The sequence below is a fragment of the Eubalaena glacialis genome, chromosome 13 (assembly GCF_028564815.1).
Source record: "Eubalaena glacialis isolate mEubGla1 chromosome 13, mEubGla1.1.hap2.+ XY, whole genome shotgun sequence".
Taxonomy (NCBI): Eukaryota; Metazoa; Chordata; class Mammalia; order Artiodactyla; family Balaenidae; genus Eubalaena; species Eubalaena glacialis.
The window spans coordinates 59,165,097-59,221,297 of record NC_083728.1 but is presented as its reverse complement, the minus strand read 5'-3'; the positions used below and the strand labels follow the sequence as shown (position 1 = coordinate 59,221,297).

General features: G+C 54.3%; 2 protein-coding genes across 3 annotated transcripts; both read left to right on the top strand.

Annotated features, from left to right (window-relative positions):
• Positions 1-3,213: 3,213 nt before the first annotated feature.
• On the top strand, positions 3,214-15,623 carry TFAP4 (transcription factor AP-4). The gene is made up of 7 exons (XM_061208101.1): positions 3,214-3,596; positions 11,280-11,445; positions 11,552-11,650; positions 12,059-12,229; positions 12,833-12,973; positions 13,616-13,771; positions 14,591-15,623. The coding sequence occupies exons 1-7, from the start codon at positions 3,508-3,510 to the stop codon at positions 14,783-14,785; spliced, it is 1,017 nt and encodes a 338-aa protein (XP_061064084.1). The 5' UTR covers positions 3,214-3,507; the 3' UTR covers positions 14,786-15,623.
• A 9,222-nt stretch (positions 15,624-24,845) lies between these two features.
• On the top strand, positions 24,846-54,751 carry SRL (sarcalumenin). 2 transcript variants are annotated; one of them, XM_061209142.1, is made up of 6 exons: positions 24,846-24,899; positions 46,838-46,939; positions 48,060-48,155; positions 50,573-50,689; positions 51,680-51,913; positions 53,810-54,751. In XM_061209142.1, exons 2-6 carry the CDS (start codon positions 46,903-46,905, stop codon positions 54,619-54,621), a joined length of 1,296 nt encoding a protein of 431 aa, XP_061065125.1. In that variant the 5' UTR covers positions 24,846-24,899; positions 46,838-46,902; the 3' UTR covers positions 54,622-54,751. The 2 variants fall into 2 exon arrangements, with proteins under 2 accessions (XP_061065125.1, XP_061065124.1); XM_061209141.1 differs by lacking the exon at positions 24,846-24,899 and adding an exon at positions 45,136-45,156.
• Positions 54,752-56,201: the final 1,450 nt, after the last annotated feature.

The following is a 56,201-nucleotide window of genomic DNA, read 5'->3' as shown; positions in this document are numbered from 1 at the left end:
GAATCTTAACCACTGCGCCCAGGAAGTCCCAGAACTTCATTCCTTTTTAAGGCTGAATAATATTCCCTTGTTTGAATAGACCACATTTTGTTTATCCATTTATCCATTGATGGACCCTGGGTTGTTTTCACCCTTGGCTATTGTGAATCATGCTGATGTGAATACTGGTATATGATCATCTGTTTGAGTCCTTGTTTTCATTCTTTTGGATGTGTACCTAGGAGTGGAATAGATGGAGCATATTGTAACCTCTGCCAGGTTTTGTATGGCTCATGAACTAAGAATGGTATGGTAGACAGAAAAATGACCTCCCCAAGATGTTCATGTCCTAATCGCTGGAACCTGTGAATAAGTTACCTTACATGGCAAAAGGGGCTTTGAAGATATAATTAAGTTAAGAATCTTGAGATGGGGAAATTATTACGGATTATCTGCTTGGGCCCAAGGTCATCATATAAGGGTGGGTGGGGGGGTCAGAGTCAGAGAAGGAGATGTGATGACCAAAGAAGTTGGAGTGATGCACTCTGAAGATGAAGGAAGGGGCCAGGAGCCAAGAAATGTGGGCAGGCTCTACAAGTTGGAAAAGGTGAGGAAATGGATTCTCCCCTAGAGCCTTCAGAAGGAGTGCAGCCCTGCTGACACCTTGATTTCAGACAAATACAACCCATTTGGACTTCTGACCGCCAGAGAATAATTTTTTTTTAAATTGGCTGCACTGCGCAGCTTTCGGGATCTTAGTTCCCCGACCAGGGATTGAACCCTGGCCCATGGCAGTTAAAGCACCGAGTCCTAACCACTGGACAGCCAGGGAATTCCCTTGTGTTGTTTTAAGTCACTAAGTTTGTGGTAATTTGTAAAAGTAGCAATAGGAAGCTAATACAAATATTTAAAAAAAAATTTTATTGAAGTACAGTTGATTTACAATGAGTTAATTTTGCTGTACAGCAAAATGATTCAGTTATATATATATATTTCATATTCTTTTCCATTATGGTTTATCACAGGATATTGAATATAGTTCCCTGTGCTATACAGTAGGACCTTGTTGTTTATCCATCCTATATATAATAGTTTGCATCTCCTAATCCCAAACTCTCAGTCATTCCCTCCCCACCCCCGCTCCTTTGGCAACCACAAGTCTGTTCTCTATGTCTGTGAGTGTGTTTCTGTTTCTTAGATATGGTCACTTGTGTCATATTTTAGATTCCACATGCAAATAACTTTTACACGCCCTTTATAGAAAAAGTTTGCTGACACCTAACTTACAGCAAGAAGGTTAGGGGGAAAGTCAGGGACCAAGGATAAAGGGGATTTTGCTGAACACCCTTTGAGGGCTCCAGAGGGCACAGTGGACCGAATTAGGAGTTGGGAAGGGATCAGACTAAGGGGTGTACAGAGCCTCCTGGGAATGGCCTGGAGTCTGGGGACTTCTGGTGCTACTGCCGTGAAGCGGGTTAGTAATGGGAGAGTGTTGGAGTGGGGCGGTGGGAGCAGTGGGGGCAGTGATGATATTTCAGGCCTTGGGGCAGGAGCAGCTGAGCCAGGGGGGTGGGGGTTTGTGCATCTAAGACAGCAGAGGGCTCTAGATGAGAGGACGCCTTTGGCAGAAATGGGGAGGCCAGCCTGAGTGACAGTGGGCTCGCAGGAACCGGGCTCAGGCTGGGTCAAGGCATTTCCGTAGAAGACAGAGCGAAGGGTGGGCACACTTCTCCCAGCTCTCGTTCATTCATTCACCCAGGCACTATGGACGCTGCTCAGTGTACACAGTTATGTGGCCCTGTATCCTATGTTGTCCCCAGATGTCATCCTTCCTGTCCCCACAGTGAAGTCTCCCAGGGACTGCGATGTTACACGGTCTGGGATCTGTACTTACAGAAACAGCCTGACAGCTTACTTTAAGGATTGGAAAATATTCACGCAAAACTGCCAGGCATCTACAAGGTGCTCCGAATATCTAATAACAATAACATTTCCTAATAATAACAGTAATCCTTGTTATAAGTAGCAGTATTTCAATTAGGAGGCGCGATTTGGGCAGAACCTGGAAGGCGGATGGGATTGGGAAAGGCGGTGGGCAGGAGGGAGGACATTCCAAGGCAAGCGCGGTCTTCCTGAGCCAGGGGCCAACCTCCAGGAGCCAGGGGAGGGGACGCGGGAAGGGCGGACGGAAGCTCGCAGCCAAGGCGTCCCTCCCTCACCCGCTCCAGGCCTTCACCCCTAGTAGAGAGCGCACCCTGGCGGGGGAGCAAGTCTCGCACTGGCTTCGCCCTGAACGGGAAGATGCAGCTGCGCCTGCCCAGGCCAAGCTAGGGCGTGCCTCCTGCTGTCCAGCCTCCCAGCGGAGGGGTAAAGCGAGGGGGGATAGGAGGCGACCCGGTAGCATCCACCAAACCTCCCAGCCGCGCTGGCAGCCCGCCTCCGGGGCCGCTGCTGTCCTGGCCCGCCTCCACCCTTCTCTCCCCGCCGGGGCCCCTGCTTCCTAAGGCAGCCCCAGGATCCGAGGCGCCCGGCGCGCCCCCCTTTGCCCTCCCCTCCCCGGCTCCGGGATTCCCAGGCTCCGGAGCCCAGGCCGGGCGGGCGGTAGCGGGCAGCTAGGCAGGGAGCGAGTGAGGGAGGGGGCTGGCCGGCCTCTGAAGTCGGCCCCAAGTTACATGTGGGAAGCGGTGGCTATGACGCAAGTTTCCAGGGGGCCCTGGGCTCGGAGGGAGCGCGCCAGAGCAGCTCCTCTCTGTGCAGTTGCAACCGAAGAAGAAAACCCGGAGCAGCACCTCAGGCCGCCTTCGCCTTCGCCGGGCCCAGCTGCGCACCCCCGCACCCCCGCACCCCGACGGCCGCCAAGCGCGCAGACCCTGCACGGAGCAGTCCCCGCCGGACCCCGGGCGCGCGGGCTGGGTTTCCTCGCTGGCCTTTTTTTTTTTTTTTTTGCTACGCTTGCCAACCTGTCAGCTGATGGACCTCATCACCCATAGTGGCGCATGTAGCTCGACCGCAGCTCGCTCCATTCACGCCGCGCCCTTCAAGCCCGCCCGCGGCCCCCGCACCCGGAGCTGGTGGGGAGGCGCGCAGACCCTGGCCACCACTCGCCCCCGGGGGCCAGCGCCCCTCTCGCCCGGGCCTCGCGCCGCCCTGGGGGGCGCTGCAAATAGTCCTTTGTTTACATGCAATTCCTTACTCCGCGGAAGGAGGCCGGGGGAGTGCTGAGTTTTCACCAGCTGTTTCCCGCCTTGAAACAGACATCTGATCAGCTGCAAACACACACACACACACACACACACACACACACACACACACACACACACATATACACACGCCCGGGGAGGCAGGCCGGAGAGACCTCCCTCCCGCCCCTCCCGCCCGCCTCCCTCCCCTCGCCGCCGCCGCAGCCAGCATCTGGGACCGGCCGATTCTGCACCTCCGTCCGGCGCTGCCCTTTGATTCGGATTTCCATCTTGTATTCTCCGGCGGACCGCGGGACCTGGCTCGTGCAGAGGAGGGGGGCCGATCGCTATGGAGTATTTCATGGTGCCCACTCAGAAGGTGCCCTCTTTGCAACATTTCAGGAAAACAGAGAAAGAAGTGATAGGAGGGCTCTGTAGGTGTGTACTCCTTCTCCCCCTCACCCCCTTCCCACGATTGCAGCCCCCGGCTAGTCCGCCCCGGCGGGCGCGCGTGTGCGCACGCATGGCCCGCGCCGCGGACCCTCTCGCCTTTCTTAGCCGCCGGGGTGGCTGCAGCCCTGCGCGCCAGGCTCGGGCCGCTCGGGGACCCTCCTCCCTCGGAACGTGGGGGCCCCGGGCGGCCCCGGTCACTTTTGTCCGCTGCAGGCGGGCGAGTCGCGACGTTTGTAAATTGCAAACAGACCCACGTGGTTCTGCAGCAGTCCCGGCCATGCTTGGTGCTGGTGGCTTCCCCCCCCCCCCGCTTCCTCCTCCCCCCTCCCGCGGCGGCTTCCTTCCTCTCCCTCCTTCATCGCTCTCTCTGGGCGCCCCCTGCAAGGGGGTCTGGGGGGCCCGGGGCGCGCGTGGGGCCGCGGGGTGGACGGCTACAATGCAGCTAAGCCGCGGCTCCGAGCGCGGGGGGGCGGGCGGGGAGCCGGGTGGTGTGTTTGCAGGGAGCGGCTGCAGCGGGGTCGGGGGGGCGTGCTGGAGTCGGGGTGCGGGAGTGGGCGGGACCCGAGGGGCCGGCGCGGCCCGCCGGGAGCGCCGTGGACCCGGGCACGTTGGCGGCCACTTGCTAGCTTGCCGCCCGCGCCCGGGCGCTGTTTACTAGCGAGGCCTGGACGTGACTCTGCAGCCCTCTTGGAGTAGGCGGACCTCAGCGCGCCGCCTCGCGGGAGCAGTAGTTCTCCGCGCCGCGTCGGTGCGGCATTGTGGGAGTTGTAGGCGCGCCTGGGCCACGCTTTACCCGCACAAAGCTCTGACCCCGCGGGCGGGATGGGCGAGGCAGGCCGGGTGCGGGGCTTTTTGGGGAGGGGGCATCAGAGGTCGCCCCTAGCCTCACCAGGCCGCTGCCCGCCGCACGTGGGTCTCCGCTGCAAACTTTCCGGTCTCGTGCCCCTCCCCCCAGCCATAAACCGAAAGCGTCCGGTTGTCCAGCAGGCTGGGTGGGTGGGTGGATGGGTGGTCCGAGATCCGTAGCCTTCCCCGGGAGGCACTTTCTTAGTTTGGCCCGGGTTGCTCCAGATCTACCCTTTACCGCAGAGTTATGGGTTAGCGGAATCGCCCTGGACAGTTGTTAAAATGCACACGCCCGCAATTCCGATCGCTAGGAGAAGGGCCTCGGCATCTGCATATTGAACACAACCTGCGGGACGGCGATACTGCGTGGGTTGTTCTCTGCGGGTCCAAGTTTGGGACCTGTGGCCCCTTTCCTGCCGTGCTACTTTAGGAGCGAAATGGCTCCCCAGGGCTGGGGCCACGTGCTCTGCGGTTCTGGGCAGGCAAGGCGGGGATTGAGGGAGGAGGAGCCGCAGGCGGTGTGGCCCAGGCTGGTCGACACCAGGGGCTGCAGAAACCAGGTTGGGGGAAGGTTGCTGCACACGTATACACCCCTACACCCCCCCATCCCCCCATCCCCCCATCCCCCCATCCCCCGCACACACCAGGGCTCCCACCTTAACTACTCTTTTTTTTTTTTTTTTTTTTTAATTTATTTATTTTATTTTTGGCCGCATTGGGTCTTCATTGCTGCGTGCGGGCTTTTTCTAGTTGCGGTGAGCGGGGGTACTCTTCGTTGCAGTGCGCGGGCTTCTCATTGTGGTGGCTTCTCTTGTTGCGGAGCACGGGCTCTAGGCACGCGGGCTTCAGTAGTTGTGGCACGAGGGCTCAGTAGTTGTGGCTTGCAGGCTCTAGAGCGCAAGCTCAGTAGTTGTGGCGCACGGGCTTAGTTGTTCCGTAGCATGTGGGATCTTCCCGGACCAAGGCTCGAACCCGTGTCCTCTGCATTAGCAGGCGGATTCTTAACCACTGCGCCACCAGGGAAGTCCCTTAACTACTCTTACGTTCAAGGTGGTGGGCAGTCAGCAGCACCACCCTGAGTGTTGGCCCTTCCCTAAGGATCACCTGGAGGGCTTAGCTGTAATAAGTGAAAAGAAAAAAAAAAAAAAAAAAAAAAAAATTCTGGAGCACATAATGCATTGTAGGGATTCATTTTGCGAGATTTTTCTCACTGAATTGTCACAATCTTCCTCTGAGTAAAGTGGCTTTATGATTTCTGTGTGGGCGGAGGATAGGTTTGGGAAGGAACAGGTAGGGCAAGTGGTGGGGCTGGGACTTGAACTCTGATCCCAGAGCCCTGCTCTTACCCTGAGCTGCTGATTGCTCAGAGGGGGCCTGGGCAGTGAGGAGGTGGGTTGAGCTGCCCCAGATGCTGGAGTGGACATTCTGGGCCTGATCCCAGGCAGGCTTGGTACCATAGGACCCTCTGGCTGCCAGGCCTGGGCCTTGGCCGCGTCCTCTCTGGGCCCCCTAGGACTCCGGCTTGACCTGTTCCTCTTCCAAGCCCCCCTTCAGAGGAGTCCAGCAGTCCCTTAGGGACCAAGTGCCCCAGGGTTGGGCACGGGGACTACTCAGCTTGTCCAGCTGTGAGACAGTTGTCAGCCCATGCACTGGGTGTGGATTTGGGGCCTCTGGGTTTTTTCATTTTCAGGAGGAGCTGCCGGGTGAGGTAGGATTGAGTGTGGGTTGGGCGGGGCCTTCTGGCTGGATATACTCGCTTCTCAGACTGGTGGACTTTGCTCCATCCCTCAGTGACTAGCAGGGCTCCCTGCTTCTCTCCTCAGTCTCCCAGAGGGGACGGTACCGTACAGCGGCACGCACATAAGCTGTGTGGTTTTGGACATGTTGCCTAACTGCTCTCAGCCTCCGTAAAATGGAGCACCTGTGAAGTTTGGCTATGTGTGTGGAAAGTGCCTGGTAGCTATTAAGTGGCACTCAGATTCTTAGAAGCAGGAGCATGGTGGTCTTAAAGAGTTTACCTACTGCCTGCCATAGGGGGGAAAGAGACCAGCTCCCCTCAGAAGGAGTTAGAGAACAATTAGGGACTTTGGAGTGTGTTGGGTCCCTGATCTGGTATTTACGAGGCACCTACTTTGTGCTGGGATTGAGGACACCACAATAAACGAGAACTTGCTCCTGTTCTAAGAGCTGGAAGTCTTATGGTGCTACAGGACAAGTCAGTTTCCTTAGAGCCATGGGTTCTCCTGGGATCCTGGGTACAAACTCTGAAAAAACAAGGCATCCTGTTATCCTCAATCTGTCTCCCTTTTTTTTTTCCTCCATCTCTTCTAAACTTCACCACGACCCTATGAAGTGAGGCAGTAGTCCCCTGTTTTATAGATGGGGAAACTGAGGCTTTGAGAGACGAAGTGGCTAAGCTTGGGGTTCCATAGCTAGTAAGTGGCAGGGCTGGAGTTTCCACTTGAACCCAGTGCAGGGCTCCCTCTGAGGGGCTGGAGAAGCTGTGGGGAGGGGGTGTTTCTGATGGGAACAACCTGGACGTGGTTTGTTCTGGGACTGAGGGCAGGGTGTATGGATAGAAGCAGCAGGGATGGGCGAGGGCCCCGGGCTGCTTCAGTACCTGCGGCAGAGAGAAGGATGGGGGCCTTGGGCATCCTTGATGAGAGGGTCGTCTTCCTCCTGTCCTCCTTTTGGGGTATGGGAGAAACCCTGCGTGGGCTTTCCCACCTCTGACTGTGTAGACATTGAGTGGTGGGTGTGTGAGTGACTTCGGGGCAGTGTGAAATGAGAGTTCTCAGTGGCTAATTTGAGGCTGGAGCCGGGCAGGGGGGTGTGGGGATTAGGGGATACCAGTTTGCCCTTGGGCTAGGCAGGAGGGACAGGTACAGATCTGGATCTAGAATTGAAGAGCCGGCTTCCTGCCCTTGAGCCTCTGGTTGGGATGTGGGCATTATTCCAGGGGGGGCTGTCTTGGGGGCACCCTGGTAGAGGGGGGTGGCAGCTCTGGTCTTGGCACTGGAGGCTGGTACGCAAACATTTCCTTGGCCATTGGCTGCCCAGCCCCAGGAGACTGGCTGGCTGAGGCTCTCAGGGAGGGAGACAAGTAAGAGAGAGCATCTGTGGACCGGGCCTCACTGCTCACCTGGGGGGGTCTGAAGTTGATGTGAAGGAGGTGGAGGACCTTACAATTACTGTAAATCATGTTTACTTCTGCAAAACTCAGAAAGAAATGTAAGAAACTTTCAGGCATTTACAGAAAAATCCACTTTATCTAGTAGAGTAGCAGCTGGAAATGCTAATTAGCCATCCTGTATAGGAACCCCTGGATGGCCATGATTCCACTCATCAGAACCCCTGGTTAGTCTGCATTCTATTAAAGAAACTTCCAGGGCTATTTAGGTGAGTTGGTCTTGGTGGCAGCCTAAGTCCCTATGAGGAACTGTGGCTTTGGGGTGAAGTCTGTTTTCTGGGACTTAAGTCTGTACTAGGTTAACCAGCAGCTGGTTCCTGAACCAGGAGGCTGGGCTGATGGACTTGGTGGTAAAGGGGACAGGATAGAACATTCGGAAGAGCCAGGATGAGCAGGCCCTTTCTCCCTTCCTGGACGCCAGGCCCCTTCCTTCTGGGAACTTCTGGGCTGGGGCCTTCAGGCCTGGGGTCCTGTGGTCTCCTTTGGTGTCTCCCCAGCTCGTGGGCATCCTGGGGAGAAGGGAGGGGCTGAACGTTGGCTTCCCTGGGCTGAGGTTTCATGGGCAGATGAGCTGGCTGGTGGGGCTGTGGCAGTGGTGGGGGGCAGTGGGTGTTGAGTTCTGGCTTCAGCCTGGGGAGTTGGTGGGACTTGGGGGCTGGGAAGTGCAGGAGGTGCGTTGCAGCTGTACCCTGCTATGCCCGCTGTCATGGTGTGATCTTGGGCAAGTCACTTCACTTCTGGGCCTCGTCCTGTCCCACCATTTGTCAGGAGGGCCAGGGCGCTGCCTCTTGAGGCCACACACAGGGCTCTGGTAAGCAGGGCTATGTGTGAGCCCTCAGTAGAGGGTGCCACCCCTGGGTGGGGGAGGAGAGCATTCGTTTTGGTTCCTGCAGGTGCCTGTGGTGCCCTGGTGTGGCTGCCTGACCTTGGACATGTCACTTCCCCTCCCAGAACCCTAGATTCCTCATTGCAACGCAGCCACCCAACTGGGTGTCAATGGGAGTCAGACAGGGAAAAATATAAAAAGTTCTGTGAGTGATAGTAAGAGCTAACCTGATGGCAGTGCACACCCATGCTCAATCCTTTCTACAGGGGTGACTGTCACCTGTCTGTCGGGGTGTCCGGCTCTGAGGAATGGTGCAGAGCCCACTCTGCCCTGTGGGTAAGAGCAGGGCTCTGGGATCAGGGCTCAAGTCCCAGCCCCAGCACTTACTGTAGCTGTTCCCTTCCCAAGCGTCAGTGTTCTCATGCCATAAGGCCGCTTAACTCAGAGGAAGATTGAGATGGTTCAGTGAGAAAATTCTAGCAAAGTGAGTCCTTAGCACATTACATTAAGAACTCAAGACTTTTTCATATTTTATTTTATTTTATTTTTTTGGCCATGTCCCTCGGCTTGTAGGATCTTAGTTCCCCAACCAGGGATTGAACCCCAGCCCACGAAGTGAAAGCGCCAAGTCCTAACCACGAGACCGCCAGGTTAAAACAGTAACTCTGTTGCTAGTGTCTCCAGGTGGGCCTTCTGGAAGGGCCAGCACTCAGGGTGACCCAGTGCTGGAGGTGGGGCTCCTTTCTGACCCCTTACCACTCTGGTCAGCTCTGGCCTGTGGGCATCACCAGGGAGTACCCAGGGGTGGGGTGAGTGGGGGGGGGGCGGTCTCTCCCTGTATCTCTCCGGGGCAGGGATGGGGAAGCTCCCAGACAGGTCTCAGTCACTCAGTGGCTTGGCTTCCTAGGGATATTTCTCCCCGTGTCTTTACAGTTTTTTTTTTTTTTGGCTGCGCTGTGTGGCATGTGGGATCCTAGTTCCCCGACCAGGGATCAAACCCGTGCCCCATGCAGTGGAAGTACAGAGTCTCAACCACTGGACCACGAGGGAAGTCCCCCCTCCCCATATCTTTAATCCACCTGCCGCAGAGGGTCTGGAGGGCACTGCCAGACCCAGGAGCCTGGACTCAGTTCTGATCCACGCCCCCCCACCCCCCCCCCCCCCGCCTGCAAAGGGGTAGGCAAGCCACTGCTTATCAGGTCTCTGACCTGCATCCTCCCCTTTTCACCATCACCCCCACTGTAGGGGCAGGGAAACTGACAGAAGGGAGGTGCCCCTGGCCCAGAAGTGGGGGAGCCAGATGCCCGGCTGTCTGACCCTAAAACTGTGTCCCTCCCACTCTGAGCCCTAAGTCTCATTTGTAAATGAGGGTCGTGGGCCCCCTTTCCAGTGCTGTGAGGGAACTGTATCTTGGGGAGGGTCCCAGGGAGACGCTGGGGGTGCTGGTGCAGGACAGGGCTTCAGACCCCCAGCAGCGGCTGATGTGGAGCCTGCTCCCAGCCCACCCCCAGCTGACCGCCCTCTCTGTGGGAGAGGGGGCAGAGACCCAGGAGGGGGCAAGAGCGAGTTTAGGGTCCCTCAGGGAGCTGAGGGGGGACAGGTGGGGCAGGCTGGCGCGCCAGCAAGGCCTCGGTTGTCTCTAGCTGTTGCAGATGTGCTCCCCTCCTAAGTTTCCAAGCAAACTCCTTTTTGCCTAGGGATGGGCATGGGGGCCTGGGCACCTACCTCTTTGAGCCCAGGCTCCCCCACCAATGGAACAAGGCTGCCCAGAATCCTTTCCCCATTCTCCTAGACCCAGAGGTGTGAGCTCTCTTGGCCCAGGCCTGGACCAGGTCACCCCAGGAGGGCCCCTCAGGAAGAAGCCAGGACTGTGGCTTTGGGTGGGGCCGGTGGCCTCTTCTGGGAGCCCAGCATCTGGAAGCCATCAGTCCAGGGGCGGGGGAGTTGCAGGAGAGGGCCTGGAAGGGGAGCATGCCTCCTCCAGGCCACACACAGGCCCACCTCTTGGGAGCAGTGGCGTTGGGCCCACAGGCCCCGCTGCCGTCTCTGCCTCCTGCCAATGCCTCTCGGCCGGCAGCCTCGCCCCCTACCGCTTGCTGCCTTCTCTCTCACCCCACTGGCTGCCGCTCCTGCAAGATGCAATCACATAATATGCAATAACATCGCCTACTGCATGCTGGGAGCCTCGATTCTCTGGCACAGGGTGGGCCTGCCTTTTGGGATGGGTGGGCTTCAGGGAGAACTGTCCCCAGGGGAGGTTGGCCGGGTCCTCTTCCTGGAGTGAGTGGTACCTGTCTTGTCTTTGAAGCCTTAGCCCAGGGTCTGGGGCTGGGCTGGGGGCTTATGTAGTAGCTTGTGGCTGTGGGGATGGGAAGGGAGGAGGGACATCTCCCTCAGTCCTCAAGCCTGCGACCTTGAAGGAGGGGGTCCAGGTGCATAGCAAGGAGCTCAGAGGTGTCCCAAGAGCAGGTGTCTCTGATTATCACCTGAGGCCACCTGCATCAGAATCACAGGGATTCTTAGCCATGTGGGTTTCTGGGCCCCACTCAGACCTGCTGGCCAGACACTGGGCTCGGGACCTGGGGTCTGCACGCTTATTTTGACACCCAGGCATCCCAGAGCACGCTACTCCATCAGCCTCCTGATCTACTGGGGGTGTAAGCATCAGACAGAGCTGGTATCTTCTGTAGTGAGAGGGATGCCTGTTACACTTAGGCCCCTCTGGAGATGAATTGTAAAGACAGGGGCCACTGGGGGCAGGGCATGGAGGGCACCCAGCCTGAGCCTGTCCCTGTCCTCCCCGCAGCCTTGCCAACATTCCATTGACCCCTGAGACTCAGCGGGACCAGGAGCGGCGGATTCGGCGGGAGATTGCTAACAGCAACGAGCGGAGGCGCATGCAGAGCATCAACGCGGGCTTCCAGTCCCTCAAGACCCTCATCCCCCACACAGATGGAGAGAAGCTCAGCAAGGTGGGCAAGCGCCGGGAGGACTTCCTGGAGGAGGTGGTGGGCTGGAGCAGATTCGGAAAACACTGTCAGCCAGGGTCCCTGATTTGTCTGTCCCTCCTGCCCTCAGGCAGCCATTCTCCAGCAGACGGCGGAATACATCTTCTCCCTGGAGCAGGAGAAGACCAGACTCCTGCAGCAGAACACACAGCTCAAGCGCTTTATCCAGGTAGCGCCCTGCCCTCCTCCTGGCTCCCTCTCACTGGCATGGGCGTGTCCGGGCCCAACCACTGGCTTGGGACTGTGATGTGGCTGTGGGTCCTTTCTTCCCCACTGACCTGCCTACTTCTGGCACTTGCCTTCCTGCCCAGGCCCTGATTTAGCCAGGGTCAAGTGCAGTGGAGTGGGCTCTGGAAGGAACTGGGTGACTTTTGGGAAGCAAGTCCATTCTGCCTCCTTTCCCAGCTTTGGCTGTCTGGTGGATTTGCACACTGGGGCTCCCCAGTGCCGGTGCACCTGGGTTTGACAGCTTTGGGGGGCTGCGATGGAGCTCCCCACCCCCACTCCCGGTGGTGGTGGTGGTGGTTGTGGTGTATGCAGTGTTACAGCACACTCACCGACCCCTTGGGGTCCTCAGGAGCTGAGCGGCTCATCCCCCAAGCGGCGGCGGGCAGAGGACAAGGACGAGGGCATCGGCTCGCCAGACATCTGGGAGGACGAGAAGGCGGAGGACCTGCGGCGGGAGATGATCGAGCTGCGGCAGCAGCTGGACAAGGAGCGCTCGGTGCGCATGATGCTGGAGGAGCAGGTGAGGCGGGTGGGCGGGCAGGCGGGGGATGCTGTCCAGCTCTCTTCCTTTCCTCCTGTTATTTACAGGAGCTCCTGCTTTGTGCCAGGCCTAGGAGAGGGGTGTCCAGTGGGGAGCAAAGCAGACAGGTCCCAGTCCTTGGGGGTCACTGTCTGCCTGGGGAGAGATGAGTCAAAGGCTCTCACATCGTAATCATGCAGCTGTGATAAAGGCCACACTGGATGGGTGGGCATCAGGAGGGGGACCTGGGCTGGTTCCAGATGGGCCGCCCCATAGCTTCTCTGTGGAAGTGACCTGAGCCGAGGGTGGGAGGGCGAGTCTCACCGCTGACCAGGCAGAGAGGGGAGAAGGGTGCTCCAGGCAGAGAGAACAGCATGGGCAAAGGCCTGGGGCTGGAGGCAGGCAGGGAGGGAGCATGGCATGAGGGGGGCTGCACGGGAGGGGAGCAGAGTCAGGGCGGGCCTGGCTGGCTACGGTCAGGACTTTGGTCTCCACCCCGAGGGTGGCAGGGAGGCCGACCTCAGCAATCTGTGGGCCCCGAGCTGGGGGAGGCGCCAGGGTGTGGCCCGGGCCCTACCCCTGAGCCCGCTGTTCCACCCCCAGGTGCGCTCGCTGGAGGCCCACATGTACCCGGAAAAGCTCAAGGTGATCGCACAGCAGGTGCAGCTGCAACAGCAGCAGGAGCAGGTGCGGCTGCTGCACCAGGAGAAGCTGGAGCGGGAACAGCAGCACCTGCGGACCCAGGTGAGCAGGAGGTGCCTGGAGGGGCAGTTCGGGCCTGGGCCGGGGCCAGGGCTCTCAGACTCAATGTTGGTGCCTCTGGGTGTCTAGCAGGGTGGACCCCGGGCCTAAATCATGGTAATGCAGATGTTCCTGGCTTCCAGGTGTCTTGCATACATTATTACATTGAATCCTTATTGTAGCCCTTTGAGGCCTGACCTGTTATTACTCCTGTTTACTGACAAGGAACTGGAGGCACAGAAAAGTTCAGTAACACACCCAAGATCCTCAGCAGTTTGGGGCAAGGATTTGAACCTTGGCCATCTAAATTCAGTCTGAACTCCCGACCACCACTGTATTTGTTAGATGTGAAGTGCTGGCTTGGGTCTGAAGAGGGAAGGGCCATGCAGTCTTAGACAGCCTAAAGCCCCTCTCCAGGCCACCTTTTCGTCATTCTTAAAATAAGAGGGGTGGGAGGGGTCACAAACTGGACAGCCCCCAGCGAGTGAAGGAGGCCGATGGGCTGGGGTGATCGGTGGAGGCTCTCCAGGCAGTGGGCAGAGGGAGATGGTTTTGGAGGGCCGTCCCACACCCTCTGTGGCGGACAGAAGGGAAGGGGCAGCTCCCAGAACCTTCGCAGAAAGACTGAGGGCCTCTGTCTTGCAGCTCCTGCCCACTCCGGCCCCTACCCACCACCCCACGGTGATCGTGCCGGCGCCAGCACCCCCTCCCTCCCACCACATCAATGTCGTCACCATGGGCCCCTCCTCGGTCATCAACTCTGTTTCAACATCCCGGCAAAATCTGGACACCATTGTGCAGGTACCTGGCTTGGGGAGGGGGCAACGCATGGGGGGTCGTCCTCTGGGAATGGGCCCTTTGTGGGGAGATTAGAAAGTGGGCGACTGGAGGGGATTGGGACAGAGCTTGAGCTTTGTGGGGAGGAAGTCTGGAAGCCAGATGGGTCTCCATCTCTGCATCTGGGGTGAGGGGCAGAGAGGGGGGACTGGATGGCCCGGAAGACCCCATTCTTTCTCTCCACGTGGCATTTGCTGAGGGGGGTCCTTTATTCCCGGAGCCCCCTGCTTTCAGAGTTCCTGCATCCAGCTCTTGGGTTGGTCCAGGACCTGGGATGGGGGGTGGAGGTGGCAGTGACCGGTTGGGTGACAGTGAAGCCTGGCTTCACTGTCAGCTCTGAAGTTCGACCTGAAGTCACTATTGTGCCCAGCCTGGGGCAGAGACCTCTTGGGAGGCCCAACAACATTGCAAAGAAAGAAACAATTAACCCAAAACGCCCAAACAGAAAAAAGGCCATCAACCCCCCAGAACTTGAGTTGCACGTAAACCCGACAAATTGAATAATAAAATTTGTAACAGAGGCCTTCCATAAGCCAACAAGCAGACTTTAAAATATGTAAATGAGCGTAAGACGCTTGTGACTTCACGCAGCTGGGCACTGTTTCCCCTCCAAGTCGTTTTCAGCTCAGCAGAGGGCTTCTGAAGTTTGTTTCCCCTGACTCTGGCAGGCTGCCCCTGCTTTGCCAGGCTTACTTCTGGACCTTTCTGGGGGGGGTGTGGGTGGTGGGGGAGATGGTGGCTGTCCACATGGCCCTGCCATCCTCATGGCAGCCTCTCCCCCAGGCGATCCAGCACATCGAGGGCACCCAGGAAAGGCAGGAGCAGGAGGAGGAGCAGCGTCGAGCCGTCATCGTGAAGCCGGTCCGCAGCTGCCCCGAGGCCCACGCCTCCGACACCGCCTCCGATTCGGAGGCCTCGGACAGCGACGCCATGGACCAGAGCCGGGAGGAGCCAGTGGGGAACGGGGGGCTTCCCTGACCACCCCCCAGCCCTCCTCTCCCTTCTGGGGGCTGGAGGGGGCGGGGCAGCAACTGGGAGAGATGAGGGTGAACGAGTGAGGAATTTTTACAAAATTACGGCATCATTTGGGTCTCTTTTATGACCTCTTTTTCAATACTGTAAATTGACCTTTGAGTGAAGCCACCCAACCCGAGGTCCGGGGCTGGGGCGGCAGGAGCGCGTGGCAGCACCGGGACACCTGGGGCTGGGCCTCGGCCCCGGAGGCTGGGGAAGCGGACACGGAGGTGCCTGGCCTCTCTCCGCCAAAAAGCATTTTTTCATTGAAACATGTTTTTAAGAACAGGGAAAATCAAACAAAACCCCAAGGTATTTCTGCCCTCCCCAGAGCCAGCCCTACGACCGTCAGTTTTTAATTCCCCCTTCCCTCCTCTTTTTGGTGTTCTTTCTTCTTTAAGCACTTACATGGGTTGGGGGTCTGGCTGGGTCGGGGCTCTCGGGGTCCGGGGGTCTCCGTTGCTTCTCGGTTGGGGTTTGCTGCTGCCCTTCTTCCCTCCCCTCCCTGTCTCAGCACTAGGAATCGCCACTCTCCACCACTGTCCGGCCCCCACCTCTCCCTCCAGGTTTCCCATCTTACACCCCAAAAAAGTCTTTGTCTTTCTCTTTTTGTTTTGTTTGTTGTTGGTTCTTTTTTGGTTTTAGTTTTGTTTTTTTGTTTTTTGTTTTTTTTTTTTACAATTTTGAGGTCTTTGTGTTCAAGGAGAAGCTATTATATTTTGTTAAGAAAGTGGGGGGAAAAAACCAAGAGGCCACTGTGCCTTTATAAAGAAACAAAATAAAGTTTGTACTTTGTTTTTTAGATTCTGTGTCTCCTGGATGTGTGCTGTCATGAGGAGCTGGCGAAGGCTTCCTGGGGTAGCGTAGGGGGTGTTCTCTGGGCCCACTGGAGGGGATTGGATGTGGGTGAGCGTGATGACTCCCCCAACTTATGTGTGGTGTTATGATGAGAAATTGGCATCCTTAGATTCCCTGGGTTTACTCTGGGGATTCTGCAAAGATGGGAGATGGTGTTGGGGGTGAGGTGAGTGGCTCCCAATTCCTCCTTGGTGGGAGGCAAGGAGAGAATGAACAACCAAGCCATAGGTTCCTGTCTCCTAGAGAAAGGACACAAGATGCTCAGTGGTCCTGATTGATCCCTAGGCTTTGCAACTTCCTCGGCTTGTGTAACCTCTTGGAACTTCAGTATCCTCATCTACAGAAGAGAAGTGAGCACTCCCTTATGGTGCGGTGTTTAAGAGCTCAGGTCCTGGGGTTGGTCTGCTGGTGATCAGATCCACCTTGGGCAAACCACTTGATCTTTGAGACTCAGTTTTCTCTTCTGAAAGTTGAGAATCATAATGGCACAAGGACATTACATCTTAGTTGGTAAGGGGGTGGTCCTTTAAATTCCTTCATCCTCCATGACCAGAGATTGCTTTATAATGTGTCCCTCTTGACCTGCTTTTCCTCAGGTACATGACAGGTACATGGGGACTGAGGCCAGAGAGGAAGAATAGCTGATTCACATCTCACCCCACAATGAATGCCTCCAGACAGGAATTTGCTGAATAGAAAGGCAGGCAGGAGCCTGCATTTTTTCTTTTTTCTTAGAACTTTTAATACTTTTTTTTAGTGAAATTCACATAACTTAAAATTAAGCATTTAGAAGGGAACAATTCAGTGGCATTTACTACATTACTATGCTGTGCAACCATCACCTCTATCTAGTTCCAAAACATTTCTCATTCCAAAATGAACCCCTTACCCATTAATCAGTTTCTCCCCATTCCTCCCTTCTCTGAGCCCCTGATAACCACCAATCTTCTTTTTGTTTTTTAGTGTTTAAAGAAATTAAAGTGTAATTTAACTTCGGTAAAAATTCACTTTTTAGTTTTTGCTTGTGGGAGTTTTGACAAATGTGTAACCATCACCATAATCAAGATATAGTTTCTTCATCCTTGTGTTCCCCTATGTCCCTTTGTGGTCCACCCAGCCCCTGGCAACCACCGACCAATCTATTCCTATGGTTTCTATAGTTTTGCCTTTTTCAAAATGTCATATACTATAAATATATTCATTTACAGTATATGACATTACATATTTAGCTTTTTGAGTCTGGCTTCTTTCACTTAGCATTATTACTGTAGTTTTCTCTTTTGGGATATATTTAGATATATTTACATAAATTAAATGCGTGTTTGAGGGAACCCTCTTCGCTAGGATCTGGGCGGGGACGCCCCTTCCCAAGGCCAGCAGAGCGACCCCTTTTGGCCAGGTGCAAGGCGCGTCCGACGGGTTCCAGGCAGCTCCTGAGAGGGTCAATAGAGGGCGCTACGGAACCGGGATGTCTGGCCCAGCAAGGCGGAGGCTCCGCCTCCTTCCGGTGTCTGTGGAACTACGCAGTTCCTATAGGCCAGAGGCGCGGCTCAGGGGCGGGGCCAGGGGAATACCCCAAGCCCAGACCTGTCGTGGCGCGCCCAGTGGCCGTAGGCGGTCTCACCAGCAGGCGGCGGGAATCAGGGGCGCGGCCTCCGTCGCGCCTCTTCCCGGACTCGCTCCGCCCCGCCCCTCGGTGCGCATGCTCCTTGGTGCCTCAGGCCATCTCGCGCGCTCCCGACTGCAAGCTCCTCTGGCCCAGGCTCGGCCCCGCCCCGCGCGCTCTCACGCACGCTCCGCACGCAAACGCCGCGAACCCGCGGTTCCTGCGTGTCTTCCGCGTGGAGGCGCTCGTCGGCTTTTCCTTGCACCCGCGGGCTCCGAGGACGCGGCCACGGGTGGTGGCGCCTGCGCTGCCCGGCGGAAGTCCGGCGCGTTGCACACGTGACTTACGACGGTCTAGAGGCCGCGGTCAGAAAGGAACAAGAGACATTAATTTTAATAGCACGTTTCCTTTTAACCCGCAGTGTCTGAAACGTTGCCATTTCCGCACAGGTGATGAATGCAAGAAACTACCCACGAAGTATCTCATTCTTTTCTTCCTGCCGAGTCTGGGAGCCCTGTGTGTATCTTGCTCTGGCTACACCTCCGTGGGTACGGCCGCGGGTCCGGGCGTCAGGGGCACGTGGGAGCCAGGCCAGGGGGTCGGAAAGGGCACGGTATCCTACGGGCAGTGCGGACACTGGCCTGGGAGGAGGAAGAAGTGGAGACGATGTGGGAACCGGATCGTAGAGGACTTCCAAGCCACGCTAAGAAGCTTGGACTTTATTTTTTGTGATGGGAAGGGGTCTAGGAGAGCCACGATCAATGCAAAGTTCAACAAAACCTGTCTTAAAAACCTTTTTATTGAAGTACCGTATAAAGTACACTCAGAAGAGGGCTCATAACTGAAGTGTTTAGCTCCGTGAATTTTCACAAATTGAATATACACCCGTGTAGCCGGCACCCCACCAAGCCCTCAAGTGGTTTGCTTCTTAAAACTTAATTTTTGGAAGTATAGAAATGTACAGGGAGGCCCCCGGCACCCTTCACCCCGCCTCTCCCAGTGCTAGCGTCTTGTTTGCCTAATGTATGACATGGAAGCCAGGTGATCGCTGTTAGTGCCCACCGCAGGGCTTATTCAGATTTTACAGTTTTACGTGCTCTCACTTATGTATGTGTGTGTACAGTTGCTCTGTACCATTTTGCAGCAGCAATGTTTGAGAATTGGAGTTGCTGTGCAACCTCATCAGCACTTGATATTGTCAGATCATTATATTTTTCAGTTTTTTTTTTTCAACAAATTCGGTAGGTGTAGAGTGGAATCTCACCACAGTTTTATTTATTTATTTATTTTTGGCCACACAGCGTGGCATGCGGGATCTTAGTTTCCCGACAAGAGCTGGAACCTGCACCCTCTGCAGTGAAAGCGCAGAGTCCTAACCACTGGATCATCAGGGAATTCTCCACAGTTTTAATTTCTATCACTATAGATTAGTTTTGTCTATTTAATTAATTAATTTATTTTTAAATTTTGGTCGTGCCACACAGCTTGCAGGATCTCAGTTCCCTGACCAAGGACTGAACTCCAGGACACAGCAGTGAAAGTGCTGAAGCCTAATAACCACTAGACCACCAGGGAACTCCCTAGTTTTGCTTATTTTAGATCTTCATACAAATCATACAGTATATATACTCTTTTTGTCTGGCTTCTCTTAATATTTTTTGAGATTCATGTATGGTTTTGTGTATATTAGCAGTTTGTTCATTTTTATTGCTAAGAATATTGCATTGTATGAACATACCACAAATTTGTTTAGCCAGTCACCTAACAATGGACATTTAGGTTGCTTCCAACTTAACGGCTATTATGAATATATTTTAGTAGATGTTGTCCCCCAAATAGATTGTGCTAGGCTATTGATTCTGCCACCAGTGTGGCCGTGGAGGGACATTCTAAGCATGTGACTCTCTTTGGTGATGGTTTCTTCGGGAGGGGGCTAGGCATTCTTGGTTCCTGGTGGCCTCCCCCACCCTATTTTAAGGTTTTTGTTAGGGATTAAATCTCATGGGAAATGTATGTCTGCTCTGATCTCAAGGATCATTACATTACACCATGTCCTCTTTGTGAAGATCCTCAGAAGAAATTCCTGTTGAGTCTCAGCAGCAGAAATAATTTCACTTCTCCCGAACAGTTGGCTTGTTCTTATTTTAAGGACACTGTGAATTGGCAAGTGATCAAGTTACACACATGGGAGGACTTACGTATGTAGTGCCGTTTGCTTTTGTATCATCAGCCTTACAAATGGCTCCATTTTGTGTGCCTGCCTTTGTGTGGTTTTCATCTCCTGTTATGTCCAATTCTTGCTTTCTTGGTGTACTTTATGGATATTTGGGAGCCATCTTTATGCTTTCCTGGCACAGGGTGGGTTATGATAAATAAATGCTGCTTGTTGCCCTGATTTTGGGGCGTCCCTGGCAGCAGGGCATTCGCACCAGCTCTGTGAGATGTTTGAAGGGTTGTCTAGTGGAAAGGGGTGGGGGGGAGGGGGCTTCCTGTGACCTTGGCCACCTTAGCGGTTGGTTAACTGGCCTCAGACCAGTACATAAAGCACATGCAAATCCTCCAGCCGCCTCTTGGAGCTGGCTGGCCACGCTGTCCTTAGCCTCAGACTTTGTAGTCTCTGGCTCTCCCCTATCCCACCCGAGCCTATCCCATGGGCCCTTCTTTATCCGGCTGCCTCTCTGTGCTTTCCTGGATGCTACCATCCTTGTGGCATTTGTCTTTTTCCCTCTCTCTGGAGTTCTGTGTGCCTCCCTTGCCCTGCAAGTCCTGCGCTAGGGGTGAGGTTAGTGCCATCCCCTGCCTTGGTCCCCTCTCTCCTCTTGCCCTACTGAGTTGCAGCTTCTGGTGTTGATTGACGGGAGCGTGTGCTGGCTGAGAGGAGGGGTAGGACTGGGGGCTGGGGGGCAGGTCGGGCCCTGAATCTGGCAGCTGTAGGAAGGAATGAGCTCCCCAAACCGGCTCTTCCCCCACCACACCCCTGGTGTTGAAAAGGAGCTAGGAGTGACAGCTGCAGAGTTTCCTGAATTAGGGGGCCTAGGTCACAGGTTCCGTGGCAGCCTCAGGATCAAGTTCAAGAGGAGACGGCAAAGTGATTGGAGAAGGCTGCGGTGCTGTACACATTCCAGAGATTCGTTGTCTGCCTCACGTTGCCTCCCCTCCTGTGGGAGATAGAGAGGATGCTCTGAAAATTCGGAAAGAGAATTGATGAAAATGTGTTCCCTTGTAGGGAGGAGGAATTGTCTGGGGTGGACGGCGCAGAGGGTTAGTGGGGGGCTGCATGTTTGAGATCAGGGGAGAGGCGGTCTCCATTCTCTAGGGGACTCTCGTGGTGCGTGTCCCTGGCTTCCTGTGGGAAGGTGCGGTGGCAGGTGAGGAGGAGATCTGGAGCACTGTGGCTGGTTGTGGGCCTCACCTCATATTCAAAACAGCAGAGTTAGTGTTCTCTGGTAGTGAGTTCCCTGTCACTGGAGGTATTCAAACAGAGGTCTCTGTCAGAGCTATTGGGGGGGGGAATTCCTGCACTGGGTATGAATTTGGGTCCTTCTAAGGTAGACAGCCTCTAATTTCTGAGGTAAATGGGAAGGTTCTCTCAGTGAGGGCTACTTCAGAAGAAATGAAATCTGCTGACACCTTGATTTTGGACTTAAACAGCCTCCAGAACTATGAGAAAATAAATTTCTGTTTTTTAAGTCCCCAATCTGTGGTATTTTGTTATGGCAACCCTAGCAAACTAATATACTGTCCTTTTATGACTTTTGTTTCACTTAGCATAGCATTTTCAAGGTTTATCTATGTTGTAGCATGTAGTAGTATTTTTTTTTTTTTATGGCTGAATAATATCCCATTGTATGGATGGACCACATTCTGTTTATCCATTCATCTGCTGATGGACACCTGGGCTTTTTTTCACCTTTTGGCTGTTGTGAATCATTGCTGGCTGTACAAGGATCTGTTTGAGCTCAAACAGGGCATGTTTAAATCAAATGCAGTCAACCCTTTAAGCAGTGCTGGGCTCACCCTCCCCGTCTGCCTGGCTTGGGTTCCTGTGCTTTCTCTGACCCTCTCTCTGTCCTGCACCCCCCGCTCCCTGTCACAGCCCTCCACCCTCTTCCCTGCCCTGCTAATTCCTCTCCTCCCCCAAGGCTGGCATTCACTTGATTGATGGGAGAAGCCCCGGGTTTGTGAGTCGGGCGGATCCGGGTTCAGGCCCAGCAGCTCCGTTCTGAGTTGGTGACGTTGAACAAGTCCCTTCAGCCCTGAGCCTCGGGCTCCACTGTGAGGTGGTAAAGTCCGCCTCTCGTCCCTTGAAGCCCCTGGTGGGGCGGGCGCCTCCTTGGCTTGGACGTCCTTTTCTCTCCCGTGACCGAGCGCTGCCTCCTCCCTCACGGGGAGCACCCCCCAGCCCCCCAGCCGTGAACATGGGTTGGAAGACTCAGTGTTGGTGTGTCGGTCAGGGTCTCCTGAGAAACAGCCAAGGGGATATGTGTTTACAGAGGGAGGTTGTGGGGACCGGAAAGTCGGAAATCCACGGGGGAGGCGGCAGCTGGAGAGTCAGGCGAGTCCACGAGTCCAAGTTGCTGTCTAGTCTGAACGCAGAACTCCTTCCCCCTCGGGGGACCTCAGTCTTTTCTCTTAAGGCCTTCAACCGATTGGGTGAGGCCCACCCACATTAGGGAAGATGGTCTGCTTGAGTCAGAGGCTGTGGATTTAAATGTTAAGCACGTCTGAAAAACACCCGCACAGCAACATTCAAACTGATGTTTGACCACACAGCTGGGCGACATGGCCTTGTCAGGTTGACACATAAAGTTAACCATTGCAATCGATAACTCATCAGTTCTCTTCAAACTGATCTATAGATTCATCCTAATCCAATTAAACTCCAAGAAGTCTTTTAGAAAAACAATTGACAGGCTGATTCCAAAATTCATGTGGAAGTGCATGAAAGGGATGAGAATAGTCAAAACAACTTTAAAAAAGAAGATCAAAGTTGGAGGATTCACACTACCTGTTTTCAAGATTTATTAGGAAGCCATGGTGATCAAGATAGTGAGGTATTAGTGAGGGGATAGACACATAGATCAATGGAACAGAATGTAGTCCAGAAATAGATTCACACATATATGGTCAACTGATTTTCAAAAAAAGATGCAAAGGCAATTCAGTGGCCATTTTAACAAATGGCCAGTTGTACTGGAACAACTGGACATCCATTTGTAAAAATCTAAATTTTGGTCCACATCTTGCAACATATTAAAAAAATAGCAGAAAATGGATTATAGGTCTAAATGTAAAACCTGAAACTATTACATTTCTAGAAGAAAACAGGAAAAAAATCTTTGTGACCTTGGGTTAGGCAAAGAGTTCTTCAGTATGACACCAAAATAAAATAACAAATTGATCAATTGTACTTGATAAAAATTAAGAACTTCTGCCATTTGAAAGACACATGTGAATGAAAGGTTAAGCCACAGACTTGGAGAAACTATTTATGAGTGATGTTTCTGATAAACAGCTTGCTCCAGCGTATGTAAAGAACTCTTAAAACTCAATAAAAGAAAACAACTGGTAAAAAATGCGCAAAAGACTTGAACAGGCACTTCATTGAAGATGCACTGAAGAAGTGGATGACAGGGAATTCCCTCCTGGTCCAGTGGTTAGGACTCCATGCTTCCACTGCCGGGAGCCCGGGTTCAATCCCTGGTTGGGGAACCCGCAAGCCGCGTGGTGTGGCCAAAAAAAAACAAAAACAAAAGAGAAGTGGATGACAGATATACACATGGGAACATGCTTAATATCATTAGTCGTTAGGAAAATGCAAATTAAACCTACAATGCAATATCACTACACACCTGTAAGGATGACTAAAATTTGAAAGACTGACCAAGTGCTGGCAAGGATGTGGAGGAAGTGGTGGTGGGAACGTAAAACGGTACAGTCATCTTAGAAAAAAAGTTAAGGGGGCGAGGGATAAATTAGGAGTTTGGGATCAACATATACACATTACTATATATAAAATAGATAAACAACAAGGACCTGCTGTATAGCACAAGGAACTAAATATCTTGTAATAACCTAGAATGGAAAAGAATATGAAAAAGAATATATACATATATGTAACTGAATCACTTTGCTGTACCCCTGAAACTAACACAATATTGTAAATCAACTATACTTCAATAAAAATTTTAAAAAATTAATTAATAAAAGAAAGAAAAAATTTAAACAGACACCTACCAGCCATTCCACTCCTAGGTATTTACCCAAGAGAAATGAAAGCGTATGTCATAATGAATTGTACACGAATGTTCATAGCAGCTTTATTGGTAATAGCCAAAACTTGGAAACCACCCAGAAGTCTCTCAATAGATGATGGATAACAAACTGTAGTCCATCCAGGCCATGGAATCAGGATCAAAAGGAGTGAACTATCCATACGCGCTGCAATGTGAAGAAATCTCAGCGTAATTATGCTACGTGAAAGAAGCCAGATAAAAAGAGCACATATGGGGAGATTCCATTTATATCAAAATCTAGGAAATGCAAACAAACGTGTAGTGACAGGAAGCAGATCAATGGTTGCCTGGGAAGGGGTAAGAGGGAGGGACATGAGGAAAATTCGGGAGTGAGGAATCTTCGTTATTTTGATGGTGGTTATGTACGTGTGTCAAAATGTATCGAATTCTACACTTTAAATACGCTGTTTGCTGTGTGGCAGTTGTACCTCAATAAAGCCATTTTAAAAAGCACATGAAAGATGCCAAACTGACTTTCGTCCTTTCCTCCACAGACAGCTGTCACCCCCACAGGGAGCCCCCTTCCCAGCAGGACCAGCCAGTGCTACCCCTCCTAGAACTGGCTTTCAGGGGCCATCACGTGCCCTCAGGAAGAGTGCATCAAGTAGCACATAGCAGAGGCACCGCTGGAAAGGGATCCGTCCCTCCACTGTCTGACCGACCACACTCAGAGCATCCAGCGCGCCTCCTCGCTCCCCTTTTTCCCCTCCCGCCAGCATTCTGTCTCTTCCAGAGGCCTGGGAAGGTGAAGCTCCTCGCCATCGACCCAAAGGTCAGGTCGCGGAGTTTCCTTAACTACCCATCGAAGCTCTCCCCTCCTGACCTTCGGGGAGGGGCTAAAACCTGTGTCAGTGGCTGTCGAATAGGCCCTTCGTTCACAAAACTGAAGCGTGTGAAGGTCACTGATTGCCCAGACTTCAGCTCAAGTTACTGCAGATGCTGGGAAGACTCGGTTCCTGAGTCCCAGACCTGACCCAAAGGACGCCCCACGTTTTCTCTGCTACCCCGCCCCGTGACCCCTGTCACGTGACCCCAGGCAGCTAGGGGAGAGAATCCAGACGGGGCCCTGCCTTCCGGGGTCGGCAGCTGGCGCAGCAGGGGCAGAGCAGCCTCCTTGCAGCCTCTGGGGTCTGACCTGCTTGCCCATCATGTCCGTCCAGTTGCCCTAGTGACTGTGTGACCCTTCTCCCCCGCCCCGCGCTGCCACCCACCCTATAAATAGAGGCGAGGAGCAGCTGGGCTCTCTTGGCAGTCACGATGAGGGCGCTGGTCCTGCTCTGCTGCTTCGTGGCCTCGCTTCTGCTCCCAGGACAAGCAGGTATGACCCCTGCCCTGTCGGCCAGGCCAGTCTGCGACCCCCACGAAGCCCCGAGGTTTTATGTTTACCATGGGGTGGGGGGCTCGGGCGGAGATGGAGGATGAGGCCTCCGTGATTCCTGGAGCTGATGGCAGACCTTTGCTCCCAGCCGGTCTGACCGAGAAGGCACTGGGTGCGGAGACCTGAGAGCACCTGGGGCTTGTGGGGAGGCCAGAGGGAGCGGAAGCCGTGACCCGAGAGGTGCAGGCAGGTGCAAGGCCTGGAGCAGGGGGCCAGGGCCAGAGACAAGGGCTGGCCAGTAGATGTTGCGGAAGAGAACCCCAAAAGTCAAGACTAGAGCCTCCTAGATGGACAAAAGACCCCGATCTTGGAGGTGGAGGGGCCCCTGGAGGTCATTGAGTTGACCCTCCCACCTGGTGGAGATCGCAGAGGCCTGGCTTTGCATGAGTGAGGGCGGGGTGGGGGGGGCACGGCTTGGAAACAATGGGACAGAGTGGGGGTCAGTTTGGGACAGGACTGAAGATAAAAGTTGGGGATCAGGCTGGAAACCAAATTGGACACAGTTCAGAGGAGGAATGGGACCCACTCGAATGAAGCTGGGCTAGGCTGGGGGCTTCATCAGAAGGGGGATGGGGCCTGCGTGCCGTGGTTTTCCTTTGACATCTCAGCACTTTGTGTGGCCGAGGCAGTGGCTCTGGTTACGGCATGGGGGTTATTTATAGGCGTGGAAGGGGTACCTGAGCATTTTGTCACCTCTGTTCCCAAGACTCCTGGGGATGAGTTCCTCTCAGGGGTGCTCCAGTGGTGCTCTGGGGACACCCCAGGAACCCGGACCTCCTGCTTTGCCTTTTCATGACAGCTGGCTTCATCTGCGCTGGGGATCGTGGGGTCTGGGAGCTTCTGTTTCTTGAGGTCCCAGACCCAGGGAGGAGAGCCCGCGGCAGGCAGGAGAAGAAGCCATTCCCTGCGGGGTTAGAGACCAAGGTTGGGGGCTCTGGCCTCACATGTGCCGCTGGGCCCTGCCCTTGTCTGCCCTTGAGTTAATTTGGGCTCCGTGGGGCTGCAGTGGCTGGGGTGGCGAGGATTCCAAGCGGCTGTCAGGCGGCTAAGTATGGAAACAGCCGTGTCATTTGATCCTGAGCCCGGGATCCACTGCCACCCTCCCCCAGCTCCGCCCAGCCCCAGCTGCCACCTCTCTCTGCTTCCACGCCGCTGCCCCAGGAACTTTTAGCCTTTTAGGGACATCCTTTATCTTTCCTTCCACGAAGGGAACTGGACATCTGGAATGTTCCACAGGCCTCATTGGGGGATCTTTCTGTTGGGAAAGGAGGCGGGTGGGTGCTTTGTGCAAAAATCCTCTCTTTGCAGGCCCTTTCCTTCCCAAACTCTGCGGTGTGACCCTGACCTGGCTTCCGGGAAAGGGTTGTCCACCAGTGTGCGAGCTTCCCGCCCTCCTCACCCCTGCTCAGGACTTGGGCTGTGCATTCTTCCCGGCGGTGGACTTTCTCACCCCTCCAGTTGCATATTGCACACCCCAAAGACTGCTTCCTCCTGCGATACCTGGGGGAGATTTCAGCCATAAGAGTGGCTTCCCCCCACCCCCATAATGAAAGTCCTTCCTACTGGTTGACTTTCCCCTAAAATATGCCACCCGGTAAATGCCACCATGCCCACAGGCAGTGGCTTTGGTCCTGAACTTCCCACCCCACTGCTGAATCCTCATTTCCATTCCCGTGTCACTCGCCTCTCGCTGGTGGCAGGCAGACTTCTCTCTAACTCCCCTTCCTGCTTCCTGGGGGGACCGTACAGAGCTGCCCTTCTTTCTTTTGTGCCCGTGTTGCTCCCGTGGCCCTCTGATCTGGGGTGATGGGCTCCACAGACTCCCCCCCCGAACCCTGATCCAGCCCAGTCCTTTGTCTCGGGGGCCTGGCCTGGGGACAAGCCTGCTCAAGGACAGAGGAGAACAGCCCCGAGAGGGTTTACTCAGTCTGCATTGTCCAGGTAAGGGAGGGAAAGCCAGAGGAAAGAGAGCCACGTTCAAGGTCAGACAGCAATTCAGTGGCAGGCACATCCAGCCAGGGCTAGTCTTAGCCCACCTGGGAGTTTCTGTCCTTCCTCAGCTGCTCTCTCTCTGACAGGCCTCCTTGGACGCCCCAGTCCCTCTGCCTGTGGGCGTGAGGCCACAGGAGGCTAGCTTCCCTTGGGATACAGGGCAAGACTGATGCCTTTGAACTTTGACTCCTCAGAGAGCATGTGGGGTGGGATGGGGGAGGGGCTGAGAAAACATTGCTTTGGGCTTAAGCTGCTGGCGTTTGTTAGGCCGAATTTGGGACATCCTTGCTTCCCGTTACCTGCTTGAGGCAGAGATGGGGGGATGGCAGGTGTTCTGAGTCTGCTCATCTGTTTCCTCCAGCCCAGCCCTGGTTTGTAGACTTGCCCACCTGCTCTGGCCCCACCCTGACATCCAATGGCGAGAGGTTGGTTCACACTGGGGCTCCCCGGGCCCTCCATGAGCGATGGAGGTCTCTCAGGAACTCCTTCGTGACCCTTCCTCACCCACCTGGAAGGAGGCGGTTTTCATATACCCTCAGCACGGCAGCCCAGATACCATGATCCACCGTGGAGAGGGCTCTGAGAGAAGGTCATGCACTCAGGGGTCCCGGGGAGATAGCAGACCCCAGAAGCCTCTCCAGCCCTCCTGCAAGTTGTGTCCCCAGCAAGGTCCCCGACTCCTGGCTCAGTGCAGCTGGACGAGCCATAGGGAGCACGTGGTCCACCGTGTGAGGCACTAGTCTGGATTTGCTCAATGGATGCAGCCCTCAGATGTGGGCACCTTGCCTGGTGGCCTGTGGAACCACAGTTTGGGAAATGCTGGCTTTGCCTCCCATCTGGGTGTGACAGTGAAGCTCAAACAGCTAGTTCAAGGGCCAGAGCTGGAATTCTGGACCAGAAGGAGGTCCTGATGAGGCCGGTTGCATCCACGTGGCCCTTTGGTGCTCGCTTAGGTGTGGTGGACTGGGAAGGAGCCTAATCCCTATGGACACAGGAGAGAGATGGCTGGTCCTCCTTCGACCTGGTCTGAGGGGCCAGTGCAAGGCATAGATATGATGCCTTCTGGCCTGGAACAAGGGTGGCGGCTGGGGGAGGGGGAACGGGTGGGGTCTGCCGCTGTGAGATGCCCCTCCCCTACTCCAAATCCAATCTAAAGCTGGACTCACAACCCCTTACATTTAAATATTGCTCGAGGATAGTGTAGGTCACGGCTGGCATGACCTTGCCAGAAAAAAAAAAAAGACCAGGATCATAAAAGAACCAATTTTAAAAGTTCATCTGGGGTCCTTATGAATTTTGGGTTCTGGGGGACATCTGGTTGGAGATAGTTAGCTTAGGAGGAAAGTCAGGTCTGGGGATCCAGAGATGAGATTTGTTTGAGTAAAGATGAGGGCGAGGCTGTGAGATTGCCAAGGAAGCTCTTGTAGAGAAAGAGATTCAAGGACTGGTCCCTGGGGAGTGGGAAGAGGAAGAAGATAAATGGATTTCAGGAAGATGGGATGAGACCCAGGCAGAGGTGTGACCTGGCAGCAGAGCCGAAGGATGCTTCCTGGAGAGGCAGTGAGTCTCACGGAGAAGCCGTGGAAGGTGAGGCGTTAGCTTGGACACCAGGAAGCCGAGAACTGTCAACGAACGGCTCATGTTATTCAGTGAGGACAGGGAGGCGACACATTCACCCAGTGAGACTTTCAACATTAAGTCTGTGAAGGATAAATGACCCTAAGAGGAGGTGGCGGTGGGTGGGTTTACCAGAGGAGGCTGTGTGTTTATGGGCTGGTGGGAGGGTGTAGAGGAGCAGGAAAGGCTGATGAACACAGTGGATGGAGTGGCCTGGACGTCAGAGCTTGAGTGGGATGCACAGGTCCTAGGTGGGTCAGAGGGGACATGTCGTGGAGACCTCAGAGGGACACCATACACTCGAGGTCCACTCAGCAGCCCTAGTACCCGTCAGGGAGCTGAACTAGGAAGTGGGGATCCTGGTTTATACTGGGGATTGCTATGGAGTGGGGAGGGCCATGGAGGGGAAGGACCCAGCTGATCTGCCCAAGAACCCTGTGGGGTGGAAAGGGAGGCTGGTTGTCCCAAGATGTGTGGACTCGCACAGCAGGGCCCAGACCAGAGCCTGGTCTCCAGTCCCGTCCGAGATGAGGCCAGGAGACGGCCAGTGAATCAGCATTTTAGTCACAGTGGATGTTGGTCTCTTGCTGTTGGTTTACCAGCCCCAAAATCCAACCCCAGGCTCCGCACCCGAGGTGTTAATTCCGCAGATGTGCACTGGGCCTGCACCCGAAAGCACTGTGTTCAGACTCCGGTTAGATTACCTCAGTGGAAGCCGCTGGGGGGCACGCGGCCCAGAGGCAGCTGGGCTCAGGTTTCCTCTGGGGTGTTTTCCCGGTGGCTGCAAGGCCTCCCTCTGTGGTTCCCTGGCCCATCGGCGGGACTCATTTTGGGCTGAGGGGACCCACGATCTGCTCTGGGAGGCCAGGCCCCTCTAAGACCGCTCACCTGCCTCACCTGCCTTCTCAGGGGCCATCTGGACTCGGGAGCTAGAAGTCTGGCTTCAGACTCCTACCTCTGCCCTGTCGGGTTCCTTTTCTCCCTCTTGGTGGTTCCCTTCTCTCCCCCAACACTGGCCCTGCTCTGTCCCCCCATAAGACATGCCCTGAAACTTGTTCCAACAAGGGCCAATGGCTCAACACTTAGACTGTCACTTTCCCAAACCACTTGTTTCAAAAGAGTCAGAAGATTTTACCTTAAGGAATGCATCTCTAACATGGAATTTCTCATTGCTCTGGTGGGCAAGGTCTTACCCAAAGTCCCTAATCATGGCATTGAGGCAATAGATAGTCCGATTCTGAGTGCCGGGGAGTGAGCTGTAGAGCGGGGCTTTCTCTACTGGACCCTGAAGGAGGGAGGGAGGGAGGGAGGGAGCCACGGTGGCCACAGCTGCAGAACTTGCTCAGTCCTCAGGAGGCCCCATCCTCTCTGCTCACCCCCAGCCTTTATGACCTCAGCTGGAGGCGAAGCGGGTAGCGTAATTCGGCAAATGGGATGGGTCAGTTTTAGCGGAGTTTCTGGAGACATCCATTTCCTGGTCTGTGTCACCTGTGCTGTGTCTTTCTCTGGGTTCAGGGACATCCTGTTCCATTTGGTTTCAGCCTCATCCCTCTCTAGCCCCAAAGGAGGATTTGTTCAGAGTCAAGGTCCCAGGTACCCCTCTGCCCCGGGGACAAGCCTGCACTTTTCGCTTCCTTGTCCTCCCTCTCAGAGAGCTCCAGATCAGCCTGTCCTGAGCTGCCCATCCTCAGCGTGAGGGGCTTGGGTGGCGGAATCTGCTTTTAAAATGCCTGAGCTGTTAGGTCAGCTGTTCACAGCCCCAGGGAGGGCCTACAGTAGCTACCTCTCTACCCTCCAGCTCTTCCCGGCTGGGCTGGTGTGGAGGGGAGCCTGGTTGTGGGTGTGCCCAGAGGCCTGCTTCTGAAGACCAGGAGACCATGGGGCTGGCTAGTAGCCGCTGCCTGGCCCCATCCCAGGAGCCCGTCTTTCCGGGGATCGTGTCATCGGGACCACAGGAAGGCACAGTCGCCATTGCTCTGTCCAGCTCTCAGTCCGGGACCCAGAAGGATTTCGGGTGGGAGGTTGGCCCAGCTGGGGCAGGCTCCCCAGGTTCATTGCAAGGCTGTTAAGTGATCAGAAGAGGCTTTTCTCCTCTGGCCCTTGGGTGGGCCCTCCCCCAGGGGTCCTTGTCTTTCGCAACCTGGAGAGCACTTGACCTCTAGCCCTCTGTCAACTCAGAGAGAGTGCTCAAGGGCACAGAACGAGCACAGGCTGTGTGGCCAATCCTGGGGAGAGGAGGGCTCCTCAGAAGCAGAGGGTCCTGAAGAAATGGGTGATGTGGCCATCCCTGGGGAGCCCACCCTGGATCGGGAACCAGGATGGACTTGTGATTTGGGGTGACAGGCAGTACATGATCAGCAAGAGGCATGAGGGTGCAATGTGGATTTGGACGCAGCAGGAACGGAGGGGAGGAAGTGTGGGGCTGGTTAATCACACAAGGTGGACACTTGACAGGAGAGGCTGGAAAGATGAGGCGGATGGGGGCCCTTCTCTGAAAGGCCCAGCTCTCCAGCCCCAAGGCCAGGCTGTGCCCATTGTGAGCTCCCAGTTGGCCACGCTGTGCAGGCAGGAATGCGCTATGGCCCTGCCCCCAGGAGCCACATTCTATTTAGGGAGATGACACGCACTGAAAAAAAAATGTAACTAACACCCCCGGCAGCTCTGGTTGGACTTCAGAGGAGGGCTGGAAGGTTGGCCTCATGGAGGGGCAGGGTTTCAGCTACACTGGGAGGAAGGGGACCATCGCTGGACTGTCAGCTGCAAGAGGACAGGGCTGTGCATTTGTTTAATTTGCTCACCACTCCATTACCAACACTTAGCACAGCACTGGGCTCACTGGAGGCACTTGACAATGTCTGATGAATGAGGAGGCAGAGACAGGGGAGTATCTGAAGATGGTGATCAAAGCCAGGAGTGGGGGAGCTCGGAGCATTGCGCTGGCAGGGACGGGCTGACACCGGCTCTGGCTAGATTGTGGGGCTCCTGTTTTGGGAGATCAGACCACCCTGATGGGTTGGAGCCCATTGGAAAGGGCCTTGAATGCCAAGCCAAGTGGCTCTCTCCCTAGCCCTCAGCATACTCTAGCCTGCTCCCCTTCCAGTGAGCCCCTCCCCTTCTCTTCCCTCTCAGATATTTTTGGATCCTTCTAGAGTGGGGACTGCATTTTGAGCTCAAACAGGTGCAGGCAAAGTCTGACCTGGAGTTCTGGGCCCGCAGGAAGTGGGTTGCACTGGGAGATCAGCCCACAACCAGGCCAGGGGAGAGCTCTGGGGTTTGGGAGCAAACCCACCCTCCCCCACCGGGTCGCTGCCAAAACTGCGGCTCCTGGTTCTCCTCCAAGTGGCCATTCATCTGCCTCCCATAGAATTTTCCCTAGATGGCAATAGGTGAGGACAAAGCCATCGCCTTGATCACTAGGTCTTTGAAGTGCATCTGATTCCATAGCTGCCTGCCCTGTACACCTGCACTCACCAGAGAGGCTTCCAGCCACTGCTGGTTACTTGGTTTTTCCTGAATTTCCTTCTGCCCTTTGTTCCAAGGATCAGGTAATAGAAGATTGCTTATTTCTCTAGCTTATCCCAGGAGGTGAAGACACCAGGAATGCTCCCTGGGACCTGGGAAGGGGTCTGGACAAACTGGTGAGGGGTCACAGCCCTCGCCGTGGCCTGGGGGTGCCCATCCTGGCCTCAGGCTCCTGACAGAAGGAGCCTGGGTCCCAGCTGTGACAGGAACAGAAGTCCTGTGGCGAATCCACCTCCTTCTCCTGTCTTTTCCTGCCTCAGTTTTGTTTTTGAGTGGATAGTTTAGGCCAGTGGCCTCTCCACCCAGACCCCCCTTCCCCGAGGCTGCCCACACGTGTGCCTGGGGTGGGGGGTGGCATGCACTCTGGGACTTGAGGACAGAGCAAGCCCTGGCATTGTCACAATTCGCCACCAAGCCCCTTACCATCTCTGCACCTGTTTGCTTGCCCGTAAAACAGGATAATAATACTTGCCCTATTTACAGCATGGGGTTGTTATATGACTAAAATAAGAAAATGGTTATTGGATGCTTAGGATGTTTTTCGATCTCAGACACTTTTTAAGGTTAGAAGGACTGTGGCAATGAGTACAGGGTCTCGCTGCGGACAGTATTCCTGTAGCTTGACATCTGCCTCTGGTTTCCTCAAATATCATGAAACTTGGACACCTCGGGAAATCCATCAACACATCTGCCCCTTCTCAGCACTGTTAATATCCTCGGGATTCTCTGTCCTCAAAAAGCTTACAAACCAGGAGGGGAGGCTGTCCCCGCTCATGGTAGGAGTTAGGGAACCATATAAGGCAGATGTAATCAGGGGCTAAAAATAAGTAGTCAGAGCTTGCCGGGAGAGGGGGAGCAGGGGACGGGGACGGGGCCCTGGGGCTGGTGAGCATGACCGAGTTAGCAAGAGAGGGGCCGGGAAGCTTTTGTAGGGCTGAGTTAGGTGCTGGTTCCTATATTATTTTCCTGGGGCTGCCATAACAAATGACTCCAAACTGGGTGGCTTCAAACAACAGAAATGTATTCTCTCCCAGTCTGGAGGCCAGAAGTCTGAAATCAAGGTGTGGGCAGGGCCGCGCTCCCTCTGGAGGCTCCTGGGGAGGATCCTTCCTGCCAGCTTCTGGTGGGTCGGCAGGCCTAGGCCTTCCTTGCACTGGTGGGTGCATCTCTCCAATCTGTGCCTGTGTCCTCACATGGCCTCTTCTCTGTGTGTCTCCTCCTTTTTTTTTTTTTTTTTAATATATATATTTTAAATTAATTTAATTAATTAATTTATTTTTGGCTGCGTTGGGTCTTCGTTGCTGCACACTGGCTTTCTCTAGTTGCAGCGAGCGGGGGCTAATCTTCGTTGAGGTCTGCGGGCTTCTCATTGTGGTGGCTTCTCTTGTTGCGAAGTACGGGCTCTAGGAGCGCAGGCTTCAGTAGTTGTGGCACATGGGCTCAGTTGCTCCGCAGCATGTGGGATCTTCCCAAACCAGGGCTCGAACGCGTGTTCCCTGCATTGGCAGGCGGATTGTTAACCACTGCGCCACCAGGGAAGCCCTCTCCTCCTCTTATAAGAGCACCAGTCATTGGATTCAGGGCCCACCCTAATCCAGTATGACCTCATCTTGACTACTTACCTCCACACAGACCCTATTTCCAAATCATGTCACATCCTGAGGTTCCAGATGGGACGCTCTTCAACCACTACGGTTCCTTAGCCCTGGACCCAGGCTGCTGAGCAGTTGCTGGCTATGAACAGATTGTTCTCGTCTCTCTCCCAGGTGGTCGCACCTGTTTCCTTGGTCCTCTCTCGGGCCCCACTGCCTACGCGATTGCACCAGCGGCTAATCTGGAGTTCTGCTGACACTCCCTGGACAAGTGTGTTGAATGAATGGATGGACAGCTGGCCAGGGGCAGGGGATTCCAGGAGCAGCACCTAGCCTAGCGGTGGTGCTGGGGAGGACAGTGGGGAGAATTTTCCAGGAATAGGCATGTGCTGAGGGCAGGGGGTCTGGTTTCTGGCTGGTCGTGTGATGGGGAGAGCAGTGAGCTGAGAACCCAGAAACCCTCCTGGGGAGTGAGCGCCAGCACCCAGCCCCGCACTGTCTCCTACGTGCTCGGCAGGGGAGGAGCAGGGTGCAGGCCCCTCCTACTACTCTGCAGACGCCACTTGGAGAAAGAACTTCCCGGTGACCCTCTGCTGCCATCCACGAGGGGTCCACCTCTCGGCCTCTGCCTTCCTACGCTCTCCTTGCCGGCAGGAGCCCCTAGCTGGAAGGTGTCTGGGTCTCCTCACAGCAGAGTTAGGGGTCCCCAACCCAGAGACTGGGGTGTCGGCCAGCTCTGGGAGCTGGTGACTGTCTCTGTGGCGCTCTCTGTGGCTTGTCCTGGCTCTGGAGGAGCGCAGGGGTGGGGGCAGGTCTCCAGGGGCCCCTCGCCTTTCCAGAAATGCTCACCAGTGAATCCAGTTTGCACCCAAAATGCCTTACCCCCCCTACCCCAGGAGCTCCTACGATGAGCCCCCGGGGTCCACATCCCTGCCTGGCACTGAAACTCTGCCGCCAGGAAGCGAGTTCTCTCTTCCTGCCTGCCCGCCGCCCCTCCAATTAGCTGCTATTTCTTTAACGGGAGGATCTTTATATTTAGGAATCCAGATCGTGGTTATCACAGCAACCTCCTGAGCTAGTAAGGCAGATACTCCTAGGACCCTTTGATCACAAAATAATAGGACTGGGCAGGTAAAGTGACCCCGCCCATGGGTACTTCTCTGGTTCTGAATCCTGGTCCTGAATCTCCTGTCTTCTGGAACTTTGAACTTCCTGAGTTAAGGGAAGGCCTCATGTTTTGCCACCATCCATCCATCCATCCAATGGCTGTTCAGGTGCTGGGATACAAAAATCTCTGATAGACAGGAAACCAGATAAGTAAGTTATCTAGTTCATTAGACATTTATAGGTGCAGCTGAGAAAGAGACTAGGATGGAAAGAGGGGAAGGTGGGTTGGGAGGTAGCCTCACCAGGGTGGCCGGGAGGCCTGGCAGAGAAGGTGACCAGAAGCCAAGACTCAGGGAAGGAGGGGAGAGAGCTAGGCAGTTATGTGGGGAGCATTCCCAGCAGAAAGCACAGCACAGGGAGGAAGGGGGGCCTGACGCTCCCCGGAAGAGCAAAGCAAAGAGACAGAGACGGGTGGGGGTGGGCAGCGTTGGAGGGTGTGTGCAGAGGGGGCAAGGGGCTCAGGAAGGGGCTGTTCCACAGCCCAGGTGAGAGACAACAGCACCTGGGACCAGGGCTGGTGGGGGCGGGGGGTGGGGTGGGGGAGAAACAGTTAAATTGAGGATAGATTTTGAAGGTAGACAACAGGTTCAACTAAGGTTTTGGAGAAAGAAAAGAATTGTAGATGCTTTATGTGTTTTTTTTTTTGGCTGAGCCCTGGGATCTTAGTTTCCTGCAGTGAAAGTGCCACATCTTAACCACTGGACCTCCAGGGATGTCCTAATGCTTTATCTTTTTAAATTTTAATTAATTAATTAATTAATTAATTTATATTTATTTATTATTTTTGGCTGTGTTGGGTCTTCGTTGCTGCGTGCGGGCTTTCTCAGTGAGCGGGGGCTACTCTTCGGTGCGGTGCACGGGCTTCTCATTGCGGTGGCCTCTCTTGTTGCGGAGCACGGGCTCTAGAGAGTGAGGGCTTCAGTAGATGCAGCACATGGGCTCAGTAGTTGTGGCTCGCGGGCTTTAGAGCGCAGGCACAGTAATTGTGGCGCACAGGTTTAGTTGCTCCGCGGCATGTGGGATCTTCCTGGACCAGGGCTCGAACCTGTGTCCCCTGCATTGGCAGGCGGATTCTTAACCACTGTGCCACCAGGGAAGCCCCATTTTTGGAACAGCTTTATTGAGGTATAATTAATATACTCTACAATTTGCCCATTTAAAGTGTACAATTCAATAGTTTTTAGTATATTCACAGAAATGTGTAACTATCAGCACAGTCAATTTTAGAATATTTTTCTTCACCTCAAAGAGAAACCCCCGTGTCCATCAGCAGTCACCCCACCCCCTACCCTGTTCCACCCCTGCCCAGCCTCCCATCCCCTGGCTGCCACTAATCTGCTTTCTGCCTCTGTGGGTTTCCCTGTTCTGGACATTTCATGTAAATGGAATCATGCAATGTATACCCTCCCCCCTTGGCTTGACCTTCCTCCCTAAACTCCTCTGAGCAGACCTGGTGGCAGGGGCTCCTGGGGGTGAGATCTGCTAAGGATGACGCCTCACCCCTGAGCTGGCATGGTGGGGGGAGAGCTGTGGAGCTGGGCAGAGCTGCTGGCGGTGCCAAGGTGAAGGGGCTGCGGTGGTCGGGGCATGCAGACCGGTGTGCGAGGCCCTTCCGAGCCGTGGAAACATCAGCTCTGATTGCTGGACAAGCAAAGTGCCGCTGAGGGGGAGATGGAGCTGCTCTCCCTTGTGTCTGGGACGGCCAAAGCAGTGTCCCCGAGGCCTGAGTCGTTCCTGAAGGGCTCACTGTTTTGCTCCTTGTGTTCACTGGTCTTAAGGACGGCGGTGAGGCCACGTGGGCAACTCGAGTGGCCTATCTCCCATCGTGCTGCCGGTTCCCAGAGCGGGGAAGGGCCCTCACCTGTTCTCACACAGATATGGCCCCTGATATGCCTTTGCACTGGGGCGAAGTGCAGGATCACCTCACTTCAACAGCTGGATGGGAGGGGCCCGGGAGGCAGAAGACAGAGAGGGAGGCGAGTGTGGCCGTGGAAGTTTCTGGGTGAGTCAGGGCTGCCTGGAAGTGGGAGTCAGTGGCCACAGGAGTTAGCCTGGGGCTGAGGAGGCTGAGGTCTGGGCCCGGGAGTGTTGGTAGCTCAGGTCTGTTCCTGACCCAGGCCAGAGGGAACCACGGAGAGCTGGGCCACCCCCAGGTGCCCACAGCTCCTTGTCTGAGCTGCTTCTAGCTGGAAGAAGGGGAGAAGGACCCCGGGCAGAAAGACCTCGCCTGGCCCACTGACTGACCCCCAGAAACAGGGGGTTGAGGGGAGTAGGGTGCAGGTGAGCCAGCTTGGTTCCTGTCCAAAGCTTGTTCTGTTTTTGGCCTGGCATCTTTGCTCTTCTAGGAAATTATTATTATCATACCTGACATTCGTAGAATGCTTTTTTTTGGCCATGCGACTTGCAGAATCTTAGTTCCCCGACCAGGGATTGAACCCAGGTCCCGGCACTGAAAGCGCCGAGTCCTAACCACTGGACCACTGGGAAATTCCCTGTAGAATGTTTTTAAACATCGTCTGATGTTTAAAATACTCTGAAGGGGTTGGCAAAGCAGGTATCATTCTCTGCGTTTTATGGGTGAATGGAGCTGGGTGTGGGGAGTGAGGGGCAGCCCATATACTAACCTGCATGGCGGTGAGGAAGGCTCCAAGGAGCAGAGCCCAGCTCTCCTGGCTTCTAACGGTGTCCAGAGAGACCAATCTGGCTCTGGGTCTCGCGGCAAAGGAAAGCCCTGAGATGTGGGCCTGGCCCAGGAAGGTGTCAGATCTGGTTCCTGAGCTCGAGAACCAAACCAGCTTCCTCCCACTTCCCTGGCTCGGGGAGGGGGTGGGTCTGTGTCATTGCTCCCCCACACCTGCCAAGCCCATGACAGCTCTGACCTGAACCCAAGGCGTTTATCTGACCACGACCTTGGGGAGCCACACTCCTTTAGCCCCCAGTGGGTTGCTCCCTGCCTGGTACCCCAAAGTTAGACCATCAGCCCTCCCAGAGGTGGTCCTCGAGCTCCCAGGGAAGTTGTTTCTTCGGGTGAGGAGGTGGAGGTGGGGGAAACCACCCGCCTGCCTCAGCCTGTCTCAGAATCCAACTCGCATCCCTCCCTCCTTCCTTTTCCCTCCCACCCACCTCGGCCCCTCTGAATGAAGTATTGCCAACGACTCCTGCAAGGATCTGTGCTCACTTCAGGCAGGGAAAGGTGAGCATCCCTTTAATGATCGAGTCACACCCAGGGCTTAGGGCTTAATGTTTTGCTTCTTCCAAAGGTACTTGCCTTTTGAAAGTGAGTGCTCACGCATATTCATGAATCCTCAGGGCGTCAGTACTGAGCACGTGTGTACACCATGGCTGTGAGATCCCAGGCGATTCCTCTGTGTACCTCCCAAACCAAGAATTCCCGGGAATTAGGGGTGGGGAAGGGGGATGGAGTTATTCTGTCAATCTCTGGACTTTATGGGTTAAAAACAATTGTCTTGAAGTCTTGAACATCCTTTTCAAAGGGAGGAAGAAGAGGGTAGGCAGAGAAGTCGCTGTCCGTCTGAGGCTGACTCACCCCCTCTCATTTCGGGGTGGGCGGGGGAGTGGCCAGATGCTGGGACAGCTCAAGAGACTCGGAATTGGTGGAGAGCTGGGTTCCAGAACCAGCCCACTGCTAACTAGCCTAACTAGCCCTGTGGTCTTGGGATAATCACTTACCAGAGTTTTAGGATCCTGATCAGTGAAATCAAACCAGTTCGTCTGTGAGGAGGTCCCTTTTGACCCCCATCCCATGGTTCCCACTGACTGCTGCCACATCGTTGTGTCCTATCCCCTGGGTGAATTATTTTGGGGCTAGAGTCCAGCCCGGGACAAGCTGTCCTGGTGGGATTAGCCTTGACTTTAGGAGCTTGGCCAGGAAGCCAAAGAACCTTCCGAGAATGGCTGCCTGGTCTCCTTGTCTGGGGGGAGGAGAGAGGGGCCCACAGAACGGTGAGGGAGAGGGTCTCAGGGTCCCAGGAGGAGGTAGGCACTTCCCTCCTAAGTTCCTTTTCAGCATCAGCGTCTGTAAAGCCATCTGAAGACTCATCCAAGAGGTGAAGAAACAAGGGGCCCTGAGCAGTGAATATTTACTCTATAAATAAGGCCAAGAAAAAATGTGATGCCAGTGGGGTCACTGCCATTGGCTCAGTCCAGGAGCGCTCAGGGACAGGATCTAGAACACGGAGGGGTTGGGCTGCCGGTCTGGCCTCGTGAACTTTGATTCTGAAGTGCCCTCCGCTGCACCTCAGGCACCGCAGATGAGACGTCCAGCGTCTGGGCAGAGGACAGCCTGGTGAAAGACGGGGGACTCCCTGGACGACCAGACCACTATTCCTGACTCCCGGGGACAGGTGTGTCCAGAGGTAGAAGTGGAAAGTGATTGTACCACCAGGACTTTTTTTTTTTTTTACTGATGACGCATCTGCATCATCATGTATGAGTAACGGTGTATTCTACCTGTGTGTGACTTTGGACTCAATGGTTTCAGTTCAAACGGATGAGAAGTCACGTCAACAGATGCTTGGAAACATGCGCTAAGGAGACTTGGAAGGTTGGAACTGAGTCTACATTCTGGTCCGTGAAGAGGTCGGCCAAAGCAGGTCAACCAAACAAAAGATCTTGGGTGTTGACCTCTCTTCTCCCGAGGTCCAGTTCCAAACTCGAGACAGACTCCCTGACACTTGGTACTGAGGGTGACCCAGAGCAGGGATTCTCAAACTTTGGTGTTCATTAGAATCACCTTGTGAAACACCCAGATTCACACTGACCCAACCCTAGAGATGGGGCATCTGTGCCGGGAAAGCCCTGCAGGGCTCGGATGCCACTTGTTGCGGTCCAGAGAGCTCAGCTTTGTTTCTTGGCCTGAGTGCTAGCCCAGCCCTGGATGGCCTGTTGAGCCAACACTTGACTTTGCTGTGTCTGCTTCCTCATTTCAAGAGAAGTTAATAATCCTTGCTTTCCCTGCCTCAGAGGACTGCTGGGGGGGATGAAGAACATGAAGTTACTTGGGGAAGTATGAAGTTCCGTGTGAAGGTCAGATGTCATCTAGCTCTGTGCTGGGTGCATGTTGATCAGCAAAGTGGAAAGATGCTGTGACGGGGGGCTTCTTGGGCTGCTGGAGAAAATGATCAAGAGGAGGAATTTTTAGGGAAAAGGCAGGGGAGGCAGGAGAGTGGTTGTCAACCACCCCACCCCACCCGACTTAGGCAGTGGGACAGACAGACCCAAGGAGAGCTGCTGGGCAGAAAGTACCAAGGGGGTGGCTGAACCCCAGCTCCTTCATCTCCCCTCACCCACTAGGCCCTTCCATGGAACGCTAGCATCTCATGGGATGTGGTTTGCAAACCATGTGGGAGCAGAAAGAACTCTAGACTGAGGGCCATGAACTTGGGCTCTGTCCCAACTCTACCCCCGATCTTGGGCAAGTCTCTAAAGCTCCCCAGCCAGAGCTTCCTCCTCTGCAGTGGACTCACCAAGTCCCCTGGCAACTCCGCAGTAACCTGAGTCTGTACAAAAGTGTTTGGGAAGAGTTAGGAGCTGGAAAAAAGTCCGGTGTTTGGTGGTGGAGAGAGGAGAGAGGAACTGAGCCTGGGGTTCCTGCTAAGGCTGTGGGAGGCTGGGGGAGCAGCTGAATGGTTAACCCCCCCCACCCCCCAGAGAAAGGCTGATGGCAGAGGGGGTGTCAGGAGAGAAAGCAGAGCCAGTTTATGCTGTGCTTTGCCTGGGGCACCAGCCTGTCAGGCTCAGGGGCCTTCCCATGATCGCCGAGGCTGAGCTGGGGACTTGCTATTCACGTACCCTGTCCAGGGCCCGGGCGGCTGCCTTGACATTAGCACATACAGTGCGGTACTACATGTCCTGGGGTAGACTGAGACTCATCTTACCAGGCTCTCACACTGGCTAGCATGTCGTGGGTCCTCTGCGTCCCCCACCCCTCCTCCAGGGCCGCTAGGGGGCTTCAGCAAGACCCTAGGGAGGCCAGGGTGGGTGGTAAGACACTGGGTTTGATTTCACAGAATTGAACTGAGTTTAACTGGAGGCTCTTGAAGCCTCTGACTGCCTCCTGGAGGAGAGATTGGGCCCAATGGCACAGCTGCTTCCTGGGGATTGAGCTCTGGGGACCCAATGGCATGGCTTGTTCCATTGAGAGACTTTCTGTCAGAGAAGTTATTTTTAGCCTGGGAAGGAAGGTCACAGAGCATGAAACCATTACCCTGGGTTTTTTTTTTCACTCCAGATTGCTTAGCGGAAGGGCAGGGGCAGCTTGGCACTAAGTCATAAAACCCAGGGAAGAGTATGGATGTAAATGTGTGTACACACATATACCCACTTGACTTCCTGTCCAGGGCCCAGGCGTGGAAATACACAACAGTGCGAAGGTCACGTATATCTCCAAAGTCTGGGGTCCTTATCTCCCTTCAGAGGATGCAGCTCTCTCACCCCAACCAGGACAGAGGGTGTTTTGACAATATTAGAAATGCCACAGGCAGTCAGACCCACAGTCTGTTCAGCCCGGTATCACCACCATCATCAACACCATCAAAATCACTATCACCATTATCATCATCACCACCATCATCACCATAATCAACACCATCAAAATCACTATCACCACCATCATCATCAACAACATTAATAGTAGAGGGTGACAGGGCCTGTTGGAAAGGGCTGGATTCCCTAGAGGAGAATCCTTGACCACTGCTATTTCAAGGTCAAATGCAAAGCCCTGGTGACCCATCCAATTTGGGAGCCTCCAGTGGGCATGTAAGTGGGGAGGGGCCAAGAGCAGAAGCCTTGGGGTCAGGATAATTTGGCTGAGCAGAGGTTTGCAGCTTTGGCTGCATGTTAGAATTACTCCCCAATATTTTTTTTTGGGGGGGTAAAGTTCTGATGCTGGGGCTACACCCTGGACTAATTCAATCAGAACCTCTGAGGAGGGGGAGAGGAGTAGGATCAAGAACCAGGTGATTCCAATATACAGCCAGTGTCAAGAACCACTGGTTCAGAGGCAGTTTTCTGAGCTCATGTAGACTGTGCTTCTCAAACTGTAATATGCAACAAATGAATTGTTAAAATGCAGATTCTGATTCAGTGGTTCTAGGCTGGGGCCTGAGAGTCTGCATCTCTACAAGGGTCCCAGGTGATGCTGATGCTGCAGGGGCCTGGACCACACGCTGAGTAGCGCGGGGGAGTTAGGGGGAGTAGGATGGGGTAGGGGGCAGGGTAGAACCCTTCTGTAGGGTCAGGCAATCTCCTTGGCAGCTCTGGAGTTAAATGGCCTCAGCCAGTTGCTAGCTGTGTGATGTTGGGCAAGGCATTCAGTGCCTCTGATTCCAGTCCTCTCATCTGTAAAATGGGGATGAGTAAGACTTGTTTTACAGAAGTAAGCAAGTTGAGTAAGATCAAGTAAGTTCATGTTTTATACATAAAGTGCTCAAGCATTGCCTGGCACACTGACTGAATAATTGTACAAATGTATCTCACATATATCTTGCTGCTCAGAGGCCTGTCAGTCTCTTGGGTTAAACCAAATTCCTGCCATAAGATTTTTTTCCAGAGGTTGTCGGGGTGGGGGGGGGCGCGTGGGGGGGGGAGATAGAGATGCAAGCAAAGGAATCAGGACTTACAGGTATTCAGGTGGTAATGAAAGAAAATTTTAATGAGTAACCTCCAGCTCCCCCACTAAGGGACCAGGAATTCCTATTGTACCCAAATCTCCCCATGGACATCTTCATAGCACTTTCTGGTGGTCAGGCAGGGTCCCAGCTCTGGGAACAGAGGGAGGATTAAGCCTTGGTTCCTGCAATCCAGGAGCCAGAGAGGGCGCATGCAGGGAGGGGCGAGGTACCAGCAGGAAGGGGTTCCTCTATGCGCCCCTCAACACAGCGTAGCATGGAAGGCCTGGGCAAGGAGCAGGCAGTTCTGGGTTCCACTTGCCCTCTAGCTGCCTGGTGTCTTGGGCAAATCAAAGACTTTCTCTAGACCTTCACCTCTGAAACCTGGCTGACAGTAATAAGGGAGGTGAATGTGGTCACAAATGTGAAGGTTGTTGGGGGAAGTGTTATATCAACATGTGGGCTCCTTTATAATAAAAGGCACCCAAATTTCCCATCCTTCTGAATTTGATAGCAGGTTGTATCTGTGAGGGTTAATGAGAAAATATTTGTTCCTGGCCCCTGGAGGCTTCCCCAGCTTTCAGGGAACAAGGGGGTGGGTACCCTGAGGCAGAAGGGGTAGGTACCCCCAAGAAGTGGCTTTTCTTTGTGGGAGGCAGAGCTGGGCCTGAGAGAGGAGGCGCTGTACCCAGCAGGGAGGAGGGATGGTGCTTCCTCAGAAAGAGTCCTGTGAATCAAGGGAGACCCAGGGATGTCTCAGCTACCCTGAGGCAGGGCACCCACGGTCCCGTCCCCTCATCCCCATGTGTCGGCGATGTTCCCCCTCTGTGGGTCTTCTCCTTAAACAGGTCCCAGCCTGGTGGGAGGGGGCAGAAGCGTTAGGCCCCACCCTCCCTTTTGACCCCATTGTCCAAATAAATCACACTTGTCCCTTGACAGAGGCATCTGACACAGACTGGGCCCCTTCCTGCCCTCTGCTTTGCTCTCCCAGTGCCCTTGGCTGTCCCGGTAAAGCTCTGGGCCCTTAGAAGGGGATCCCCTCAGGAGGGGTTCGCTAAGGCCACCAGGAAGCCCAGGCCTGCCCGTTTTGGGTATCTCTTCCTCCTCAGGCCATGTCCCCTCTAATCTTAGGTAGAGAGGCCAGCAAATGCCTGCCCTTAAGGGGACAGAATTGGATGTGTGACTTAAGGTTGAGAGCCACAAGTAATCCCCCAAGTGCTCTGCCCCTTAACCTAAGAGGATCTGGCCAGCACACACCTGTTTTCACTACTTTGCTGGTAGCAATATAAAAAGCACGCTGGTTAATGACTCTAGGAACTGACAAGGGGTGGGGTGGACATGCATCTGTCCTATCCTAGAAAGATCTCCTGGTAAGCCAGGCTGCACGTGCCTGCCCACAACGCAGAGGAAGGGCTGGAAGGGCTCGCCCAACTTCCATCCCCACGGGGAGGCTGGAGAGGCAGGGTCAGGGGCGGGGCTCGGGGTGGGTCAGAGGCTCGCCCTGAGCCACGGCTCCCATCAAGAGGGAGGCTCTGCCGGCCACGCAGGGCGGTTATGAAGACCAGGGAGGGAGGAGCCCCAGAGTCCCGCTGGTCCACACCGCTCTCCTGGAGACAGGAGCTAGGCTGAGTTAGACTTTTGAGAAGCAAAGCGAGTGCCAACCCCTTGACATTTACCAATCGTGTTCTAATCATCTAGAACTGCAAGTTTCCGCTTCGGGTGGCACAGAAGATGTTGGCAGTTTGTTGGAGAATCATTTCTCTGCTGGAGACGCAAGTCTAGAGGAGAAGGAAAGGGCGCTTCAGGCAGAAGCGGCCCCTGGAGAGACGAACCTGCTCCTTCAGCCCACAGATGGCAGGGAGGCTGGGGGCTCTGAGAAGACAGCCGCCGGGGCCCCCGCCACCAACGGCCTGGGCTCTGATCCCGAAGCCAGCCTCTGCAAAGCCTCAGCCTCCGAGTCAACTTCCCCCGGGGAACCTGCGGGGTCCGGGGAGGAAGATACGGGCCCGCCTGGAGCAAGCGCCCTTCCCCCAGGAGGGGAGGCGGCGCCCGGGGAGGAGGGAGCGCCAGAGCTCAGCTCAGGAGAGGGCCCAGGACAGGAGGCGGAGGGACAAGCTGGGAGTGGCGAGGTCCCCGAGGAAGCCGCGGAGGCGCTAAGGGACGACCCCGCGCAGGGAGCAGCAGCAGGGCCCCCAGAGCCTGAAGACTCAGGGGACTCTCCCAGCAAGGAGGTCGAGACAGGAGGGGAGGGCAGCCCAGGGCCCGGCCCGGAGCCAGAATTGCCAGATGGAGTCGCGGACTTGGACGCAGAAGCCGCGGAGGGGGCGGAGGACCAGGGGGACCCCAGCCCCAGCCCAGCGTCGGACGCGCGCGCAGAGGTGGGGGGCGCGCAGGAGGACCGCCCCGCAGAGGGGATGCCCGAGGACCATGAGGACGCGGCCTCCTACGAAGAAGAGGGGGGCGAAGAATCCGAAGAGGACAGCGGCGACGGGTCTAGTTCGGAAGAATCAGGGGGCGCCTCGGAGGAGGAAGAAGCCGGGGAGGAAGTCGGGGAAGGAGCCCAGGAAGCGGCGGGAAGCTCGAGCAGTGGGGAGGAGGGGGCCCGACCAAGCGCTGAGGAGTCGCACGCGGGGCCCGAGGGGGCCGAGGCGCTGGAGCCCAAGGAGGAGGGGCCTCAGGGTAGGGGATCGCAGGGCTGCTCCGGGCACCTCCGCGGGGGTGGCGGGGGCGGGGGCGTGGCGGCTGCTCCGGGAATTGGGGCGGCTGCGGTCTTCCCGGAGGTCTTGTGTGTAGGGGCAGGCAGGGACCCACATGGCGGGAGAGCCCCCAGCCAGCCCCGGGTTCGTGGGGTGGAGGCCCCATGGGGGTTGCCCGGCCCTCGGGGTGCCTTCGGGCTGTTCATTAGCCACTTATCCCCAATTCGGAGGGACCCTGGAGAGCCCAGAGGAACCTGATCACGTTATAGGCCATCAGAAACTTACCGGTTAAGGTCCTTCAATGCACTTTAACACAGACCAGTGCCTTAACCCAAAGGACCGAGTGGGGGTGGGGGGCATAGTGGCAGGATTTGAGGCCCGGAGGCAGGCTGGTGGGTGTGAGGGGGCACTGGGGGACCATGTTGGTGGGCTAGCTCCTGGGGTCTCCCCTTGAAGACTAGGTCATGTCAGGATGGTGATAAGAAACCTCAGGCTGTCTGTGACACTAATGTCCCACAGATGTCCGTCCACCTGGAGCAGCAGCAGCCTTGCTTGCTCTCTGGGCCGGGGAACAGGGAGGGGGGGTGGGCAGGGCCAAAGCTGCTGGGCAACATTGGAGGCTGCAGCATCCTAGGGAGGTGTGGCCTCATCCACCAAGTACATTGACCTGAACCAAGAACTGGCTTGTAGGATGGAGGCACTGGGGTCAATCTTCACTTTCCAACATAGGTTTCCTTGCAGAGCTTAGTTTCCACACCTGTCAGGTACTCGCACTGGGGGAGCAAGCCCCTCCCCTTTCCCTGGCCTCCTAGTTCTGGATCTGATCTCAGAAAGAATCACTCTCTTGAGGTGCTGCATGAGGCACATTGATTCTTCTCTTCTCCCTTCCCTCCTGGAACTGGTCTCCCTCTGCCCCACAGGCCAAGTCTATCCTCCTTCTATCACCTAAAATCCTTTGTGCAATCAGCCGCTATAGAAACAGCTGTGATGTTAGAGGCCCAGGAATGTGAGCACCCCTCCCTGAAGCCTCAGGTGGTCACAGACATCTCTTGCTGGGTCAGAAGCAGCAGTGCTCCCGCCCTCCCTCCCCCCTCCCCACTCTGCTCCCCAAGACTCCCTGTAGCAGCTCTTCCTGATAAAATGCTCACTTGACCAGGCCAGTGGTTCTCTTAGAACCCAAAATGCAGACTCCTATAAACCACTCCTCTCAGGAAGTTTTCTAACTCCCCCTGCTAAGACTTCGTAGGCACACTTCTTAGGCCCTCCTAGCTTCTGGAATCTTTCCTTCCGTACCCCCATCGCTGTCTGTAATTGTATTACTTTCCAGGTATTACACCCCGTCTCCCCGCCAGACTGTAGAAAACTCCACAAGGGCAGAGCTGGGTCGGTTTTGGGCACCACGGCATTCACAACGCAGTGCTCCGTGCTTGGTGTATGTAGTAGGTGCTCAAGCAACAGTTGTTGAATACCTAAAATGGATCGAGGAGCTTGACAAGTTGAGTTTGAATTTTAAAACTCCCTCCTAGAAACAGGGCTCCTTGCAGTTGAACCTGGCAAGGCTTGGTCAGCACTTGCTCACAACCCCACCCTTGCCTGACTGGAGGGAACCTAGAGCCACTGGCTCCTAGTTCTGCCCTAACCCTGCTCTCTGCTTCTCTCCCCAGAAGAGGCGGAAGATGTGAGTGAGGAAGCCCCGCTGAGGGACCGCTCCCACATTGAGAAAACTCTGATGCTGAATGAGGACAAGCCAACTGATGATTTCTCTGGTAACCAGGGGCAGGAGCTGGGAGGTGGGGGGGCTGGGGTGGTAGGGGTGGGGCGGGGGGTGGGCTGTGTGGTGTGTTGGTGGGGAGCTGGGCTGGGCTGGGAGAGCCCTGTGGCCAGCGGCCACGCAGCGCCTGACGGGGCATGACTGCAGCTCCGAGGCCAGCAGGCACCCCAGGGAGGAGGAGCGCCCTGGAGATGGGGGGCTTCATGGAGAAGGCTCTGTGAGCAGCATCCAAGGCTGGGGGGCTCTGGGTTGACGGGGAAGAGGAAAGGCGATCCAAGCAGAGGGACCAGCGAAAGGGTGGAAGGCAAATCCCAGTGCTGCTGCCTGGGGACGGTGCAGCCTCCAAGTCATGGCCAGGGAGGGCTGTTCATCACTTTGGCTTTGATTTTTTCAGTTGATAAAGCCCTTTGGTGTCCAGTATTTCATTTCATTCTTGTAATAACCCAAGGCTTTCAGCAGGGCTTACTGTCTCCTCTTAATTGATGAGCTGGTGAAAGCTCAGAGCAGGGCAGGGCTTTGCTCTGGCACACAGCTGGAGACGGGCAGCTCATGGGCAGGGTCTGGAAAGACTGACCCTCGGTGGCCCCATGTTCTTCCCTCCCTGTGCCTCACCCCACGAGCCCCTTCTCCCTGGAGCCACACTCTTCTCAAGAAGATACTTGGGATGTCTGAATCCTCCCAGGGGCACCGAGGATGCGGTGAAGGGTGAAGGGCTGGGGCGGCCATGCCTCCTTGCCCTCTAAACCTAAGGCAAGCATGAGTACAGTTTGGGGGGGCAGAGAGAAGGAGATAGGGTTCCCATCTGCCATAGAAAAGGCCTTCAGGTAGCTGCAGGCTGAGGTGGTGCTTCTGGACACACTGTTGAGGGGAAGGAGAAGAGGGTTAGGTTAAAAAAAAAGCTCTGGAGGCTTTCAGGGGTTGGGGGGATGCCTTTCGGTTTAAAGATTTCTGAGGGTTGGGATGTGCACCAGCTCCCCCCAGGAACACTGATGTACTGCACGGCCCCTGCTCCCTACCAGGCGGGGCCAGAGCCGCCCTGGGGAGTGAGATGGATCCACAGCGGTGAAGCTGCCTGGTGAAGCCCCTGCCTGACCCTTGCCCTTCTCTGCCCCCAGTGGTGCTGCAGCGGCTTCGAAAGATCTACCACTCATCCATCAAGCCCCTGGAGCAGTCTTACAAATACAATGAGCTTCGGCAGCACGAGATCACAGGTACCTCTAGTGTCTGGAGGTCGGAGGTCCGGCCTATGCCTCTGACTGTCCACACTTCCCTGAGCCCTCAAGGGGAGTTCTCCTGAGTTCTCAGGGAGGGGTAGAGACCTCAGTGGCACGAACCATCCTTTCCCAGCAGGTGTGCCCCTTAATTTGCACAGGGCTTTATGGGAGAGCAAGTGTTTCATCTGTGAGCATTCATGCAGGCAGTTTTGGTTTCCAAGGATGGAGATGCCAACTTCCATCCCTCCTGTGCTCGAGAGCCACGAAGGGCTCCCCATTCACATACAGGTCGTGTCTTCAGTCCCCTGATTGGCCTAGAATCCTTCCCTCCTCCTAATGGCTTCTCAACTCAACTTCCCTTGGGTCTGGATTCTTTCAAAAATTGATTTTCAAAATCATAAAAATAAGATATACTTGTTGCCAAAAAAGTTTTGTGCAAAATAGTATAGATTGAAAAATAAAAATCTCTTTCTTGATTTCCAGCCTCTCTAATTCCACTCCCAGAGACAGCTGCTGCTACGGTTTCTCATGAATACTTCCAGATATCGCTCTGCTTACATGAGCATATCCAAGGGTGTCTTTTCGTTTGTTTTACAAAGATGGGATCACACCACACAGCTGCTCTTTCTGGTCCTTGTGAACCCACCACCCTAAATAACATACCCTGCTGATGGACCACGAGGTGTTTGCCATGTTCTGTTTTTAAAGCGTTACAAACACTGCTATAAGTGTTACGTATTTCATGCAAGTATATTTGTAGGATACATTTTTTAAAGAAATGCTGGAATTCAGTATTTTGATAGTTGTTGCTCAATTGCCTTAGGTTGTCCTCTGTGTACCCACAACAACAGGATAGTGTTCTTGTTGCCCCACAGCAAGGCCATTTTTAAGTGTCGCTTGTCTTGGAAACCTGTTAACAATGGCATCTAATTGCCATTTAATGGCTAGTGGTTTGCACGTCTCTTCCTATGTTAGTTGGCTGTTTCTGTATCATCTCCGTGATGTTCCCAATGGCTCTACAGCAGATGGGGTGTTGTAGGGCCTACATTATTCCTGCTTTACAGAAGGTGGACCGGAGGCCCTGAGAGATGCTGGGCTACTCAGACCACACAGCTGGAATTAGGACTGGTAACTTTCTCCTTCTTCCTGTTTCACAATTCCCTTGCAATCTTCTTCGGCAGGCGGCCCAGGGGGATGGTTTCTCTGTGGGGAGAGCATCCCAGTGTCCTGATCTCACTTTCCAGGCTCCCTCCTCTCCCCTCATCTCTCGCCAGTGCCAGGGCTCCTCTGTGCCCCTGGGCAGCCTCCTGTGTGACCTCCCTGCTGGTTCCCTCACTTGCAGCCTCCTGTGTGTGCCAGTGCCGCCCCCTGCTGCAGAGAGCGGGAACAGCAGCCGGGAAAGCCCGCTGGGGTGGTCTCGCGGGAGAGCTGCAAGGCCCAGTTCCCCTTGGCCTGGCCTGCGCCTGGGGAAAAAGGCTTCTTGTAGGATCTCTGTGGCTATAACTGGGGACTCCTGCCACCCCCAACCCCCAGCCCGCCAGTCCCTTCCTGTCCCCGAGCCAGGGGTTGACACCCAGCAGTGCGAAGGACTCACTGAGTGTCTTTACCAGCAGGGAGGAAGGGGCATGGCTTGGTACCAATTTCAGGTAATAAATACGTGCTCTCCCCTCACAAGACACCATCTTGGTCTCAGGGCTCAAGGAGGGGCTGTAAGTCAGCAGGAAGAAGCCTCTCACTGCCCCTTCCCCGAGCCCTGGAGAATTCTGCTTTTCTTGCTCAGGGACCCCAACTGGGGAAGCCCAGGCAGGGTGTTCTCCCCAACATGGGACAAGAACCCGAGAATTGCCGAGTCAGCGCTTGGTCTTGGACACTGGCAAATGTGCCGTGGACTTTGGAGACTAATATTTGAGACCGGCCCTGGAGCCTGGCTTGGGCTGAGCCTGAGGAGGGGTGTCGGGAGGTGCAGTTAAAGGGAGGCAGGCAGGAGACAGGCAGCGCCCGAGTCCAGACCATCCAAGGGTGTATAAGCCTCTTCTGTGTCCTTTGTTCGGTTACCAATCCAGATAGCGGTGTTGCAGCCTCTCCCCGCATGGCTGCTCTCTCCTGCCCCTTTTATGAACCGTTCACCCCCAGATCTGAACCAGGAGGAGTTGACTTCAATTGATCCTTCCCACTCTGGGGCCGGTGTGCTGCGGATCTGTGCATGGCCCAAATGCTGTCTTCCCATGTCCTCTAACTGGGTCATTGCACTAACATAGCATGAGATGTGCCTCTGATGGCGACACGCTCTCTGGTTCAGGGTAGAATCCCACAACTCAAGATGGACTGTCTGGGACTCAGCGTGAAGAACCCTGTCCCTCCGCAGTAAGGAGCTTTGTGAGTTCACCTCCATGTCTCATCCCTGCTGCCCACAGATGGGGAAATCACATCCAAGCCAATGGTGCTGTTCCTGGGACCGTGGAGTGTTGGCAAATCCACCATGATAAACTATCTCCTTGGGCTGGAAAACACTCGCTACCAGCTCTATACAGGTAACAGTGAGACTTTCTTGTGTGACTGTTGGTATTTTAGTGTCATATGTAAAAAGCATTTTGAAGAATGAAAACATTCAGGGGATGTAATGTACAGCACAGGGAATATAGGCAACAACAGTGTAATAACTTTGTGTGGTGACTGATGGTAACTAGACTTATTGTGGAGATCATTTTGTAATGTATGAAACTATTGAATCACTCTGTCATACACCTGAATCTAACATAATATTGTAAGTCAATTATACTTCAATTAAAAAAATAAAATATGACAGATTAAAAAAAGAAAAAAGAAAAATTAAAATATTCATACGTGTCTTCAATATAATAATGAAGATTACATGCAAGAAACCAGCAGTTACACCCATGTTCACAGAGCATTATTCACAATGGCCAAGAGCTATAAACAACCCAAATGTCCATCAATGGATGATGGATAAAAAACATGTGTTCCATCCATGCAGTGGAATATTATTCAGCCTTGAAAAGGAATGAATTTCTAATACATGCCACAGCATGGATAAACCTTGAAGACATTATGCTAAGTGAAATAAGCTAGACACAAAAGGACAAATATTGTATGAGTTCACTTATATGAGGTCCCAGAGTAGTCAAATTCATAGAGACAGAAAGTGCAGAAGAGATTCTAGGGGCGGGGGGTGGGGGAATGGGAGTTAGTGTTTGATGGGGACAGAGTTTCAGTTTGGCAAGATGAAAATATTCTGGAGATGGATGGTGGTGATGGTTGCACAACAACGTGAATGTTCTTAATCCCACTGGACTGTATACTTAAAAATGGTTAAAATGGTACATTTTATGTTATGTATATTTTATCACAACTAAAAAGAAAGAAGCCACTGGGTTAGCAAACATAGTATCCAACGCCTGTGGCAAGCCCTCCGTGAAACATCTTGCTTGTCCATGTCCTTGGTGGTGGATCGCTTCCCCGGAGATGACTGTGTCCCCTCTGACCCCATGCTGTGTGTGCAGGCGCCGAGCCCACCACCTCCGAGTTCACGGTCCTCATGCACGGGCCCAAGCTGAAGACCATCGAGGGTATCGTCATGGCTGCTGACAGTGCCCGGTCATTCTCGCCCCTTGAGAAGTTTGGCCAGAATTTCCTGGAGAAGCTGATCGGCATTGAGGTTCCCCACAAACTTCTGGAGCGGGTCACATTTGTGGATACGCCAGGCATCATTGAGAACCGCAAGCAACAAGAAAGAGGTAATTTAACAATCATTTCTGAACAGCATGAGCGCTGTCTTAGAAAACTGTTAATATTTTAAACAGTGGATGGAAGGCAGACGTGGGAGAGGCTAGTGTTGTCCAAGACCAGGGGATGCATTCTTTGCTTCCAGCCCCTTCTTGTTGTCACTGTGGTGCCTCTTAGGTGTGGGGTACCTCATCCTTTTCCCTTCCCAAGGACTGATGAGGCTTGGAGGCCATCAGCGTTTTCCCAAGGGGAAGCCTGGTCTTCTCTGTCAGGAGCTCCTTGAGGTCTGTGCTGGGACTGAGCTGCCTTTGGGAGGCCCAGGGTGTCTGGGTGATCAAGAGCCTGGACTCATTGGATCCCAGTCCCCATGTACTTGACCTCTGGCTAACTTGGATCTGGGTTAAACCTGACTTTCAACTCTTCCTAGTCCCAGTATCTGCTTTACCAGGCCTGCTTCAATAGAAGCCTGTCTCAGACTTTCCAAAGCTCTGCTTACCTTCAGGTGGCAGGGGAGTGCCACTTAGTGTCACTACGACGCAGGGCCGTCTGCAGAGATGAGTCATAACGGGGCATTTGTAGGAATATATGACCAGATGGCGGATCTCAGTTTATGGTTATAACTCTCATTTTGGTTATAACCAGAACCCTGTTTTATAGCTAGTAATAATATTATCACTAATAATTATAATAATAAATTAATCTTTATTGCACTCCTATAATGCATAGGATAATTTTATGCATTACTGATTGATCATTTTAGAAACATTTCAAGACAGGTATTCCTAGTCCTCTCATTTTGGAAATAAATTAAAGGAATTAGAATGTATCGAGCTGGCTGTGTGACAGGTTGGCAGTTTTAGTTTGGTGCTTTCCTAAATTTATAGCAGCATCGTAATCTTTATATCATCTTAGGTGTTATTGTTCTTCGTGTCATTTTGCAGCTAAAATGCTAAGGCTTAAAAGCATTTAACATTCAGCTGGCCAGTGGCAGAGCCCAAGTTCTAGTCCAGGTCTTGATGGCAGGTCCATGTTTCTTTCCCCTAATTAAGGCACCTTCTCTTTTATTCCTTCTAATTCCCTGGCTTTTTTCCTTCAACATCTTTGCTACTGCCCAGATCTTTTCAGACAGTGGGAAAATCTCCATTTGGAAAAAGTGTTTTGCTTTCCTGGAGCCTTGGATTCCATTGTGGATTAAAACAAGGATCAGGCCGTTCTTTTTTTTTTTCGGTAGTGCCACGCGGCTTGTGGGATCTTATTTCCCCATCCAGGGATTGAACCCTCAGCCTCAGCAGTGAAAGCACGGAGTGCTAACCACTGGACTGCCAGGGAATTCCCCAGGCCATCCTTTTTTTATAAAAATAAATTTATTTATTTATTTATTTATTTTTGGCTGCATTGGGTTTTCGTTGCTGCCAGTGGGCTTTCTCCAATTGCAGTGAGCGGGGGCTACTCTTCCTTGTGGTGCACTGGCTTCTCATTGCGGTGGCTTCTTTTTGTTGTGGAGCACAGGCTCTAGGCGCACGGGCTTCAGCAGTTGTGGCACATGGGCTCAGTAGTTGTGGCTCACGGGCTCTAGAGCACAGGCTCAGTAGTTGTGGCGCACAGGCTTTGTTGCTCCATGGCATGTGGGATCTTCCTAGACCAGGGCTCAAACCCGTGTCCTCTGCATTGGCAGGCAGATTCTTAACCACTGCGCCACCAGGGAAGTCCCCCCCCAGGCCATTCTTGATTGAGGGTTGACAAGGGACAGGAGATATGTAATTAATTCTTTAAAAGTCTTTAGAAACCTGGAAACTCCCTGATGCCGTTACTTCCTTCGAGCCACGTAGTGGTCTGGTTCTGGAAAGAGGGGCGAGGGGCTTGGGGTGGGGCCTGCCCAGCCTGACTTCTCGCTCCCTCTCCCCAAGGTTACCCATTCAATGACGTGTGCCAGTGGTTCATCGACAGAGCGGACCTCATCTTTGTTGTCTTTGACCCAACCAAGCTGGACGTGGGTCTGGAGCTGGAGATGCTCTTCCGCCAGCTGAAGGGGCGCGAGTCCCAAATAAGGATCATCCTGAACAAAGCCGACAACCTGGCCATGCAGATGCTCATGAGGGTCTATGGGGCCCTCTTCTGGAGCCTGGCCCCGCTCATCAACGTCACGGAGCCCCCAAGGGTGTACGTCAGCTCCTTCTGGCCATATGACTACAAGCCCGACACCCACAGGGACCTGTTTCTCAGGGAAGAGATCTCCCTCCTGGAAGACCTGAATCAGGTGATTGAGAACAGGCTGGAGAACAAGATTGCCTTCATCCGCCAGTATGCCATCCGGGTCCGCATTCACGCCCTCCTGGTCGACCGCTACTTGCAGACGTACAAGGACAAAATGACCTTCTTCAGTGATGGGGAACTGGTCTTTAAGGACATTGTGGAAGACCCTGATAAATTCTACATCTTCAAGACCATCCTGGCAAAGACCAACGTCAGCAAATTTGACCTTCCCAACCGCGAGGCCTATAAGGACTTCTTTGGCATCAACCCTATCTCCAGTTTCAAGCTCCTGTCCCAGCAGTGTTCCTACATGGGAGGTTGCTTTCTGGATAAGATTGAGCGGGCCATCACCCAGGAGCTCCCCAGCCTCCTGGGAAGCCTTGGGCTGGGGAAGAATCCAGGTGCTCTCAACTGTGACAAAACAGGGTGTGGCGAAACCCCAAAGAATCGCTATAGGAAACCCTAGGTTGCTGTGTCGCCATTCTTGGGCTCCTGTTGGTGAATGAGCTTGTGTCCTAACTGTCTGAGAAGTCCTGGTTTATTAACCCTTTGAGCCACACTGGCAGGAACCGTTATGCATTGGAGATTTGGGAGTTAATTGAGGCCAGTTGGTGGGGTAAGGGGTGGGTCGAGGGGGGGGAGTGGAAACTGTGAATTGTGGCATGCTTGTCTTGTTGCTTCAATTAGGAACCTGACTGAGGCACGTCAGGCCACACCTACTTTTCCTGGACCCCTCTTGGAGGGACAGAGAGCAGCTAAATTCTAGTGTAAACTGGATTAACGAGCATCACATGAGCTAAAAGCAGCTGAAATTCCTTTTTCCCCGATAAGCTGGGAAACTAGAGGAGATTTGAGTTCCGTAGGGCTGTCTGCTCCGTCCACGTGGCTGCCTTCCACACACAGTCTTCTGTTTGTCCCCAGCCCTCGGCTGCCTCCTGAGCTTGGGTTGGCTTCAACAGGAGACAGTCTCTCAGGGTCTGAATCAACCTGGGTGTTGAGCCTACCCCCAGGCCTCTCCCCTGTTTCCCCAAGGGGTGGGGAACGATTCAGGATACCAGAATGCTGAGAGAGAACAAGAATTCCCGGTGAGAAGGATCTGCCTCCCCTAGGCCATTTCTCTGGCATTGTTTTCTAAGCCAGCCAGGAAGCTCAGTCCCTTCCTTGGCCCCAAGAGGAGGGTGACTGTTCCATGCATTCAGGTAATTTACTTGTTAGAAGTGACTTCAGTGAAAGTCTCGGCAGGGCTCAGAGGGTTAATTGGTTTGCAGTGTGTCTTTGTCTATTGCATGTCTTGGAAAACTCAGACCCCAAAGGCTTTGGGTTTCAGAGGGGACAGTGGAGAGCTTCTTGCTGTTGCCACAGCTTCTCCGTGGAGACACTTGGCAGAAGATTCGTTCCTTCCTGGTTTTCATCACATGGCTTTTCCTTTCCCTTCTTCTCCGTTCCCTGATGCGCTGACACTCGAAACTCGGAGCAATTTCCCAGGAGTCAGAACCAGCACCAGCCACTTGGTGCTGGTGGCAACCTAGGCCTGACCTTCAGTTTCCCACCTGAACTTGATGCTGATACCCACCGAGCGCACATGGTAGGGGAGCCTGGCCTTCAAATACCAATGAGTGTGAATGTGTGTGTATTACGTTGTCCAAGAGAGATTAGGGAGATAACAGGTGCCTGAGGGCACAGAGGAGGAGCTAGCTATGAGAGTCATGCCTGCCTGGCGGAGGGCAATGGGGATGGGGGACAGAAGGAAGAGCCTGGAGGGGACAAGCCTCTTGATGGGAAGTGGGTGGGTGAAGAGTCTAAGTCCAGGAGACCCGGGCCGGCCCGGGCCGGGCCTCCTCCTGCCGAGTGACAACTGACCCGGCCCCTCCTGGGAGTGACCTGTCTCGGGGGACTTCACCAGGAGGACCCACCAGCACCAGGGGGTCGCCTGGACCAGAAGGACAGTGAAGACGAAGCAGAGGGAGAGGCGCCCTGAGGATTAGGCAGTGGAGGCAAATTGGCAAATTGGTGATCAGATTAGGCCCACATGGAGAACTGCAATCC

What these genes read in the sequence shown, in the direction of transcription:
- SRL (XM_061209142.1), top strand. Translation starts at nt 46,903, where the DNA reads ATGCTGAATGAGGACAAGCCAACTGATGATTTCTCTG. An exon ending in TCGGCAGCACGAGATCACAG is followed by an intron (nt 48,156 to 50,572) that starts GTACCTCTAGTG and finishes TGCTGCCCACAG; the next exon opens with ATGGGGAAATCACATCCAAG. An exon ending in CCGCAAGCAACAAGAAAGAG is followed by an intron (nt 51,914 to 53,809) that starts GTAATTTAACAA and finishes CCTCTCCCCAAG; the next exon opens with GTTACCCATTCAATGACGTG.
- TFAP4 (XM_061208101.1), top strand. Translation starts at nt 3,508, where the DNA reads ATGGAGTATTTCATGGTGCCCACTCAGAAGGTGCCCTCTTTGCAACAT. An exon ending in ATGGAGAGAAGCTCAGCAAG is followed by an intron (nt 11,446 to 11,551) that starts GTGGGCAAGCGC and finishes TCCTGCCCTCAG; the next exon opens with GCAGCCATTCTCCAGCAGAC. An exon ending in AGCAGCACCTGCGGACCCAG is followed by an intron (nt 12,974 to 13,615) that starts GTGAGCAGGAGG and finishes TCTGTCTTGCAG; the next exon opens with CTCCTGCCCACTCCGGCCCC.